General features: G+C 43.5%; 1 protein-coding gene across 2 annotated transcripts; it reads right to left on the reverse strand.

Annotated features, from left to right (window-relative positions):
* Positions 1 to 36,918: 36,918 nt before the first annotated feature.
* Positions 36,919 to 60,183, reverse strand: LOC309379349 (overexpressed in colon carcinoma 1 protein). 2 transcript variants are annotated; one of them, XM_081928495.1, is made up of 5 exons: positions 59,973 to 60,183; positions 46,351 to 46,375; positions 41,152 to 41,187; positions 39,469 to 39,548; positions 36,919 to 37,984 (listed from the first exon to the last, which is right to left on the reverse strand). In XM_081928495.1, the coding sequence occupies exons 1-5, from the start codon at positions 60,013 to 60,015 to the stop codon at positions 37,932 to 37,934; spliced, it is 237 nt and encodes a 78-aa protein (XP_081784621.1). In that variant the 5' UTR covers positions 60,016 to 60,183; the 3' UTR covers positions 36,919 to 37,931. The 2 variants fall into 2 exon arrangements, 1 of the variants encoding a protein (XP_081784621.1); XR_014172426.1 differs by lacking the exon at positions 36,919 to 37,984 and adding an exon at positions 44,874 to 44,982 and having other exon boundaries at positions 39,454 to 39,548.
* Between the last annotated feature and the right edge of the window lie 10,085 nt (positions 60,184 to 70,268).

Here is a 70,268-nt window from a genome sequence, read left to right on the forward strand (position 1 = left end):
ATGTTGGTCTGAAATGGAAACCAATAGCCAACTACACAGATTGATTGCGTAAGACCATTTCTCCAAGACCATTTTCAAGAGATCAATTTCTCCAGAAAACAAAAACAAAGAAGAAATATATAGCAGATGTCTCGTATTTCAACACTTCTCTCATCTGTTGGAGATGCAGCCATTTAAAAGCCTCCAATTGCACATCTGCATGAGCCATTGGGCACAAGGGAGAAACCCTAAGCTGTTCTGCTGCTGATCACACCACAACTGCCAGTCCTAGTTCTTGAAATGGTGTCATTCACCAAACTTTGAACTATACCATAAACTTTGCCACTCTATGGAGAAAGACTGTAGCTCAGTGGAGGAGCATCTGTTTGCATGCAGGAGGACACAGATTTTTCCCTGGCACAGAAGCATAACTATGCTTTATGGAAAAGCGCATGAACCTGACCTTTGGAGAGTTCATAAGTAAACCAATTTTAACCTACCAAATGTGTGGCCTTTTTCTATGCTAGGGGAAGAGGGGAACTTTGAAACACAAAAGTACATATTTTAAAGGTCTAGCAGCCTGTATTTCCACATTGCTGCAAATTTTGTGGGTTCTCTCACCAAAGATTACTTGCCCCAAACCTGGATCTTGGCATCCAGGGAATTATTTTTTTATACCTACTTTTTCCTTGCCATCAACAGAGTCAGTATAAGGCAGTTTCCTATGCACCTATATATTCCTTTAGAATTGCATAAAGAAATATATTTGGAACTATGATGTACCTAGCTATAAGTCTCATTTAAAATTTCTCAAAGCCTCATTTATATACAGGACTTTGACATCATCCACAGGGTTATGATTTCTGCATTCTATGAATCAAGTTTCATCCTGACTTTCCCATCACAGAGATTTTTTTTATTTTTTAAAGTCACAATAGGAATGAAGTCTGCGTGCATCATACATAAACAGTAAATGCCTAGCTTTATATTTGGGAAAGGAAATTCATGTGCGTGCTTAGGAGATCAGTGCTTGGACAAATAAAAACACCAAAACAGGAAAATGAGGCAGTGCTACACTTCTTGATGGTGGCTCAGGGGGAATGTAATAATCTCTAAACTGTAATATATGAGGCTTTTGGCTAGTCACAGTACACACATGTATTAAGAACTAGAATAAATATGACAGATGCAATTCCCATCTCGCACGTATGGAATCAATTACAGAAAAATAAACCCTGCGCAAGCTCATCTATCCAAAGTGCTAGGGATACATCTAATACAGTTGCACACATAGTAGCCAACTCCAGGGGGCAGTGGGTGCTTGGGCACCCTCAATAATATAATTGTGGGGACCGGGCACCCACAAAGTCAATGAGCAAAGTTGGAGAGAGGCATCCAGCCAGCGAGGCACCCTTTTCCAGGGGGGCTCAGATGTGGGGCCAGAATCTCTCTGCCTCTGAGTGCAAGCCCCTCCCCACAGAAAAGGGTGACTTGCTGGCTGCAGAGAGGAAGAAGAAGAAGAAGAGGAGGAGGAGTTAGGATTGGATATCCCGCTTTATCCCTATCCTAAGGAGTCTCAAAGCGGCTAACATTCTCCTTTCCCTTCCTCCCCCACAACAAACACTCTGTGAGGTGAGTGAGGCTGAGAGACTTCAAAGAAGTGTGACTAGCCCAAGGTCACCCAGAAGCTGCATGTGGAGGAGCGGAGACGCGAACCCGGTTCACCAGATTACAAGTCTACCACTCTTAACCACTACACCACACTGGCTCTCAGTGGAGCCCCCCCTCCAAAAGCACAACACAACATTGTACATCATGCGTACGATGTACATGCAGCCATGTGTGTATGACGTTGCAAATCTGTGTTACAGTGACAGGCACCCAGAATCCTGAGGGCGAGAATGGCACCTGTCAGGGACTGGGCAGAGAAGGAATGGTGGAGACCACCCTCCCAGCTTGACCCTTCCAGGGAGGAGGACGAGGAAGACAGTTTAGATTTACAACAGGGGTTTGAGGGAGGTCACAGGCAGATGAGGAGGAAAGTTGGGAAATATTGGGAGCGGAGGAGGAAGCACCAGGGGGCAACAACTGATGGGCAAAGTGTCTTTAGAAAGCATTCCAGAACCCCACCCACCCAGAACCCAGTGAGCCTTGAAAGTAGGAGAGCAAAGTGCTCAAAGACAGAGGGTTACATAGCAGCACCCATAGGGGAGATGGGGTGTGTGGAGATTCACTCAGGACAAGCTGGGTTCTATAGCCTCTCTCTGTAAATACTGACTAAAACTCGGACGATAAGAAGCATTCCCTTGTCTTTGTACATTCCTGGGCAACCACTGACAGCACCCTTGGTTGCACATTATGCTACAAAGAAGAATTATGCCCGCAGAGTGACAGTGACATGGTGAACACGATGAATCTGTAATACTGATATCTCAGAGGCTCTCTAGACAAGCAGGTCATCATCCTAACATTTGTACGGCTTGTACGGCTTCTGATGGCTGGATAGAATGATCCCCGCTACGAATAAAAGCAAATAAGACAATTAGCTTTCAGGGAGAAACGTTCTCACCTAGCTTTCTCCCTAATCTACTGGTTTTCTATGTAGGGATGGGAGAGTGATTTGATTCAGTTCACATCTAAAGGCAAACCTAACAAATCTGCACTTCCGGAAACAATATGCAGTCTGAAACCCAGCCATCCTTCGAAATTCCCGTTTCTCTGAATTTTGCAATGCCATTCTCCAGCCAAGTAATGTGTACAGGGTACAGAATTCTGATAAGATGGAGATGCTATAGGAGGTGGTTCCAGGGTCCAGGAATTAGATGTACAACCTGTTCTCAGGTGGTCTGCACACCCCCTGAAGGAACCTACTTATTTGTAGAGAAAAGGGAGGGGAAGTTCCATCCCACAGTCAAAAGTGATTTAGTTGGAGTACCACCCACTGTATTGTATTTAATTTCTGTTTTAAATATTGGCTTGAGATTCTTTTCATTTCTGTATGTGTTCTGTTTTGTACATAGACAATGCACAAATTGTACAATGCAGGCAATCAGGATTGAGACCCCAAATTCCCCCTCGGACACTTCCTAACAACCTCTGTGTATTAGAAGAAAATATTCTGGTGATGCCTCTGACCACAAAGTTGGGGTGATCAGCAAAAAGTATATTATCATGTAAAAGACTTGAAGCTTAAAATGGACTTTAAAAAAATGAAGATCTGTCTGACATTCTACTGAAATATTTAGCCTTACATGATATATAAAATAGAAAAGATTTTCACTCACCAACAGTTTTATGGGAGCATTTTGACAGCTGAATAAATTCACACATTGCCAGGGACGATATAGCATTATTCTGTTTTAAACAGTTTCAGTCAGAGGCGAAAAATGTAAAGCTGGTTTCTTTGTTAGGGGTGTTAAATCAGAGGGTTTTTTTTAATGGTACCCTAAGTTGCAGCTAGGCTGAGCTTCATGTAAACAGTGTGTGAGCATCCTAAAGTGCTTAACTACCTAATGGATGACAGAGAAGGAAATAAAATATCCAACTGCAGATAAAGCAAAAGCGGAGAGATAAATGGTGTGAGGTTGACAGCTGTGACCTTTTTTATAGTTTTCCTTGATGTATTCTTCAGCAGCATCTGTAGATGGAAGGAAATGTCCACTTTCATATCCTGACAGAAATTTAAATGGCTGTGTGTTAAAAAGCTTTGATACTCATTGCTAGCTAAGGTTTTCAAACATTGCTGTATGGCCGGGGTGTTTAGCATGTGGCATTGCTGAATTACAGCTTCCATCATCCATGTCCATTGACCAGGCAGCCTGGGACTGATGGGGGTTGGAGTGTCTGGAAGGCCTCTGCTACAGTATACAGTGGTACCTCGGGTTAAGTACTTAATTCGTTCCGGAGGTCTGTTCTTAACCTGTAACTGTTGTTAACCTGAAGCACCACTAGCTAATGGGGCCTCCCGCTGCTGCCGCGCCGCCAGAGCACGATTCCTGTACTCATCCTGAAGCAAAGTTCTTAACCTGAAGCACTATTTCTGGGTTAGCGGAGTCTGTAACCTGAAGCATATGTAACCTGAGGTACCACTGTAGTGTAGTGTTTAGCCTGTTAGACTAGGACCTGGGAGACCAGGGTTCAAATCCTTACATGGCCATGAAGCTCACTGGGTGACCTTGGGCCTCTCACCCTAACTTACCTCACAGGGTTCTTGTGGAGATTAAATGAAGAGGTGGGGGGCACCGTGCATGCTACCTTGAGCTCTGTGGAGAAAACTGTGGGATATCAACAAATAAATAAACAAATAAGACTGTATTGAAAAGCTGTGCTGTGGGGCCACAGGAAAAATGGAGGGTTTTCAGTGTGGGAAACGCAGCTTTCAAAGCCCACGTTAGCTATGGTTGATAGTGGTTAGGGCTGAGGTAAGCCAAATGAGGCCAGAGCTGGAAAAAGGCCGCCCAAGCCGCCTGAACCTCCAGCAACAGTGTTGAATCCAGGAGTACCCACAGACTGCAGACCTGCTCCTTTGAAAACAGGCTGTTTCCTCACCTCCCAGATGTGAGAACTTGGGGCACTGATACCTTTGCTGTTTCAAGATTTAGCCTCAGTTTATTGGCCAATATCCAGTCCATTAAAACTTCCAAGCAACTGTTATCCATGAAGGGCAGCCCAGAGAGAAATGCAAAATCTATCACATGAAAAGTCACGATAGCTCCCCTCACTTACACTCTGCATTGCTCTGATTCTTGAGAAGCTGCAAATAACCACGAACTCTGTGATTGTTACTTGCCTTCTTGCCTTAGCATGCATTCATCATGATATGGGGATTACCTGCACATCTTATGTGACCTCCATCCATGAGATGGAGTGCATGGAAAAATGTAGAAAACCAGACATTGCAAAATTCTCCTTGTTGTGTAACACGGCAATGTAAGCAATTGGCTTCCAACATAGTTCCATGCGCACTAACTAAAGCACATTTGAAGCCAGGCATGGGATAAAATGTTCCTCTGTAGCCACCCACTGTGTATCAAAGATGGATTTTTTTTTAGCTTGAATTAGGTAAAATAGCATGCAGACTAAAAGATTTGAAGAGATGAATGGGATCCTTGAACAGAAACAACACATTTTCCGAGTGCTCTTATATAAACTTTCCAAAGCAATGTAATAGTTTTCCCAGCTGCGAAGTTCAACCATTATGAATGATTATCTGCACATTCTCCCTCTGCTCCCCCCCCCAAAAAAAACCCTTTCTTTTCCTCTTGAGAAGCTGGTTTATTCAAAGAGACCAGACTGTATTCTATCATCAGACCTCCAAAGAGTGAAGAGGAATTCAAAACGGGGTCCAATGTCTTCTATCATTTCAGTTGGTAAATTATAAACAATACAGAGGTTTAGAATAAGAGAACGGGGTAGCCTAGTGTGTATTATTCAGCATGATTTAAATGTACAACAGTGGGAGAAATCTGCATTAGACAAAACCAAATTGCAAAACATCTAGACCACACAGAGAGAAATCCCAAACTAGCATGAAAACTGAAGACAAATATGACCTTTCTTTAAAAAAAAATCCTTAAAAACCAGTTTCTCCTAAAAGTCAATGGCTGAGTACACACCATACATTTAAAGCACATTTAAGGCACATTCCCATCTTCAAACCTGATCTGGGAACTGCAGTTTACCATTCACAGAACCATTCCTAGCACCTTTAACAAACCACAGTTCCCAAGATTTTTGGGGAGGGGGGTGTCTTTTAATGTATGGGGTGGAATTCAATATTGGACTAAGGTGATAATTTAATCAGCAAAAGCCATCTCTGCTTGCCTGTTGGAATGGTTCCCCCATGCTGTGCCCTATTCTGAAGTTTCTCCTGACCCCCCCCAAAAAACCCCCAATTTGGGGTGTGTGCCAGAGGGAGCCCTGTTGCACTATCAGGATTTCTTGTGCTTGCTCCAGTTAGTCCAACCATTAAACTGAATTCAGCTCATGGTGTGTACACAGCCAATGAGTTTGATTTTTTAAAAGAAACTACAGTGGTACCTCGGGTTACATACACTTCAGGTTACATACGCTTCAGGTTACAGACTCCGCTAACCCAGAAATAGTGCTTCAGGTTAAGAACTTTGCTTCAGGATAAGAACAGAAATCGTGCTCCGGCGGAGTAGCGGCAGCAGGAGGCCCCATTAGCTAAAGTGGTGCTTCAGCTTAAGAACAGTTTCAGGTTAAGAACAGACCTCTGGAACAAATTAAGTACTTAACCTGAGGTACCACTGTATGCAAAATCTTACAAACAGAGTGTAACTTCAGCTCTGCTAAAATCCCGGGGAATCTTGCCATTGGTGTCACTGGATGTCAGAGTCTCAGCCAGCCTCCTCTCATTCGTCCAGGGAACCCTATGTGTTCTTAAAGACAAAACTCTTTTATTTCCCCAGCTCCCCCGTTCATCTCAGCAGAAGAGTATCTAACCCATGTATGCAAAGTTAAATGCACATGGATTAGCTCCCTCTATTGAAATCAATGGAGCATGTTCCAAGAAGGAGCCCTCGACGTGCCCACTGGGTTGGTGGTGGTGCCTGGGTTCCGACGAGATTGGGGCTGTGCCCGTGTCTCTTTAAACTTTGTTTATGCACATAGCAGATGAGCCATGCTTCAGTGATAGCTTCTCACAGAAATCTGGAAGTTAATTTCAAGGCCCATGAGGCCAGAAAATGGAATCACATTTCCAGAACTACAAAAAAACAAAAAGAGAGGGAGGGAGGGAGGGAGATGGGAGTGGAGCGAGAGGAAGAGAAAGGATACTTTGCATCGCTGAACCGCAACCCAGGTTCACTGAAGTACAGAAACATTGCGCAGCTTAGGCCAAGAACCGAGAGCGCAGTTACAAGCCACAGGAGAGGAGGTTCCAAGGAACTACTTGGCAGATGAAGGAGGAGCTGGATACAGAGAGAGAACAAAGGGATGCACACAGATTAAAAAACAATGGCCTTTAGAAATCCCCGTTTTTCTTGCATAACAAACTATGAAGGGCTAATAGTAAACACTGGCAACCATTTCCTGCCCCATTTCCCGCCCGGCCCCCTCTTAAATGGAGCTGGGTTTCATCGCATCTATCAGGACGAAAGAGCTGCAGCTTTATTTACACAGTGCGGGAAGATTATAAATAGCTGGCTTTGGAATGAGGATCATGACGCAGCATTGCAAGAACGACAACAATAACAAGTCAGGCTGCCAGGCACACTTCTCTATCTGGTAACACCATAGCCATTGGGCTGAGCATTACCTCACACTGTTGCTACTCACTAGCACTGCTGATAAAGGCAAAGAATGTTGATCTTTTTTCCATAAATAACACATGCACTCCAACATGATGCTGCAGTCAGGCACTTATTTTATCTCCTCGCAACCCCAGCTCATCAGAGGGGTCCCTCACATGAGCTGTATAATATGCAAGGCAGAACTGACTGAAATACCACTACGGATGGATGAATTTGTCCATTTTGGTCTCTCTTGGTTTCTCGTTTTTCAATCTGCATCACATTTCTGTGATGTTTTTTTTAAAGTCTGTGTGAGAAACACCAGCCATTAACAGTGCATTTCCTTAATGTACACATTTCTGTACGTGGTTTTGCCTAATATACAGTTTTGCACACAGTTTTCCCCAATACGCTGTATATTTGTGCATTGTCTTCTTAATGTATGCAATTTTATCACACTTACGCCCATTTCTGTACACATTTTCCACACCGCAAAATTCAGAGGTGTGAATTCGAAAGACAGCTGTATTTCAGTCCACATATTGTCTCAGGAAGTAAAGCTGAGATAAATATGTTTGCAATTGTAATGTGGGAACTTGAGGGCGTCGTCGCAGACTTGTTCAAAACTGCAGCCTCATCGGGCTAAACTTATTGTAGGTTCTTGCTGCTCCCAAGCTTGGCACACAATGCTTAAATTAAATAAATTTCTCATCATCTGATTGAGATGACCTCTAGCTGACAGCTAAAACAGAAGATCATAGAGCCCCCTATGAGGTATTGACATGTGTGCATGCAGGAGCCAGGCTCTGTGACCAATAGGACTTTGCAGGACTGGGGGCCTTCCTAAGTTTGTTCTGAAGAGGCCGATTGGTAACTCACAGCACCTGGTGGCAAGAGCTGGGAAGGGATATAAGGTCAGCATTTCCCTTTGGCTCTTTGCCATAGCAAAATGCTTCCTGCTTCCTGATCCTTGAACCTCGGTTTCTTGACTCCCTGCTTCTTGATCTTCAGACCCTTACTTCTTGACTCCTTGCTTCTTGATCCTTGGACCCCTGGCTTCATGACTCCTTGCTTCTTGATCCTCGGACCCTTGACCATGACTCCTTGTTTCCTGACCCTTGGACCCTTGCAAAGTGACTGCCGGCTTCTTCGACCCTTGGCTTCTTGACTCCCAGCTCACTGACCCTCAGACTCTTGGCTTCCTGACTCTTGGCTTCTGAACCCCTGTTCCTGCTCCCACCCCACCATCTTGCCCTCAGTCCTGACATCCCCTGCTGGGACTTCTATTGCCCGTGAACTGGACCATGACAGGTATCTGTTGCTGGGTTGTGCCTGCGAAGGGGAATGAATGTGTGAATGCTGAATCTTTCAACATGGGTGCTTCATGGCAGCATCTTATTGCTCTTTAATTGTTGCTTTTCTGTTTTATGTTGCATCTAGAATTGCAACAGAGTATCTACACCAGGGTTGTTGTTGTTTAGTCGTTTAGTCGTGTCTGACTCTTCATGGCCCATGGACCAGAGCACGCCAGGCACTCCTGTCTTCCACTGCCTCCCACAGTTTGGCCAAACTCATCTTCGTAGCTTCGAGAACACTGTCCAACCATCTCGTCCTCTGTCATCCCTTTCTCCTTGTGCCCTCAATCTTTCCCAGCATCAGGGTCATTTCCAGGGTGTCTTCTCTTCTCATGAGGTGGCCAAAGTATTGGAGCCTGAGCTTCAGGATCTGTCCTTCCAGTGAGCACTCAGGGCTGATTTTCTTGAGAATGGATAGGTTTGATCTTCTTGCAGTCCATGGGACTCTCAAGAGCACCATAATTCAAAAGTATCAATTCTTCAGTGATCAGCCTTCTTTATGGTCCAGCTCTCACTTCCACACATCACTACTCAGTACATACACCAGGGTACATTGGCTGATTTTTTAAAAATGTGATTTCTGCTAATGCTCTGGGCACGAATCACCTCAATTTCCTCCCAACTGTTGCTTAATCGTTTCCGGAAGTTGTTACCTTTTCCAAGCATTAGACAGCAAAGGGGTTTATGAAGAGTGGCTTTCCCTCTAACTGTGCATTCTTTGTGTGGAAAAAGGGTAGCATTCTGCCCGTCCTGAGAAACTGCAGTTCTTTCCCTCTTTGCAGCCAGAGTAATTAAATGAACACACCAGGCAATGAGAACTTTTGAATTAGGGGGCCAATCAGATTAGCAGTGATGGAAAAAGGAAGCAATTAATCAGGTGGAGACCAGCAGCAGGGGCCTTAGAAACAGGAAAGGGAAAATACCAAAAAAGGAACATTCACACCTGTGTAGTTTCTGATCCTGTTCCATTCTGTTTGTTTACAGCAGATTTTCTAAGGCAGGAGAAAACATGGCGCAATCTTTGGGAGAACAAGGCTAATAACATGAGGATGGCAATGCCCTCTGAACCTGAGCTGAGGCTGATGGAATTTGGAGTCCAGCAGTAATCCCACATTGTATTGGAGAAAGGAAAGAATGTTGGGTGGAACAGCAATTTTTCAAAAAAGCACTTTGCAGAAAGGCAAACACTCATAGTCTAAAGTGTTCATACCCAGATTTCTACCACAAGGCCAACATGGTGCCCTTCTAGTTGCTGATGAACTCCAATGCCCATCAACCCCAGCCATCATGGCCAATGTTCAGGCATGATGAAGACTGTAGTCCAACAATATCAGGAAGGCACCACATTGGTTACTGCTGGACTACACCTTTGGTCTGTGTTTATTTCTGCTTAAAAAAAATTATAGTATTCCACACAAACAAAAACAACACAACAGGGAAACATGCAGTAGTGTGCCATAATTCGGCAAAATATATTTACATAAGGGTTGATGTAAGGCAAGATTATCTGGGGAGAAAGTTCCGCAGATGGGAAGCCACCAGTGAAAAGACAGTTTTCGTAGTCTCCGCCCACCTTGCTGTGGTAGAAGAGTATCTTAATATTATGGCAGCTCTATGATGTGATGTGCAGAAGAGGTGCAATTCTGCCACACTGGGTGCTGTGCCTAGGGGGCGCCACAGGTCGTTGCAACTATGATGTAGTGAATGGAGCAGAACAGAAGATGAGAGGTGTGTGTGTGTGTGCGCGTGCCAAATTTTGGCCTCACACAGGACATCACTGAAATTTGAAAGAGCAAGTTCAATCCCTGCAGTAGATCATAAGTGAGAACAAAGCCACACGGAGGCTGGTTGTTTCTTCTGTATGGTGGTAGCTGGTGCTCTTTGGGACTGCTAAGGAGAGCAGCAGTAGGTGGAGCCAAAGCCAATGACAGGCAGTTCTGCCCCCATCCTCTTCCCTGCTTAGTTCTATAAGGAGGAAGCTGGCAAGCATTGCCACCTCCTGGACCACCTGTAAGGAAGATGGCAGCCAGGTGGCGGCTGTTTGAGAGCACACTGAAAGTTGGTGGGGCAGTTGGCGATCCACCCCAATGGACCACCCACTACTGCTCCTACGGACCTCATGAAAGCAACTGGTCGTGCTCAGACTGTTTGACTAGTGGTAAACAGTGACACGAGGGACGCAGGTGGTGCTGTGGGCTAAAGCCTCAGCGCCTAGGACTTGCCGATCGAAAGGTCGGCGGTTCGAATCCCTGCGGCGGGGTGCGCTCCCGCTGCTCGGTCCCAGCGCCTGCCAACCTAGCAGTTCGAAAGCACCTCCGGGTGCAAGTAGATAAATAGGGACCGCTTACCAGCGGGAAGGTAAACGGCGTTTCCGTGTGCGGCTCTGGCTCGCCAGAGCAGCGATGTCACGCTGGCCACGTGACCCGGAAGTGTCTCCGGACGGCGCTGGCCCCTGGCCTCTTGAGTGAGATGGGCGCACAACCCCAGAGTCTGGCAAGACTGGCCCGTACGGGCAGGGGTACCTTTACCTTTACCTTTTAAACAGTGACAGGTAATTGTCCAGCCTCCTTTACTTCTAATGCTGCACATTTTGAAGAGAGACAGTGAGAAGTAGTGGCCAGAGTGTGAGATTCAAATCCCCATGAAGTTCACTGGCTGACCTTGTGGAGATTCACTGGGAAGGAACGGGAAGCCATGTACACCACCTTGAGCTCCTGGGGGCTGGGGGGAGGAGGCAGGATTTAAATGTGATACATAAACAAATAAATCAAAAGATAAGGGGTCCCACACAACTATGGTCCAGTCATCTAAAAACTACTCCTTATGTATCTTTTTCTCTCTCCTTTTTTGCCAGCTGGTGTAACATTCCTCAATCTTTTACCTCCTTGCAGACTGTTTGTCAAGGACAAAGAGAGCCTGGCTTTCCTCAGCAAATAAATAGTTTGCTTTATAAATGCTGTCAAAAATCATACAGAACCCCAGTTAGTATGCTTTCAAGGACACGCACAAGATATTCCGCAGTTAATCACGATGACGCCCCTCGCACCTAGGGCATTTTCCTTTCTGCTGTTTATATAAGGCAAGGCAGGAAGGTTAATAAGAAAGTATTTGGTGATTTCCCCCCCCCACCTGCCCCCACTGCCATTCAGCATTTAGTTGAGGCCAATTAGAACCAAGCAAGTCAACAGAACTGCAACAATCTAGGAAATGCCATTGTCAAATGATTTGATGATAATAATAATAAATAATTTATTTGTACCCCTCCCATCTGACTGGGTTGTCCCACCCACTCTGGATGGCTTCTAACAGAATGTAAAAATACAACAAAATATCAGGTATTAAAAACTTCCCGAGGCATGTTTTACTGCCGTCTGCATTAACTTCAATATCATCCCATACTTTATTTATATTTATATATTGAAACTTATCCTAGCATTTATTCATTGACAGTTTTTAGCCCATTCAGTTTAAACCATGTGCATAACCAGTCAATATGAGTATGTTAAAGACCTAATGATGTTCTAATATGAAACCCAGTGGAAAAGTACCCTTGTTGAAATTGAAGTGACATGGGCAGCAATCCTATATATTACTCCTGGAGTACCATCCGACTGAAGTCAATAGGGCTTGTATGGCGTTTGCCCACTCATTACGGAGACATCATACTGGGGGAGAGAGAGAGAAAGGGTTAATAGGCTGACCAATAAGAAAGCCCAGGTGTGGAGCCTAACTGTGTTTAAGGCTCAACACAGGGGATTTCGTAGTTAGTTAGTGGAAGGCATAGGAGTCAGAGTGAGTTAGAGACAGAGGAGAGACGGATTACAGTGTTTCAAAGTATTTAAAACTTGTTTGTGTTCACAATAAACTGGAATCTTTGTTAATACATTACAACCTGACTGAGTCCGAATACATCACCAGGGAAACCTGGTTGGTGCAGGGTCAATAGTCTGTGGAACAACTGGGGGCTCTGAGCGAACGCCATATGCATATACATAACTGGTCAATATGAGTATGTTAAAGATCTAATGACGTTTTAATATGAAACTCAGTGGAAAGTACAGTGGTACCTCTGGTTGCGAACGGGATCCGTTCCGGAGCCCCGTTCGCAACATGAGCAGAACGCAAGCCGCGTCTGAGCGTCTGCATGTGCGCGTGACATCATGTTGAGCGTCTGCGCATGCCCGAGCGGCGAAACCCGGAAGTAACCTTTTCTGGTACTTCCGGGTCACCATGGGATGCAACCTGAAAAGATTTAACCCGAAGCGTCTTTAACCTGGGGTATGACTGTACCCTTGTTGAAATTGAAGTGACATGGGCAGCAATCCTATATATTACCCCTGGAGTACCGTCTGACTGAAACCAAGAGGGCTTGCTTCCCAGTAGCCAGGCATAGGCTTGCATCCTTAAAAATGGAATCCTAAATATATGCACTAGGATATCAGAGCCATTGAGTTCCCTGGAATTACTTATGAGTCAACATGCTCAGTATTGCTTATTTAACTCAGTCCCTTGATAACATATAAAAACCATGTATTCTACCATGTGAACTCATTAAAAAGATGAGCTGCATAGGCTAAGAAAATAAATAGTTGAGCACATGCTCAGAAAGGGTCTTTGTGACAGCAGCACATAGCAAGCCTTGGAGAAAGGGGCAGCTGGAGTTAAGTTTAGGAAGGCTCTCGTTGATTTAGGAGCTTCCTTTCAGAGTTCAAATATCCACTGCTTGGCCACGAAGTTTAGCCAGCCATAAAGACACGTAATGGAGTATAATAAATGTATGTTCGCCAAAGTGGCTTGGGCAGTTACTATTAATGACAAGCTGATGAATAGTTTGCCTTCTGTTCAAGAAAGCTGCTTGACATCTCTCTCTGGTCCATTTAGTCAGATGGAAAGGGGTGAGAGGGAGGGGAAAATGGCTTATTTGCAACCAACCTTTAAGCATCCAGGAGACAGACCATGATTAAGTCTTGATACCCCCCCAGAGGTTCAGTGAAGGGGCTCTTGAGATATTTGCACAAAGCTTGCTTCGCCAACATGCTTATTAAAGGTTCATGTTGAAAAACTGCTGACAACGTCACTAAATGGTATCTCGACCTGATACAGTTAAGGGAAGACTCTGTCCAGAGTCAGTCTTTTCACTGGCGTGGGTGAACCGCAGTTTAAACCCAGCTTTTTCCGAACTGTTTTCACTTAGCAAACTAAATAGTGGCGCATGTCACCAGGGGCCAAGATCCTAGCTGTGTCAGGATAAGGGTGTTGCCCTCTCAATTGGAGTTAACCTCTTGGAGAGACAGGAAAAAGAGTTTTCCTGTGGGTTTGCAGTCAGTTTTCCCTCAACTCCATAAAGCTGATTGCTAAGCAAACTTGGCAGGCAGATACCGTGATTATATCTGACAGATGAATTCATTGGTTGCACAGAGACTAGAGATCAGGCCGGGACAGAATGCAGGAATAAAATGTAGCCTTTAGTTTAAAGGGATTAAAGTCTCATATATATCCTGGCCTCATTTAACTGTTAATATTTTCAGGATTCAGCACTCGACAGTCACCTATGGGTCCTAGCTATGAAAGCAGGGTGTTCCCCAACTGTGTATCTATCTAGCCAAGGGGATGGGGATGGAAGTCATAATTGTCTTGACTAGGGATAGGGAGTAATTCAACGCAGCTCCCATTTAAAGCCCAAACTTCCAGATCTGCACTTCCCTAAATAATATGCAAACCAAAATACTATTAGCCTTTTAAATTCACACTTCTCTGAATATTGTGATGTTCTCCAAGCATACAATGTTTACAAAAATTCATACGTGCCTAAATATGAATATAGTAGTCCAAGTAGAATACAAGAGTGCATTATATTTGGGGAAATTGCTTGCTGGTTTTATTTTCCCTGTTGCTTCTTTTTCTAAATGATCACGTTGTGCTTTGTTTTTATCATTGTGTTGTGATGATTCCATGTTTCTATTGATTTTGTTGCAAGCTAATATTTTTAGAGGTGAGCTATAGTTTAACTGCAGGAAGATCAGTACACATTTAAAATCAAGAAAAGCTTTCTAGCTATGAAAGAGCTATAGAAGTGGCACAAAGTGTTGCTAAGGGTCCAGACTACAGGCCTTGGTGAAAAGGGGGGGGGGGAGGAATTAGCAAATAAAAGAAAGAACATTTTGAAAGAAAAATTAAACAGGGGGAAATAAAGAGTTCAACATGTTTTATGATTTTACTAGAAGCAGTTAAAAAGACCAAGAGGACTGATATTATTGTTAAAAACAGCTAAGAAAACAGTGGTTTTTATTTTAAAGAAACATGGTGAAAAGCAAAAGTTGTGAGGTGGGAAGACTGAGTGAGGCAAAATGAAAGCCAAAGGAACCAAGTGAAAACACCGTTGAGAGGGGATGGAAGTGTGAGAGAAAAAAGATCTAAGGGGGAACCAGCGATTTAACAAAAACTGTGATGTGACAGGAGAAAAGTGTAGTAACCAGCGTTGTTTAGAATTACTCAGAGATGACAAGACTGAGGGGAAATATGGCGGCCAGATGTAATTGCAGAAACACAGTAACACTCACAAAGCTAGCACTGGCTTAACTGAGGCGTTTAAGTGCTGCCGGGCATGGTCAGTAGCACCACCACAGGTGAGAGAGGGATGGAGCCAAATCCCTCGCCAGACTGGGCTCACACCCAGAGCTGATGTTGCAATGCATGACGAGCAGCAGCTGGGTTTTCACAGGTGACAGCGGGAACATATGAAAATGAACCCGCTTAAGAAGGCAGACTATTTCTTCCCCCTAAAGTTTAATTTCTATGAAAATTACTTTTTCATATTCATCAGGGTTGTTTTTTTTTGGAAGTCTATACAATCCTGTTTACTTCAGAAGTTGGACCAGGGTTCCTTGGGTCTGTGGGCTTTAACCAACTGGCCAGCCTGAAGGCCTTTATTGTTGTTGTTGTTTAGTTGTTTAGTCATGTCCGACTCTTTGTGACCCCATGGACCAGAGCACACCAGGCACTTCTGTCTTCCACTGCCTCCCGCAGTTTGGTCAAACTCATCTGGTAGCTTCGAGAACACTATCCAGCCATCTCGTCCTCTGTCGTCCCCTTCTCCTTGTGCCCTCCACCTTTCCCAACATCAGGGTCTTTTCCAGGGAGTCTTCTCTTCTCATGAGGTGGCCAAAGTATTGGAGCCTCCAGTGAGCACTCAGGGCTGATTTCCTTAAGAATTGATCTTCTTGCAGTCCATGGGACTTTCAAGAGTCTCCTCCAGCACCATAATTCAAAAGCATCAATTCTTCGGCAATCAGCCTTCTTTATGGTCCAGCTCTCACTTCCATACATCACTACTGGGGAAAACCATAGCTGAAGGCCTAGTGAATGCAAAAAACGCATGACAGGGTTCTTGGTTATTTTGCACACATCTCAGGCCAACATTGAATTGCATCTTACAAGAATGTAAGAAGAGCTCTGCTGGATCTGGCCAATGGCCCATCTAGCATCCTGTTCTCACAGTGGCCTAACAGATGCCTGTGGGAAGTCCACAAACAGGACCTAAGACGACAACACTCTCCCTACCTGCAATGGAAGGAGAACATAGCTCCTGTGACTATTGATGGATTTATCCTCCATGAATAGGTTTAATCCTCTTCTTAAGATATCCAAGCTGGTGACTATATCTTGTAGGAGCATAGTCCATCGTTTTAGCTATGTGCTGTGTGAAAAAGTTCTTCCTTTTGTCTGTCCAACTTCATTGGATCCCTCCAGGATCTAGTATTATGAGGTAAGGAGAAAAACTTCTCCATATCTACTTTCTCCATGCATAATTTTATACATCTCTATCATGCCCATCTCGGCACTTTAGTCTAGTCTTAGACTGCTGTATAGAACTGCAAAACCCAATCACAAATATTATCTTTTTCCTCCTTCTCCCCAGACATCTTTATTAAAAGTACAAAAAGTACACAATTATATGTGCACTAAACATGATAAGACGTAAATAAAAGAGAGAGAAAGCCTCAGACATTTTGACACCTGAAGCCAAATGTCTAAAGAACACCTCCGTGCTCTGGGCTAGGATTCATTTTTAATCACAGGCAGAGAAGGAGAATGGAGGCTAGAAAATGATGGCCCCACTGGAACCTGTGGCCAAACCAAATGGTTTCTGGTCAACTCATGGTAAGATTAGGCCCGCCTTTAGCCTGTAGTGAAAAGTCCTTTGTCTCTGGAACAGCACCTACATTATAACCGCAACATCCTGCTTTGAGTTTGACAAGTCCAATTGGAAGTAAACCACAGGAGTACCCTGTGCTAGAGCAATCCAATATGGCGCCAAACTTCTTCAGTCATCTCTGTTACCACATGGGGAGCTGCATGCAGATCCAGCATCTCCTGACACTGAGCCATCTAGCCAACACCCTAGTCTGCTTAGAGAAATTTCCCACCGTGTTTAATGTGACGGTATAAGCAGTGCTGAATGAAGTGAATGACATCCTTTGTCTTCATTAAATGGCAGTATTGTCAACATTACTATTTGCTGCTGCAAAGCCAATTTTCAAGCATGCTGGCTATTACATCTCCGTGGCCTTTGGGTAATTTGACATTTTTTTATTAAGAAAAGTTATATATTTTTCATAAACTTGAACAATAGTTCTGAGATCCATTGGCACACGCTTTTGACAGGGCGCTGGCAGCAGGCAGCGCTCAACAAAGCTTGCCAATGCCTGTGTGCATTCTTCTAAGAATAACTCAGTGTCCAAGAATTTGGCCTGCTCTACCACAACCCATGGCCAGCAGGCAGCTGTTTTAAATTACAGCAGACTGAACTGATACTGGCTTTATTATAGTTGGACTGACACCCCGCTTTCTCTTAATCATCTTAATGTGCCCCCCATGCCATTTGGCTGGCAGCTTGCGTGGCACTTATTTATTACACCCAGTGTTTTAAAGACACAAGTGACAGATTGGCGGGATCATCTTGTACACATGTAGCACGATCAAAGAGAAGCCAGCGCCAGCTTCATTCCAAAGCAGGGGCCACTATGGGATGAGAGATGGGGTTTTCCTTGGAGAGCAAAACAAAGGGATCTGACTTTTTAAAAACAAAACTCTTCTTATTTTTCTTAGAAGGAAAGCACATTGTAAACTGCTTTCTCGTTATTAGCTTCAGTTTCACTTTGAGTTTAGAAGAATTTCACAGAGTGTTTATTACACTGCAATTGATGGCCATTGCGCAAAATACCTCTCCCCCTTTGAGGACCAGCTGCCAAACAGAACGTTCTAACCCTCCAATTGTCCTTATTGTCCAGGGACAGTCTCAGATTCACAAACTGTCCTGTTTCTGATTTGATCCCGAAATGTCCCACTTTTCCTTAGGACATCCCTATTTTCGTCAGAGGAATGTTAAAAGGTATGGAGTTATGCAATACCTGAGCTAAGGAGATAAGCAACTATACAACCTTTAGAAGACATCTGAAGGCATCCCTATATAGGGAAGTTTTAAAATGTTTAATATTTTATTATGTTTTTACATATGTTGGAAGCTGCAGCAACCCAGTCAGATGGGTGGGTTGTAAATATATTATGATTATGATTATTGAATAGGGCATCTGTATTTTCATCAAAGAAATGTTGGCACAAATGGGCTTTCCTGCAGGCAATACTAGAAGCAATAATGGGGACCTGGCCTAACACCTCCCAACTCGTCTTCAAGACCATTCTCCAGTAAAGATGATTCCTGAATAGGGCTTTATAGATCTTAAAAGTATCATGTTCTTATGGCCTGAGCCTGTAGTTCATCAGAGTCTGATGCAAGTGGGGTAGCGTCTCAGACTAGTCTTAGCCTCTACCCACGAACTGATTCAAATAGGATGTCCACTTGTGTATTTTAAACACACAATTTAGGGTCCCAATGAACTGGAAGCTGGAGATCTCTGGTACAAAAAGCACAATGCACTCTTCATATCTATGCCAGGCAGGCCAACCCACAGGCTTCCTGTTGCCTACCAGTCACTGGCAAAAGAAGAGGAGTGAGGGGGGAGCGCACCGCCCCCTGCAGCATGATCCCACGATCCCAGTGGGGTGCCATCGTGGCTGACCCCCTGTGCTGGGCACCACGCCCCCAGGACACATGCCAGCCCCCCGCCTGCTCTCCACCACCCCCCCGGTGCCAGAGCATGAAGCTCCACCACCGCTACCAGTCATAGGGATTGATGTTGTACACCTTTAATGCCTTCTGCCCTGAAAAAGTCTCTGACTCTTGAGCAAGCATGGTTTACAGGAGCTTTCCAGACCAGTTTCTCTGATTTAACAAATGGAGTCCTTAACATATCAAGGTGTTTTGTCAGACCGTTGGTTCTTCTAGTCCAATATTGTCTATAGTGACTGGAAGCGGTTCTCCAAGATTTAAAGTCAGAACATTCCCAAGCATATCTGGAGATAGGAATGGCGGAAACATTAGTCGGCATTTAAAAGTGATTTGACAAATTTGCATTTACGAAAACAATATCCTCCAGAATTTGCTCTAATATGAACAAAAATGCATATATTGGTGTAAAAAGTATGCACTAAAATGTATATGCTAGTGAATATAACATGCAAAACTTCATTATATTAGGGAGAATTGCTTACGAAATGTGCTTATTAGTCAAAACTGCATATAAAACGTGTATTTTAGGAGAAATCATCACTAAAATGCTGACAATTTTTATAAGGATTTTTTAAAAAAGAAGTTTGCAAATTGTTGCAGAAATGTGGAGAACCAACAGAAATTGACAGATTCCTCAATTCCCAGCTCCCCATGCCAGAGACTGAACCTGGGCGAACGCAAAAGGTTTTCTCCTGTACAGCAGTCTGCCCTTCATAGTCCAGTCCTAAAAATCTGAGTTCAGAGATGGAGCTGACATTCTGCTAAGCATTCTTAGGTTTGCCATTTGCAGATACAGTCCTAAGAATACTTACTTCTACCTAAGTGTGTTTAGGATTCAGATGTATGTCTTGCTGAACTGGATGAGAAATTCCCCACTCTGATGTGGAATTGCAAGTAAAGCAGGGAAACTGCGTTGCATTGGCTGAAATTTAAACATAGCAGACTTCTTCCTTTGTTAAAAAGAGCAGTATGCTCCCCCCAAAAGAATTCCTGGAATGTAGTCAGCAAGGAACTATATTTAATTATATTGAAATGGGATCCTAATTTTATTATACATGGCTACTTTTGCTGATAGCAGAAATAAGAGAAAGATGTTTATGAAATAATACTTTCCTAAGAGCTGAAGTCGTAAGTGAGATGCTAAAAAACCGCAGGTAAGGCATTGTAGCATGTACTGATGATTATTTTTTGGAATTAAATGTTCCAGAAAAGATGTTGTTGGGGGCATCTGTGATCTCAAACAAGGAATAATCCCAATGGGAAGCAAGAAGTGTTTTTGATTATTATCTTGAAAGCCTAAAATTCCTTAGGTGAAATTTAGTCTGAAATGCATCCATGCAATGATGAAGGTGTGTGTGTATGTCAACATCTGTGCTTTATTAAATCTGAACTATTTTTACTAGGCAGTGAACTGGAGAGACCAAATTCCCTGATAAAACCAGAAACTCCTGGAATGGGTCTTTGAAGACATTCCTTGCTGCATTGTTCTTGAAGTAAATGTAAGCATTGTAAGTCCACTCTTCTCCTTCAAGTGTGACAAAGCTTACAATACTATCAGTTTCTCTGATTTTTGTACAACGTATTTAGAATGCATTATCTGAACCTGCTAGAGCTGTGGCACACAACTGCAATCCGAAAAGGGGATTTCTGCCCTTCACACCCCCACCAAACGCATAGACAACAGGAAGGCATAAACCAGAATGTATATTGTTCTACAGCAGGACAGTCAACAGAAGTGAATATTTTCTCCTTCATGCCAAAGCAGTAGCAATGCAAAGGTCCACAGACAGAAACAGCTAAGAAGAAATAAGCCAATGCTGGGGGAACCATTATGGCACACACTTTGTAAGGTAAAAAGGTAAGGTAAAGGACCCCTGGATGGTTAAGTCCAGTCAAAGGCAACTATGGGGTTGTGGTGCTCATCTCACTTTCAGGCTGAGGGAGCTGGCGTTTGTCCACAGACAGCTTTCTGGTCATGTAGACAGCATTTCTAAACTGCTTCTGGCACAACAGAACACATGACAGAAACCAAAGCACACAGAAATGCCATTTACCTTCCCGCCGCAGCAGTACCTATTTATCTACTTGCACTGGCGTACTTTCGAACTGCTAGGTTGGCAGGAGCAGGGACCAAGCAATGGGAGCTCACCCCGTCACAGGGATTCAAACCGCCCACCTTCTGATCGGCAAGCCCAAGAGGCTCAGTGGTTTAGACCACAGCGCCACACACCCTGTAGTGAAGGCTGAAAGCAATGCTGCAAGGGGACACCATAAGTCACACTGACAGCATGGTAGGAACAGAAGAAACAGTTCAGATGTGGCCCTTGTCCCTTGCACATGAGTAGGCCAGCAAGCCCATTCTGTCCCAAGTCCATGAGAATAATTTTTTTAAAAAATAATAATCCGAAAATCCACACACTTCCAACCAATTTAGATTGTTTTGGAAGACCAATGACCTCCCTGGTTTGTTCATTCTTTTTAGACAACTGTTTCCAGATGCCTGTAGCAGCTAGAAAGTATGGTCATTTCTGTGTTTTTCAGTAAAAAGCCTCCAGAAACAGCAGTGCATTAATGGTGGCTGGGTAACTTTACAGAGAAGAAGATGGCTGACCTGATGTACCTCTGGAGGAAGCCAACTTTTCCACTGTAATACGTCATTTCAAGGCTGCCAGGGATATGGTAAAATGTAGTGAATATTGTTTAGGGGAGAGCAGACCCCCCCCAACCTTTCTACATTCAGTGTAGGGTTGGAATTTGAGCAAACTCCTAAATTAATGAATTTAGCAAGGGTGGAGGTGCCATATTTCAGACAGTGGCAACTCTAAATCCGTTGAGTTCCAGATGAAAAAAGCCCTGTATGTATGTATATATATTATACAACAAGAGCAACTGTTTAAGAATTGGTCCCCGTCCCTTCTCCTATTCTCCTTTGTGTGTCATTCTTTTTTAAAAAATGTAAGCCTGCAGGTGGGGCTATCCTGTTTTAATTTATTTCAAGTTAAGTCGCTAAGGGAGCTTTTTGGCTGAAGAGCAGGGTACAAACGCTCTAAATAATTAAATAAAATAAAATGTTGATGAATTTTCATGAGGATCACACATCATCATAGAAATGTGGGGAACTGAATTTAAAATGGGGAAATATAAGAAACGGAAAGGAAACAAAATTCAAAGATTCATCCAACCCCCAGAAGGAATGTAACTGAATGTGATTTTTGATGAGAGCCTTAAATGCGACATTTATTTTATATGAAGTTCCTCATTCAGTTATGGATGCATTTGCGCACACACTCACAGAGAAAGAGTACTGCTTCCACATATGAATATCCCTGGCTAAATCAAGGGCTATTGAAACAATTCCCCCTGGGAAATGAACCTTATTGCCACCTGATCCAGCCATAAATGGTTTGTTCTAAATTCTGTCAGAAACTGCTTCCCTGCTAATTAGTTACATCTTGTCCATTTTGAGGGACTGAACATGGGAGCTAGGAGGGGAAAGTTGCTTTCGTCTTATCCTTGTCATGCCCCATTTTCTAAACGTTTGATACTCACTTTTTCATAGCATTAGTTTGTGGTGGAAACAAGAATTGGTAGACTTGGCCTGTGTACCTGTGTCGTGTGTGTGTGTGTGTGTGTGTGTGTGTGTGTGTGAAAAAACCTTATTTAATTGAAAAGCAAGATCACTAAGAGGCTAAGCTGTCAGCTCACACTTGCTTTCCCTTAAAGTCAATTTTGAAGAGGAAGCCAAGCGAGAAATCAAGGCACATACAGACTTCTCGTGTCACTGGGGGTATTGCACTGTCAAGTCAGGAGCTGTGAAATGAGGGAAATCCAGATGAGCATGAAAATCATACTGACCACTAAAGCAAGCTAACAGTTGTTAACCTTGTAAACCTTTAAGACAACAGCCCAGCTGACTTAAATTTGACTTGAATGGTTACAGTCTCAGGAAGAATTAAAGTCAGTGACTGTTGCAAAGCTAGCTGCAGATGAAGGGGAGGGGAAGAATTCCTTCTCGTGGGAACTGTAATGAAATGTGACAAGGCTGTTCCATGTAGAATCATGAGCTTAGCTCTTCTGTAATTCTTGGTATAGACTGGAACTAACTAGTAAGACTCCCTGGACAAAACCAGGTCAAAGATGCCCCAATCAACCTCCCCTTCGTTGACTGTGCTTTGGAAGCATTTCACCATATTTTAAACAACTTCCACAAGCATCCCCACTCATACTCACATTGAAATCAATGTATTTACTTTGAGTATGATTCATGTTAGCTATTGCTCCATATTCTAAAAATGTAAGGGCACTTCCAGATTGCCGTTGTTTCCAAATGGGGTTCAATCACCTGCTGGCAAATTCAGGGTTACCCGATTATAGTTGAATGGGAGGTCTTGTACAAGAAACCGACTTCCCCCAAAGATTGGGCTTTTTGCAGTAAGGAAAGTGATGGGGAATCACACCGGAAAGTGTGAACTAACACTTTCTTTGATGCAACGTCATCTAATATCTCTGCAAACAAATAAAGGATGACTTTCCATCAAACATTCAACGCCATCTAATCTCCTTGCAAACTGAACAGGATGAATGCTCATTAAATAGCCAACATCATCTAATCTCCTTGCTAACAAATCAGAACACTCAGTAAACACGTTGTGGGGAAGTACCCTAAGACGAGAAGTCACCTCCCGTTGATTCACTCATAGCACAAGTGACAATGGAATCCATTATGTCACTTCAGTTATGTAAGTAACTCCTCTTCTGCCATTTCACCTCCATAAATATAGCATAGATTGTTTATTTATATATTTAGCATAGATGTGGAGGACTCCACCCATTTACCCTGTCCACAAATGACTATGTATTCAGTAGACTATATGGAAGTAGTGCCTATGCAGCTGAAATGTGGATATTGGCAAATGGAAGGAACTGACCAGCCACTTGTCAGTGACTACAGTCAATAATTGCCCATCAATGGAAAGACTTTGCAAGGGTAGATTTAGAGTTGTGGAATCATAAAGTGTGGTAAGTCACTTTGTCCCCCCAAAAAATTAACTCAGAGTAGTCAGGGAACAAAAGAAATATGACACTTTTGAATCTGTCTGGTTTGACAGATTTTATTTATCTTGTGAACAGTGTAGATCACAGCCTCTCGCTGCCCTGAGCATTCACTTACCTATGAACCTAATGATTGCGATTCCTTGCTTTACAGAAATGTTTCTGAAGTCACTCTTGCCAGGAGACAAGGCGATATTATAAGATAATGTAACTCTGTCATACTTAACAACTTTTTAAGGTATATGCCCCCAACTCTTTGGATTTATTAGTTTCAAGAGGTTTCGCTGTCTAGGGGGTGGGGGGGCTTCCTGTAGTCTGGTTATAATTTCATCGTATGTGGATAATGGTGTGACAGACACATGGAGGTAGGCCTGGGTCCAGTGAGTGTGTACAGCCCTGCCACCCACTTCATGCGCATGGGGGGGCTAATGAAGGCGTGTAGCCTTGGCCACATTCACACCATGCTTTCAGAGCACTATGGTGCCACTTTAAACAGTATATCGTCTCCAAAAGAATTCTGGGAGCTGCATTTTGTTAAGGCGTTGAGAGATGTTAGGAGGCCACTGTTCCTCACACAGGAGTGCAATTCTCAGAGTGTTTTAACAATCAATCACTCCCAGAATTCTTTGGGGTAAGCCACGGCTGTTTAAAGTGGAATCATAGGGCTTTAAATGTGAGGTGTCAGTGTGACCCTAGTTCTGTCCAGCTTGGTTTGTAGAGAGGGCTCCTTTAATATATTGAAGAGGTGTTAAAAGATTGAAGCAAGTGTCCCATTTTTAAAGTAATGCCATTCTCACTGCATTCAACACAGCTCAAGTTGATTTACTTGAGTTGAAAGAATCTGGCACCGGACACAAAACCACGCTAATAATAAGCCATTTTTATTTTCTTTGACTGCGCCTCCGACGGCCTGACTTTGTTTTTCCCTCCTCCATCATGTTGTCAAATGGAATAATCATCAGAATGTTTTTTGAATTTAAGCCTCTCTCCCAAAGGCAAAATAAAAACACCCACTGCTTTATTTTCTCGGCTTCTTCCCTGCAACAAGGAACTGGCGTTTGCCATTTATCTGGAAGACTAGAGTTGGCAGACGAAAAAGATAACATTCTGGACATATTTCCTCACATTGTTTTACCTGCTTTAAGTGTTCACAGATGGTTTTCTTGAAATCTTGTTTTATATGTTATTAGAAAGAGATACACATACCTTGAAGACCACACCTAGCTTCAGAAGCATTCCAGTTACAACTTAATCCAACTCTGTGCCAAAGATGGCTTAAGAATTTACTTTATAATATCCTCTTTCTTTCGCACTCAGCATCCATGGGGCTCCTGGGTATAGCCTGTCGCTTGAATGCCCCCTCCAGACTCACAAAGCAAATTCCATCCCTTGTGTTTGGTCTGAGCAAAATGGCACCGTTCCAGAGAATGTTAGTCACGCTTAAGTCCTGTTGCAGTCTGTGGGGCTTAAATTAGTCACAACTAACTTGTCCCACTGGCTTCAGTGTGATATAAAGACAGCTAGTTTTCTCTGATTGCATCAGATTCTTCTAGATTTTCTAGAATGCATCAGATTCTTAATCAAAGAACTGGGAACCATTGGCACTCACTGAACAAGTATCACAATATAAAGATGCTTGTAAGAATAACTCGAGTTTTACCTTATTAAGTATTACCAGGTATAGGGGCTGGACCAAGTTTTAAAGTTCATCTGGAATCCAATGAATATTCACAATCTGCCCTGGTAAATGAAAGGAGAGGATTCCTGCTACCTGAAGTTATGGGGGAGGGGGCAGAAAAATTCCCTCTAAAAGCAAATTCAACAGTGTTTATCTGTTTAGATGAGAAATTTCAGCAACCAAAAAAGAAGGCAGTGCTTTCTACATACTTGTGGGGAGGGGGTGGGAATTACTTAGGCAGAAATATATGCATTTGTAAAGTGATAGAAAAATACTTTTCCATATATATCCTCACATGGCCTAACAGCACACCCTGCAAGATTTTTTTTTGGGGGGGGGACACCCCCACACACCATCCTGCTGCTTCTGTGATCTGGGATGCCCTACTTAAAAGGGGACAGTTGTGGCGTATGTAACAAGGCTGTTTCCAATATTGCAGCATCTAAATAATGTTGGCGGCAGCAGGTCCTAGATGGTTTGAATGTTTACGCTCATTCACCTCCCAGCAACGGACATCTCTGTAATATCAAGAGCTCCCAGTTGTGGGGAAAGTTTCTAGGTGTGTTCAGCTGGACCCACAAAGGTTGGAGGCAGAGTTTATACCTGCTGGAACTGGGGTCATAGGCCCTGAGGGCACACTCTGGAGCAGAGGTGCCAGTTTGCCCCCAAAATTGAGGGGCACCGGTGCACAGCACGCAGGGGAGCTGTGATGTGCAACACGTGTGACATCACACACTCGCGCCACATGCTGGGGCCCCTCAACGTTGAGGGGCCCCAGCCCCCTTCCAACAAATATTGAGGGGGCTGAAGACACTTAGACATGCCCCTAGAGTTGGCATGTCTGCTCTGGAGCATAAAAGGAACCTCCTCTATGCTGGAAGTCACATTCAGCTATTCCAGGAACTGAGTGTGGAGACACCCAGGAGAAGAGACAGTTGCAGGGTTTGTTTTATTTTATTTTATGCAGAGGCCTAACAGTCTTACAATGGAACGGTTTTATAAACTTAATTAGATTAGAAAGTGCTACGTGCAAAACGTATTTCAAGTTCCCAGGCTACTGGGAGTTTGAGACACAGAAACAGCAATGGCTGCTCACCCATTTTTTTAAAAAAATACGGTTTTTGATTTAAAAGTACATTGCTTTGCACAGTATTAAGGTGCTCCAGGTTCCATTTTTAACATTCCCTATGTTGCCAGGGGTAACCTATTTAAAAAGGGCATGACAAGCCCAGACCCTCCAAGTGTCCCTATTTTCCAGGGACGTCTCTGATTTAGAGAAGCCATCCCAATTTCTGATTTGATCTCAGAATGTCCCACTTTTCCTTAGGGTGTCCCTATTTTCTTTGGAGAAATGTTGAAGGGTATGGAGTTATCCAACCTCCGAGCCAACTGAAGGCAATCCTGTATAGAGAAGTTTTTTTAAAAAAAAGTTTAATGTTTTATTATGTTTTTATACATGTTGGAAGCTGCCCAGAGTGGCTAGGCCAACCAAGTAAAATGTGTGGGGTAAAAACAGTAAAATCATCATTGTGGAATGGGACATCCCTATTGTCATCGGAGAAATGTTGGAAGGTATGCAAGCTCACTATCCTGAAAAAGGTAAACTAAACAGAAGCTGCTGAGTTTCAGTTCATGGCATCTAGTCCTGAATGTGTTCATGGATCATGAAGTTATGCCAGTTCCTTAGTCTCCAGCATTCGGGCCACGAAAGGCCACGAAAGAGCTCATTGCCAAGCACAGCACTCTGAAAAGTGATGCCATTTAGCAGCGGGTGAATCATCCTACCAACCCCTCCCCGCATGTTTCAGGTCAAATATGATAATCCCTCAGGAGTCTATTGGCTGTTTCTACACACCAAGTCACACACACACACACACACACACACACACACACACACACAATAGGCCTACATAATTGTTATAAATGCCAAAGACAAAAGAGGGGGGAATGTTTTTTGTTTTAATGTTTCAGGGTTGTAGAGCATGGAGACAAGGAGGGGGTGGGTGAGATGTAAATTGCATGCTTTAAAACTTAGCCATCTAAAAAGGGTTCTCCGTAAGGACATTAAGTCCAATGTCTAAAATTGCTGAGCTTCACCCCTGGGTGAGCCAGGATGAATCCCCTCCCTTCTTTTACCAAGAGGCTACATGCAAAACATCTAGCAAAAAACATATGGGCTGATTAAGTTTTCCCTTTTTTTTATTGAAACAGCAGGCAGGGCAAATTTACATGTAATTGTGCCTGGAGCCAGATGCCTTGCATTTGCATATACCAAAAGTACTCTGAGTGGCAAAGTTAATTAGGATTACAATTGCACACACCTTTGGGAGGGACCCGCGTATAACTCATGTTGGAGCACAAAAGGCCGATCTGTTTTCAGTGCGCCATCAAATTAGGCCCCTTAATTAGTCCCGGGGAAAACAAACACCCCAGGTGACATCAGCACATTTGGGCTGGCAATTTATGCACAGCAAAGTTGACTGGCTCTAATTACTCAGACTGTTGTTCAAAACACATAGCAGTTGTTCTCAGATGGAAGTGAACAATACAAGGGGGAAAATGCGAAAAGAAATGAAATGAAAGAGGTGCAGCCAATTGGGCACCAGCTATTTCCACAGGGGTTTGAATCAACTCTTTAAGCTAGCGGTTCTCGAAGTCTGGTCTCTGTATTTTACCCAGGTGGAGTGGGCTAACTGTTAAGGAGAACATAGCACCCGGCATCCTTTAGCTCTTTCCTCAGCCTGGGAGAAGCCTTGCTGCAGGCCTGTGTTTCGAACTTTTGCAGGGGTCCCTCTTAACCTCTGCAGAGCCAGAATTCTACCATCAGGGTTCAATAAGCAACACAGAGGTATGTAGAGAGCCAGTGTGGTGTAGTGGTTAAGAGCAGTAGACTCGTAATCTGGTGAACCGGGTTCGCATCTCTGCTCCTTCACATGCAGCTGCTGGGTGACCTTGGGCTAGTCACACTTCTCTGAAGTCTCTCAGCCCCACTCACCTCACAGAGTGTTTGTTGTGGGGGAGGAAGGGAAAGGAGAATGTTAGCCGCTTTGAGACTCTTTCGGGTAGTGATAAAGCGGGATATCAAATCCAAACTTCTTCTTCTTCTTCTTCTTCTTCTTCTTCTTCTTCTTCTTCTTCTTCTTCTTCTTCTTCTTCTTCTTCTTCTTCTTCTTCTTCCTTTTTGACATGGGAATCACCCAGCATTAGGAATCTCTAGAGTTGCTTCCATTCAAAGGTAGCATTTTCAGCTCCCCACAAGGTGGCCAGCCCTACCATTAGACCATGGGTATACAAACTAAGGCCCGGGGGCTGGATCTGGCCCAATCGCCTTCTAAATCCAGCCCGCAGACGGTACAGGAATCAGCATGTTTTTATATGAGTAGAATGGGTCCTTTTATTTAAAATGCATCTCTGGGTTATTTGTGGGGCATAGGAATTTGTTCATTATTATTTTTTCAAAATATAGTCCGGACCCTCACAAGGTCTGAGGGACAATGGACCAGCTCCCTGCTGAAAAAGTTTGCTGACTCCTGCATTAGACAGAGTGAGATGCAGCCACCTCAGGAAGTTGAATTTTGGGTATCATAAAAGGGCACCAAGTTGTTTTGCTCATTACTGCTGGGGAGGGGGAGAAGAGCTTGTGGGATTTTCTGCTTCAGGTGCCAAAATAACTCTGCCCTACTATCACACACCTTGACTCAGAACTCATCTGCCTCAGGTAGCAAAATGTCTTGAGCTGGGATTGCCTGGGTGTAACCGCTGCAGGCTTTAACAGCTATAAATATGGAATAATAAATGAATAACTTTTACTGTAGTTTTAAGTGTTGTATGATCTAGTTTTAATTGCATGTCACTAGGTATGGGTGAGAATTGTGATCCAGTCTGCATATACAGAATGAAACTACCTACTTAACTCTTTCCAAAACAACATGCAAACTGAAATGCAGCCAGCCATTCCTCAAAATCTGCACTTCTCTGAATTTTGCAATGCAGTTGCCCAGTAATGTGCAAAAAAATGTGTATGCTAAAGTGTGCATGAGAATGCATATATTCATGAAAATAACATACAAAAATGCCTTTTATTAGGGAAAATTGCCTTGCAAAAATATGTGTATTGAGCAACTTTTCAAGCAAATATGGATGTATTTGGAGAATTTGACCAAGAGGCCAGGATCCACTATCCTGGTGCGCTAGTGGAAGCCAATGCAAGGACTCCCATGAGCACAACAGTGAGCGTTCTTTCTCCCTGCGTCTCCTGCCCCCAGACTCCCTGCTCCCCACGCCTCCCCCAAATCCACTCTGGAGGGTCAGGAGAACCCCGAAAACAGGGAGGACGGACTCGTCACTGTGTGATGCTGAATTCCACCCTAAAATGCTGGTCAGTTTTTAGAAGGACTTAATAAAAATCACTTGCTGATGTAGTGCACTGAAGTTAAGGTGGGGGAAAATGTGAAACTGAAATGGACAGATTCACCCGTTCGTAAATACAGCTCAACCTGTCCTCCAGCTGAAAGGTGGGCAACACATTTAAGAAATGTATACATGCATATATGTGGGGGGTAGGGGATGCAGCTTGATTTAAAGACCAAAAAGAGCATGTGATGGGATGCTGAGCCCTCTCAATGCCCATTTGGACCTCGTACAGACTTCCTCATTATGAGACATTTTCCTCCTGGCCAGGTTCACTTCTAGCTGAGGGTAAAGTGACCTGTAGGAGGATAAACTGGGAGTGGGGGTGGAGGGAATCCAGCAGACCACCCCATGCACCCACCCCCTACTTTATTTACATTTGAGTCAAACCCACACATAAGGAGGTTCCTCACATCTAGTTTGGCCCTAAAATGGCTGCGAAGGTGATATTGAACAAAATGGGGGCTGGATAGAAAAAAGAGGGAGATCTTACATTATTGTACTCTCGAGATCCCAATGCTTGCCCTCTGTCCTTGAATTATACTTAGGGGAAACACAGTCATGTACATAGACCAGCAATCCAGGCATAGTTTAAGAGCGCAAATCGCAACTGGAACAATAATATATTAATTTCCTCAGCTTTCTTTCATTCTAAATGCTTTTGTGACCCTGCCTCTCTCCTATTCAGCATATTTCAGATTTTAAAGACTTTTTTGTAGAGAAATAAAATACAGGGCACGCTTTATGATTTAAAGACAGTGGAAGTATTCTTTTTAACTTAAAAAACAACAACCCGTAAAGCTGAAGAGCAGCCAAGGCATTGTTTAAAAGCCAAGATTTTATTGCAAGCTGTTATTGAAATTCAGGGTGGTCTTGCTTCTCCACCAAATTGTGGACTTTGTAAGCTGCAAACTCTACTAAATGCAACTTTGAATTTAAATGCCAGAATGTGCATGGTTTTATCACAAATTTTGGACTATGATGGCCTCTAGTACTGAAACTGCAGATTGCTTTGACTAAGATTACAGGCAGCCTGGTGTAGTAGATGGTTATTGTTCTGGGCTGGGAAGAGCCGATTCAAATTGAGCCATGAAACTCCCTCTGCATCAGTCACCTAGCTCACCTCATAGGGCTGTCATGAAGTTAAAGTGGAAGGGGAAAGAGAATAATGTATGCACACTATTAAGGGAAGAGTAGATGAAGAGTGGGATAAAAATGCATTAGCCAGCATCTTGTTATGTATAATTACTTAATTCACACTCAAATGGAGAATGCCTATGTTGCAAAAAGGGTTTAACTGGAAGATTCCATTGAAGCTCAAGAAGAACTCTCTAAGCACTATTGTTCTCTGCTAGCTAACACGTGAGTGTTTAACCTTAGATCACATGCGAGGCTACTGAATTGCAAATCACAATTTTGAAGGGAGTTGCCCTGGCATTTTGTTCCCAGCCAGAGCAGGAGTAAAATGTGATAATGGCTCTCCAGGAGCTACATAGCCTTAGGCAGGATGAAGGCTAATACATAATATGAGATGCTGAGATTATGCTGGACATACACATGATCTTATAGAGCTGTTTGGATGGATCATTTACTGTTTTTTGTTCTCTTTTGATTTAAGTTCTGCATGTAAAGCTTTGAATCCAACTTGAGTCTGGGCAACATTTTATTCCAAAAGGAGTCAGTTTTTATGCATCCAGTCACTTCAAGCTGAGCAGTATTAATATCTGCAGTACATGTGACATTTATCAGGTAATCTGAAACTGTGCTGTCCCTTCCACCTTAACTATGGTGGGCCCCTTCCACTTTGGCAGTGCCAGAGAGAAGCAGTCCAGCACCCTAGTAACATTATCTTCACACTTGTTTCTTGCCCAGAGGCAGGGCATCCCAGGATGATGTAGCAGATAGCCATTAGACCTAACCCACAGTATGAGGTTGGAGGCCAGCTGTGTCAGTCTTCTCTGACACTCTCCTCTGTCTCTCTCCCCCATCAGCGGTAGGGAGAATCATGAGTCATGACTGGAAAGTAAAGCCTGGGGAAAAAACTCATTATTGTTCATTTATTGTTACTCATACATTATCTCAGTAATGCTATGACAGCCCATTTGAGTTGTGTAGTATCCTCATCCTCATCACTGATGAAGAACTGAGGATGAAGGAATGTGGGTTGCCTGAGAGGAATTTGTGCTTAGTGTGAAATTCGAATGGAAGACTTCACCGCTAATGCTCAATCAATAGCTGCTGCATTGCGCCTGCACTGCTAAACAGACACAACATGGGTATGGTTTTCAACATGATAAGGTCCATGTGGCAACTAAACTGTGAGCCTCCAGATGTCGTTGGACTCTTAACTCCCAGCAGCCCTTACCAGCATGGCCAATGGTCGGGGATAATGGGGGTTGTAGTCCATCAACATCTGGAATGCCAAAGGCCTGAATCACGTCTCCTTAGGTGACGAAATGAGTCAGGCTGCCCCTGAAAAATGCCCAAAATTCTGGAAAAGCAGGGAGGGGGTGAGAGTGCGAGATAAATTATGCAAACAAATCCAGCCATACATATTCAGTTAATACAGGAAAATACGTGTGCTTTGCGACATTTATTGCTCTGTGGAATAAAATTGGAGTTTAGGGTCACTGAAGTGTAGATTTTACAAATAGCTCATAAGCATGACCTGTGAACAGATGACTATAAAAAGATTGCTCATGAGCTGGTTTGTCTTTTCCCCATGCTTTGAGTTATAAAGGTAAAGGGTAAAGGGACCCCTGACCAGTAGGTCCAGCCGCAGATGACTCTGGGGTTGCGGTGCTCATCTCGCTTTATTGGCCGAGGGAGCCGGCATACAGCTTCCGGGTCATGTGGCCAGCATGACTAAGCCGCTTCTGGTGAACCAAAGCAGCGCACGGAAATGCCATTTACCATCCCACTGGAGTGGTACCTATTAATCTACTTGTACTTTGACGTGCTTTCCAACTGCTAGGTTGGCAGGAGCGAGCAACGGGAGCTCACCCCGTCGCGGGGATTCGAACTGCCAACCTTCTGATTGGCAAGTCCTAGGCTCTGTGGTTTAACCCACAGCGCCACCTGCGTCCCCACTTTGAGTTATAGACCAAGGCAAAAGAGGGTGTGGAACCTGGTGCCCTCCAGATGTTGCTGGACCACAGCTCCCCTCAACTCCAACCATTCATCGCGCTCGCTGAGGCTGATGCAAGTTAAAGGTCAACAGCATAGAATCTTAGAGTTAGATGGGACCCCAGCATTCATCGAGTCCAGTGTCCTGCAAAGCAGGACTCTCATGACAGATGACCCTCCAACCTCTGCTTAAAATCTTCCATTCAATGAGAGTCCACAGCCTCCCAATGGAGTCCGTTGCACCATCAAGCAGCTCTTACTGTCAGAAAGTTCTTCCTTGTGTTTAGTCAGAATTTGAATCCATTGGATCGAGTCCTATCCTCTGGAGCAGGAGAAAACATCTGGAGGGCTACAGGCTTCCCACACTTGATGACACTGTAGAGCCCCTGGTTAAAATAATTTTGAGAAGGGTGGGGTGGAATAACACACCTAGAATAAATCAAAAGTCATATTCCGTCAAGTTTTCCAAAGCAGACACACATACTGTACTCAGTGTGTGTTCCTGGTGACCAACTGAAACCAGTTTTACTGCTGTTGCTGGAGCTCTTCCGCCCTCTGCTGGGAAAGTGCAAATAATGCATTTCAGAAGTTACAGTACTAGATTTTCACAAATCCTGCTAGATGTGAACAAGTTATCTATAGCAGTGGTTCCCAAACTCACTCACACACACCCCCGCTCCCATGGACCACTTGAAAATTGGTGATGGTTTGTTTTTTTCTGTTTGTTGCTGCAGCAATCATAATCCGCCGTTGCTGGACGTTGTATGAGCTGTAATTGTAATTTTCCTGCTTCTTTTATATCTTAAATTATATTTTATTCCACTGTATTCCATATTCAAATTGCAATACAATAAAATGCAGCATAAGAAAGAAAAGAAGCAATAAAAATACAATCAATAGGAATATGCAATGTGGAAATGCTATGGACCACCTGAATCAGGTGTGCAGACAATAGCTGGTCAACCCCTTCTCCAAAGCAAGGTGGGTTGTTCACCCCAAATTTGAATTAATACATTCAGGCTTCTAATATCTGTCACCCAATGGTCTGATTGTTTCTTCTTTAGTAGCTTCATATTTAGGCTTGCTAACTTAATAGTTTTTAACAGGTATGACTGGCTTTTTGTGTGTGAATCTCCAGTTGCCCTGTTGAGCGTGGTTCCAAAAATATTTTTTTTAATGTCCATTGGTTTTGTGCATGAGTGCATGATGTGTGCATCCTTCCTGGAGAACTGGGTGTGACAGGAAGAGACTGCACATGTAGCACTACCCTCCATTTCCAGAATTGTTGATGTTTACCATTATCATTACTAGGGTCTGTTTGTCACAAGGACTAGGAAGCAGAGGCTGGAGCAGAAAGAGGCTGCAAGTAGAGACATGAAGGGTTTGAGACTGATCCAGAGAATGTAGACAGTACCCATTTCTACATGCAATAAGATTTCCCCTCATCTCTGCCCATCTTCCCCAGAATTGAACTTCAAAATATCCATATCTTCAAGATTAGGAAAACCAGTAATGGAGACTTCAAGAGCAGGGGAAAAAAGATTCCTTATTTGATAGAAATCCAAAGACAACATTGAAAGTGAACAGTGGTTAACAAGAGACAGAGAGTTGCATTAGGGGTGGCATTTTAGACCATAAACCTTCAAAGAACATTGCATATTCTGGCATTTCTAATATAATCCTTGTTCCAGAACCTATAACTAGGATTAAACTTCCTCTTTGCACCACAGAAAGTATGACTGGGAGACAAAGGTCTGTCTGCCTTAGGGAGTTTGGTCTCCCTTGTAAAGCACTTTGAGGGATACTACTTGAAATATGACATTGCTTCTGTATTTCTGTAAATCACATATTCTTTGTACATTGAGATCTTCTTTGGTGTTTCCCTAAAAGCAAGTGTTATCTAGATAGCAAAAATGTATGGGAAAGTGCAGAAGACAAATTCTCCACAACACTGGAAATCCAGGATTTATGACTGGCATGTTCTTCTCCCTGGTGTGAGAGAATCTCCCCTTTAAAAGAAAAGCCCCTGGTTAAAGGCTTCCTTTCGCCTGACATTCCACAGCAGCCTTTTTCACAAAACAGCAAAAGTTATTTCATCCTGGCAATTTATGACCAGACTGCACTTACAATTAATAAGGCCCCATCTGTATAATACATTTAAAACAGTGTCATGCCACTTTAAACAGTCATGGCTTCCTCAAAATAACCCTGGGAATTGTGGTTTGCTAAGGGTGTTGATATGACTGGCACTCCTGTCAAAGCCCTGGTCGACCTCTGGAACATCCAAATAGCTCAGGCTGTTGACACAATCACTCCTGAGTAGGAGGGATATGGGGTGGCATTTTCATTAGGATGACGTGTGGGTGCTATGGGGGGAAATTGTATGCATGAGCAGAACTGAGTCCACAATAAACTGCCACATGGAAGACTTAATTCCCTGAGAGCCTGGAAAGCTTTTGCCAGTCAGAGTAGACAACACTGGAATAGGTCCTGAATGGGGTAACTGTGCCCCTGACGGACCAGGTGCGCAGCCTGGGAGTCATTTTGGACTCACAGGTGTCCATGGAGGCGCAGGTCAAATGTGTGTCCAGGGCATCTGTTCACCAGCTCCATTTGGTACGCAGGCTGAGACACTGCCTCGCCAGAGTGGTGCATGCTCTGGTTATCTCCCGCTTGGACTACTGCAATGCGCTCTACGTGGGGCTACCTTTGAAGGTGACCCAGAAACTACAACTAATCCAGAATGTGGCAGCTAGACTGGTGACTGGGAGTGGCCGCCGAGACCACATAACGCCGGTCTTGAAAGACCTACATTGGCTCCCAGTACGTTTCCGAGCACAATTCAAAGTTTTGGTGCTGACCTTTAAAGCCTTAAACGGCCTCGGTCCAGTATATCTGAAGGAGCGTCTCCACCCCCATCGTTCTACCCAGACACTGAGGTCCAGCGCTGAGGGCCTTCTGGCGGTTCCCTCACTGCGAGAAGCTAAGTTACAGGGAACCAGGCAGAAGGCCTTCTTGGTAGTGGCACCTGCCCTGAGGAACACCCTCCCACCAGATGTTAAAGAGAACAATAACTACCAGAGTTTTAGACTACATCTGAAGGCAGCCCTGTTTAGGGAAGCTTTTAATGTTTGATGTATTACAGTATTTCAATATTTTTTTGGAAGCTGCCCAGAGTGGCTGGGGAAGCCCAGCCAGATGGGTGGGGTATAAATTATTATTATTATTATTATTATTATTATTATTGGCTTGGTTTAAGGCAGTTGCCTATAATGTGCAACACCTATTAGCTTCATACAGTGGCCCTACAGCTAAATCTCTTTAGGCTCCTGCCCTGTGTACGTGTTCATGATTCATTAACGGCAGCATTGCAGTTCATCAGATCATTTCAGAATCCTCATGAGCACGATGGGAGTGAGCTGGTGGGGCAGGTGCCATCTTCAAAACAGAAAGGACAGCACAAGAGTTATGCAAAAATGCTTCAATAATTTAATACATCATATTCAGCCATGCAGAAACACTGAGTGGTGCTACACTGAAAGATCACCAGTATGAAGTTAACTGCGTTTGGAAACATATAACGGGATGGTATATAAAAGGCAGAGGTTGGAATGAGGTTGGAAAGGCAGAGGTTGGAACCTTCTGGCGGTTCCCTCATTGCGAGAAGCAAAGCTACAGGGAACCAGGCAGAGGGCCTTCTCGGTAGTGGCGCCCGCCCTGTGGAACGCCCTTCCAGCAGATGTCAAAGCGATAAACAACTACCTGACATTCAGAAGACATCTTAAGGCAGCCCTGTTCAGGGAAGTTTTTAACGTGTGATATTTTACTGTATTTTTGATTTTTATGGAAGCCGCCCAGAGTGGCTGGGGAGGCCCAGCCAGATGGGTGGGGTATAAATAATAAATTATTATTATTATTATTATTATTATTATGAAATGTTGGGATGAAGTTTCACATAATGGAATGTTGCCATTAACAAGATTAAGATACCAACTCTGATGCTGATCAGAACACCTCCAGATTTAAGAGGTGGGCAGAACTCGAGGTTTGATCATCTCTATAAAGCTTTGCACTGAATACGGTCCATCAAGGACTGTGGCTGAACAGGTGCCATTTAGTTCAATGGGGCTTACATGGAAATTCATTGCAAGAAATGAGTAGCATTTGCCTTGCTGCAGCACTTGCAAGCTCCTTCTTGCCATTGCCTTCTGTTCATTTTTTTTAAAAAAAATACATATATCATTATTATCTGTATGCAAAATGATAGACACAACACATGATTGTTTGGTAAAAGTAGAGGTTATTTTCAGCCACTAAAACAAAATAAAGAAAGGCAGGCAGGCAAGTTAGCATCTCACTGAAATAAATGACAGTTCGTTAGTAGGTAGACTGGCAACTCGTTGAATATATTTCTGGCAAAATAAATTTTCCTGAACAATTCCTACACTTCTAAAAAGTGACATGTCAACATCAGTGGCAGGTTAACAGTATAAAAGTTGGTTGTAATTAGAAATAGCTGACAATGCCTATTGGTACCTAACTCCTATTTCCCACAGCAGTAGCCTGCATATATTACTCAAATATATTACTCTGGAGTAAATCAATAGTTCATTTGCACTAACCTTAGCCTAGGAACACTTGTGTGAACAGCAGTAATGGTCTTGTTATATAAAAGCTATCAAAAGTAGCCAAATGAAAAAACAGACCTATTGTCATCTGTAGACTCTGTAGTACGGCCAAAGTGCTGGCGATCAACAGCGTCAGCTTTTTGTGCAGAAATACCCATCATATATCTGTTAGTTAACGCTGAACGTAGGACATCAAAAAGATCCATAAATCACAGTCCTATGCTTCAGTTCCATTTTGAGCATCCAGCTTCTTGATCTGCCGTTGTAACTTTCACTGCCAAGAAGCTCTTGGTGGCTTCATGCTTCTGGCTATGCAAATCTTCAGCCGAAAGGCAGCTTTGGATTCCATTGCGAAGAATGGTCTACGCAGATAACTGATTGGGAGGGAAATGTCGCATGAGTAATAAGGACCATAATCCAGTGGGTGAAAGAACTTTCTATTGCAAGTGGGCCAGTTGTGATTGAAGTAGCAGGGCCCTGAAGATTCACATTTGATACAGTTAGAATGGTACCCTGGTTTTCGAACGTAATCCAATCCAGAAGACCGCTCGACTTCCGAAATTTTTGAAAACTGAGGCGCAAAGGCGGTCTACAGAAAATGGGGGGAAATAACATGTCCATGCAGCGGAAGCCATTCGACTTCTGAGGCGCATTCGAAAACGGAAGAATTTACTTCTGGGTGTTCGGCGTTCAAAAACCGAAACGTTCAGCTTCCAGGACATTCAAAAACCGAGGTACCACTGTACAGCCCTAACCCATTTAGTCGTTTATTTGTTTTATTTACATCATGCTTTTCCAGCCGGCAAACTCTGCTAGGGGGAAATTTGGCAACCCCCATTTGTCACAGTCACCCATATGTAAAACTTAAACCAGATATAAATTAAAGGAAGTAGATTGAATACTCAGTTGTGATGCAGGAAGCATGCATATACTGTACATGGAGCAATTACAGTGAGGTCATAGGCATTCAAGAGCAGAGATGGGAAACCTCAGGCCCAGGCCCTTCAAGCATCTCTGTCCAGCCCTCAGGACTTTCCTCTGGCTACACACCTCACCAGCCCTACTCTATGCTAGTCCACAAGTGTTTTTGCCTGGCTGGAATATGTCCTTGAACTGTGATTAATGGCTCCTGCTGACTTTGATGGAGAATGGATGTGTGTGTGTGTGTGTGTGTGTGTGTTTAGAAATCTCTGAATTTTGCATAGACAAATGTGGACTACTGCACAAAGATAAAAGACACATCTGTTGCTCTGCTCACTCTTGCCTCTGGCCCCACCCACTGTGCCCCCCCCAAGGTTGCCCATGTTGGAATGCAGCCCTCAGGCTGAAAGAGGTTCCTCACCCCAGCATCTCAAATGGTATTAAACTATATTAGCACGGCCCAACTTTTCAGAGAGTACTTTGACGTGGAACCCTTGTCATGTGGGGTGGGGGGAGTGAGGCCAAAATTTGATGCCCTCCCCCAGCCCTCACACTGCTTTCTCAAAGCTGGCTAAGTAGGCACTGGCTTTGGGAAGGAGGTGTGAGGCTCTGGCAGGGTCCTAGAGCCCTCCTTCCTAAAGCTGGGAGAGCGCTAACTAGGCTTTGGGAAGGACCCTCTCAGATGCTACAGTGCTTGGTAGTCATTGAACAGAAGTGATCATCTAATACAGCCTTCACCAAACTGATCTAATACAATCTAAGCAGTGAACATAGCTGCCTTATTTGTTTGTTTGTTTGTTTGTTTGTTGCTTATATACCAAATGGCTTCTAAGTGTTTAACAGTTTCAAACACCAAAACAACGATCTTAGCGCTATGATAAATTAGAGATGCTAGCACACTGGAAACACTAAAAGCACACACCTTTTTAAGAAGTACCTTGAGACGCCGTCTTTGACTGGGTGGAAATCTTGGTAGCCGCATCAGCTGGGAGGCCGACATAAACACCTCCATAGTTCCTTAATGGAAGGGAAAAACACCGACATGAAAACCATAACTTAAACTGAGAGTATATCTAATACCAATAGTAGCAAAATTAAATACTTGAACATTTGTATAGGACTTTTCAAGTGTTGAAAGCATTTCACACATGTTAGCTGGTTGCAATCGGTACAACATCCCCAATAACCTAAGTTAGCATTATTACCATCCATCATGTAAGGGGGGGAGACAGAGAGTGGAAGGGAGTAGCTTGCTTTAGGTGACCTTGCGTGTCCATTGCAGAGGTAAAATTCAATATGCTAGATCATGCAGCTTTTCGGACGAGATATGATAGGAGTCTTCAAGTATCTGAAGGGCTGCCACATGGAAGATGGAGCAAGCTTGTTTTCTGCTGCTCTGGAGGATAGGACCCAAACCAGTGACTTCAAGTTACAAGAAGATTCCAACTAAACATTAGGAGGAACTTTCTGGTGGTAAGAGCTGTTTGAAAGTGGAAGAGACTCCCTCAGAAAGTGGTGGATTCTCCTTCACTGAAGGTTTTTAAGCAGAGGTTGGGTGGCCATCAGTCAAGGATTCTTTAGCTGAGGGTTGGACTAGCTCATATCTGGGGTCCCTTCCAGTTTCTACGATTCTATGATTCTAAGCAATCTGCTTGCTCCAGTCTCCGTTTTGCCTGTTTGGGATCAACCCCTTGCTCAAGGTGATCCAGTATTGCATTAAAAATTAAATTAAATTAAAAATTAAACAACTATTTTACTTTTAAAAGACAACTGAAGGTAGCCTTGTTTAGGGAAGTTTTTAATGTGTGACACTGTATTGTTTTTAATATTCGGTTGGAAACTGCCCAGAGTGGCTGGGGAAACCCAGCCAGATGGGCGGGGTATAAATAAAAATATTATTATTATTATTATTATTATTAATAATAATAATAATAATAATAAATCAAAATGGATCCCAACAATACAGATAAGACACAGTTCTTGAATGTTATACAGAATGGCAGAAGCAGCTCACTATTTAAGGCTCAGCCTCTTTCTTCTCAGCCTCAACTCTCCCTCTCTCAAGAAAGTAGCTCAGTTTCTCCATCCACAACAGACTTCAGCTCTCAAGGCATAGCAAGCCAGATTGTGCAGCTGGTCATAGAAAACGGACTATTACCAATTGACGGTTCACTAGCACAGCCATCTTGTTTGCCTGATCAACATGCGGAGGGAGGCTCAGCTAATTGGGGGAAGGGCTCTAACCCTGTAGCCTCCCCTCTTAAGAGTCTCTTTGAATAACCTACAGCCGTTTTCCATCAAACATTTTGTTTAAAGAATGCGGCCTCTCACAGGCCTTCTATGCATCATTGTTTACTCTAAGAAAGGTCCTTAATTTGCTTTTGTGCAATGACTGTTTCCCAGCATCAGGGGGTAAAGCAGAGGTTGAGATGACGACAATATATTTTGGGGGAGTGTATAGCTAAACTCCCTAGGAATCTCTGCTCATGCAACTAAACCAAAATACAGTGGTTGGTTTGGGATAATAACCTAATAACCATTCCTTTCCCTGTGTTCTTTCCTCATGAAATGGAAATCCATTTTGGATCGTACAACTTCACCCCAACCCACGGCAACATACCTCCTCTTGTCATCTTCTGACACTGACTCTTCTGTTCTGCAATGACATAAATGACAAAATAGATTGTCGAAACTCGGTTTTAGATTCCCTACACAACCCTTTCTGTCGATAGCTAAACTTCTACAGTCAAACCTCGGTTCCTGAACACCTCCATTATTGTACGTTTCAGCTCCCAAATGCCGAAAACCCGGAAGTAAATGCTCCGGTTTTTGAACATTTCTCGAAACCTGAATGTCTGACGCAGGTATTTTTGCTTGTGTGCAAGAAGTTCTTCCAACCAATCAGAAGTTGCGCCTCTGTTGTCGAACGTTTCGGAAGTCAAACGGTCTTCCGGAACGGATTACGTTCGACAACCAAGGTTTGACTGTATTTGCCAATGACTCATTCCCCTACTTCATTGAGCCATCTGCTGACAGAAATAGAAGAATGTCATAGCTGCCCCAAGCAGCTCCAGGCTCCAGGCATTTCCATCAAGGCCCCTGATGCAGTAGGACTCTGGACTGTTGTGGACGTTGAAACATAGTGAGGGTCTCAAACATCTGGTTGTCCTTGGGAGTGTTGCTCAGAGTGCAGCTGCAGCCGAGCAAGCCAAGGGGGCTTACCAACAGAGGAAGGAGCTCACCTGAGGGCACTTTATGAGGGGGATGTCGCATATGCCTCGCCAAAAAAGAGGAACTGTAATCTCCTTCCAGAAAGTCCTGCAGCTAAGAGGACGTCAAACGTACTGCTCTGTTTTCCTTTGGACCACATCAGTGAGACTGAGAAGGGGGTCTTGTCGTCTGGGCATCCCAGAACCTCCACACACTGCCCAGGCTCTTACCCCAGAAATGATGACTATACAATGGTACCTCAGGTTACATACGCTTCAGGTTACATACGGTTCAGGTTACACACTCTGCTAACCCAGAAATAGTACTTTTCACTACAGTGGAGGTTATACTTTTGATGGGTAACTTCAGTGCCCCTGCCTTCCTTTCTCAGGCAGCCCTTCAAATAGAGGACTGTCCATGATGAAACAGGACACATGAACCCCACCATAACTTTGCCAGGGGCCTCAAGGCCTGCAGAGAAGCACTGAATGAAGGACAAAAAGGGGAGGATTGTGAACATGAGTCCTTGGGGAACATTTCTGCATAGGTTCTCCTCTCCAAAGATAACTAATGTAGGAATTATTACTGTGGCGGTTTATATATTACAGCCAATCTCCAAACTTTGGGGAAGGTCGGTATTCACGTGCGTCCGTCAACAATCCCAGTCAGATTTTGTGAATGTCTAAACACTCAAGAAATACCTTAGCGAATACTGATAGCTTGTGTGGGCTAGGGGTAATGGGAGCTGCCGTCCAAAACATCTGGCAGGGCTGATCTATTTGTTCCCAGCAGGAGGCAAAGCATTCTCATGAATTCCTAAACGCAAAGTTGAAAGCTCTCGACTGTAAAGACTACTTTAACAAAATCACAACTCTGGTTGCTATGATGTGCAGCTATTGGAGCACCCTCACATCAGATGTCAAAGAGATAAATAACTATACAACTTTTAGAAGACATCTGAAGGCAGCATTGTATGGGGAAGTTTTTAATGTTTGACATTTTATTATGCTTTTATATTTGTTGGAAGCTGCCCAGAGTGGCTGGGGCAACCCAGTCAGACAGGTGGGGTACAAATAATAAAGCTATTGTTATTGTCATCACCATACACATTAATAATTACTACTACTACTACAATTTATTACCTGCCCTTCTCCCTAAGGTATGAGGGTGTGTTACAACAATTAAAACACAGTAATATTAAACACAATATTTTAAGAAGCTTAAAGCAAATTAAAATTACAAAAAACAAGTTTGCCGCTATTAACTTTCAAAGTTCCATTCGCTTACATGCAATATCCGTTTGCAACATTTCTGAAAGCAGAACTGCCACTCACATTGCTATCTCTATCTGGGGAAAGACACCCCTCCTCAAAAGTTTATTACTGCCATTTCTGGTCACAGGCTATTTCTGGAATTTGAAATTTTTAGGGCAGGAGGAGGGGACTTCTGGCTCTCAAAATGTTGCTAAACTAAAATACCCATCACCCCTAACCACTGGACATGCTGGCTCTAGTTTAACCAGCCATCTGCTCTGGCTCCACTACCTGTTGGCATCTCTGCCTTCCACCCTGCTAGTCTCCACAGAGAAGGAAGAAGTTAACAATCAGGGCTTTTCGGCTTTTCTGTTTTCCCTCTAATATTTCAGGCTCTATTGTCTCTGGCAAGCTTTGAGGTCCCATCTACTTTATGAGGTCATTAAATATCCCTTGGTGCATTCCACAAATGTGCCTTTCTTTGATTCAGTCCAAAAATTCTTAGTCCAGAGCCTTTCAGAAATAGAAACAATTTAATGGCAGTGTTAAAGCTTCTTGTTTTTAGTTTCAAATACAGTTGTACCTTGGATCCTGAACACCTTGCAACTCAAACGTTATGGCTTCCAAACGCCGCAAACCCAGAAGTGAGTGTTCCAGTTTGCAAATGTTCTTTGGAAGCCGAACGTCTGATGCGGATTCCGATTGAGTACAGAAAGCTTCTGCAGCCAATCGGAAGCTGCGCCTTGGTTGTCAAACATTTTTGGAAGTTTAATAATAATAATAATAATTTATTTATACCCCATCCATCTGACAGGTTTGCTCCGCTCTGGGTGTCTTCCAACATAATATAAACAAACAGCTAAACATCAAGCATTAATAATCTAGTATGCACAGCACAGCACAGAAAGAGAGCTATGCATACTGTATGCTGTACAAGGAATGTTTTTGTACCACACAATAGTAAAGTTTGCCACCTGCATAGGTCATTTTTATATATTTGCTTATGCTCTAGTATTTATGTTGCTTCTGAAAATCATGCAGTGGCAAAGAACTATGTGGGAGACAGCAGTACCACCCACAAGATCTCTAGCTTCTGTTGAGACCATATAACACCAGTCCTGAAAGACCTACATTGGCTCCCAGTACATTTCCAAGCACAATTCAAAGTGTTGATGCTGACCTTTGAAACCCTAAACAGCCATGGCCCTGTAAACATGAAGGAGTATCTCTACCCATATGGTTCAGCCCAGACACTGCAAGTTCAACTCCAAGGACCTCCTGGCGGTTCCCTCACTGCAAGAGGTGAGGTTAGAGAGAACCAGGCAAAGGGCCTTCTCAGTAGTGGCACCAGCTCTGTGGAACGCCCTCCCATCAGATGTCAAGGAGATAAATAACTATGCAACCTTCAGAAGACATCTAAATGCACTCCTGTGTAGGGAGGTTTATAATGTTTAACGTTTTATTGTGTTTTCATGCTGGAAGCCATCCCAAGTGGTTGAGGCAACAGAATGAGATGAGTGGGGTACTAAATCAATCAATCAATCATCTATTAAAACACTTTAAAATTAAGTCTTATATTAAAGTACTTACATATGCAATAGATGAAAGTTAATCATGTCCATTGATTTCAATAGGTCTATTCTAAGTAAGGCCAACATAGGATACAACTCAATACATTCAAACCCCCAAAGTTGCAAATCTGAATGACCTCATCCAAATCTATAAGGTTGTCAGCTACCATGATGCTTAAAGGTAAGCATATTTGTAAGTAAGTTGGTGGGCTTGGAAAGCTATTATTGACACAATTTCTTTAATGCATTTTAAAAAATGGTGTTGATGCTTTGTTTCTTCAAAAGAAAAAAGAAAAGAGGCTCTGTACCTTTAACACAACAGGTAGAATTCAACAGGTGCAGGCCATCTTCCCTTCACTGCATTTCCACATCAGCAAAGGCTTCACCTACTGTTGTGCAGCTATGGAAAGCTCCCGTCTACAAAAAGGTGGCAAACTAATAATTTATACAACTACATACTTCATCGTTCCTTCCTGCCTGGTGACTGACTCTTAGAAAAAGCTCCTAGAATGATGGATCTAGGACACTCATTACTGCTATAATTAGCTACCCGGGACTTGTGGTTTTATTGCAGTCCAGCTGCTCCTCCTTAACCACCCCACTGCTTTCATCATCCACTTAACATCTGCTCTATTAATTAAGGAGCCCCAAGAGAAAGCACAGCAGGCAGAGAGGGAATTTCAGCAAGAGTTGTTTATGCACTTGGCACCTGAACATTTCACGGTGGTGTAGAAAATGAGATTTCAACAGGTGTTTCTGGACATGCAAGCCACTGAAATTCCCTTATGTGGACAACTATGAAAGGCGCAAGGATCCCTTCTGCTTTCTCACTTGGCCACCCACACGGAGAATAATTTCCAGGTTCCGAAGTGGTTGCGTCTGCGGTGATATGAGGTGATGAAAATGATGCAGCCAGTGCGGTGTAGGGTGTCAAACTGGGAGGGTTCAAATTCCCTCCCCCCTCAGCTATGAAACTCGCTGAGTGACCTTGGACCTGCCACTCACTCTCAGCCTAACCTACCTCGCAAAGTCGTTGTGGGGATGAAACAAGGGAGGCGTGAAAAATACATGCCACCTTAAGCTCTTTGCAGAAAAAAATGGGACATAAATGCAGCAAACAAACAAATAATCCTGAATCAACAGCTAGGAATACTGAGGTCCAGGCAGCAGGCAGGCGAAAGCAAAACCACAGCCCAATGCAATGTGATTTCTTTTGCAAGCACGCTACTCATGCCCAGCAAGACAGAAAAGCCTTTCAAACAGATACTAACAAATTTGCTTCGGTGATTTAATGCTAGCGTTAATAAAATAAGGCAAGCTGGGTTTTTCTTCAGGTGCAGAAAAAACAGAAGGCAGGTTCATTCAACACACCTTCCACATGCTGAAATAATTGTGGTGGGGACACACACTGAGGCTAACCCCAACTCCACAACTGATGCATGCCACAGTTGCAACCTACTACCCTCTCTTTGTTTGGTCAGTGCAGGAAGGGGGCCAGTCATGTCCGCCTTACGGAGTGCATCATGGTGAGCCTGTGTGGGGAGGGGTCCTGTGGACCTTCAAGCATGGACAACTTTTTCACCAGCTATCATATCCCCATCTGCCCAGAGACTTCAAGATTTCTTGAATTCAATGGAGCCTGCTCCCAAGTAAGAAGGTTACAACGGAAGCTTTACTTAAAACCTGCCAACCCTGGTTAGAAGCTATCATGAGATGGTTACTGGCTCTGGCAATCATTTGATAATTCAAAATATTTTATAGACAATGCAAAAGATATATACTTACACATCTATTGCTGTTCCTGCAGTATCTAGAATGGAAAGAGCAAAATGAAGGTTGGGTGTAGAAATTTGGTATCACTTGTTCAATCCGTCATTTATTTGTATGCCACTTTTCCAAAGGTTAAACCATGTGCAAAGCGGCTTACAACACATAAGAAATTACATAACTACAAACGTAACAAGACTAGTCATAAATCATAAACAAAACATCAAAAAGTACACAACCAAATGGGGGGGGGGGAAATCCACATAAATCATGAAGAGACCACTAATGAACAGAGATGCACCCCTTAAATTTCCACTTCCATTATTTCTAAGATATTGGTGTCAGGCGTGCTAAAGAGCTGGGTGACAGCAGGGCTGTTAAACTGGTGCCAGCAATAGCAGGCCCTAACCCAAATGTGAATCTCCAAGCTTATTCCACTAAGACGTATCTTTCTTAGCCACTGCATTTAAAGATCAGGTTGATTATCATAGTGACATTGATCCCCTCCCAGGATTGAACTTGGAACCATTTTAAATATTGTAACTTTTTTTATTTCCAATTAGTTAGAAAACATCTGTTATTAATACACCCTCCGAAAGGCAGGCATATAAAAAAATATACGAAGAATCCCAAAAAGCAGAATGGAAGGCAACAACAAACACCACACTTTATTCCCCATCATATCAGCAGCTCCCTGTTCATGACTCACTCAGCCACTAAATGAACAGAAGGCAGGAATCAATTAAGGATGACCTCCTTCTTCCTCCCCTGTTATGAAAGGCTGTTTTATTGCTGCTGAAATGTCATTCAATGAAGCCTGGAGGGAAGCAGCCCACAGACAGCTTCTGCTGCAGTCCTAACCCTGTTCACTTGACAGTAAGCTCCACTGACTTCAGTAGGGCTTACTTCTGAGTAGACGTGGGTAGAACGGTGCTGCTAGACATTGGACACTTTAAAAAAAATGTTAAACCTTAAATTTAAGTCAAAACAAAAAAAAAATTCCTTCCAGTAGCACCTTAAAGACCAACTAAGTTAGTTCTTGGTATGAGCTTTCGTGTGCATGCACACTTCTTCAGATACACAGTTGTATCTGAAGTGTGCATGCACACGAAGGTGCTACTGGAAGGAATTTTTTTTGTTTGTTTGTTTTGACTATGGCAGACCAACACGGCTACCTATCTGTAACTTAAATTTAAGGCTTAACATGAACTTGAATCTTTTAGAAGCAATCTATCTATCATCTATCTATCATTTAATTTGTTTATCACCCTTCATCTGTAGATCTCTGGGTGGTTCACAACATAAAATTACAGTATAAAAAATGCAAAATACATAATAAAAATAAGAAAAAAACCAAAACCAATAACTTTCCCCATCTCACAACACATTTAAAAGGGCATCAGATATCAATCATCCAAAGGCCTGTTTGAAGAGAAATGTCTTTGTTTGGCACCTAAAGGTATATAATGAAGGTTCCAGGCAAGCCTCCCTGTGGAGCGCATTCCACACAAATGGGGAGCCACTGCAGAAAAGGCCCATTCTCGTGTTCCCACCGTCCAGACCTCTCGTGGGGGAGGCACATGAAGAAGGGCCTCAGATGATGAATGCAGAGTCTGGGTCAGTTTATATGGGAAGAGGCAGTCCTTGAGGTATTGTGGTCCTGAGCCATTTAAGGCTTTACAGTGCTACCTGAAGGTACATATGCTTCAGGTTACATACGCTTCAGGTTACAGACTCCACTAACCCAGAAATAACCCAGGTTAAGAACTTTGCTTCAGGATAAGAACAGAAATCGTGCTCCGGCGACGCGGCGGCAGCAGGAGGCCCCATTAGCTAAAGTGGTGCTTCAGGTTAAGAACAGTTTCAGGTTAAGAACGGACCTCTAGAACGAATTAAGTACTTAACCCGAGGTACCACTGTATAGGTCAAAACCAGCACTTTGAACTGGGCCCAGAAACTAACTGGCAGCCAGTGCAGTCAGACCAGGATCGGTGTAATATGCTCAAACCTTCTTGCCCCAGTGAGTAACCCGGTCACCAAATTCTGCACCAGCTGAAATTTATGAACCTTCTTCAGAGGCAGCCCTATGTATGTGTTCCAGCCTGGTGCCCTCCAGATAATTTTAGACTACAACTCCCATCAGCCCCAGTCAAAATGGCCAATGGTGAGGGATGATGGGAGTTGCAGTTCAAAATATCTGGAGCGCACAAAGTTGAGGGAAGTGGATATATTCTATGCATGGGGATTCCCTGAAGACTGGAAAGTAGTCACCAATTTATAAAAAGAAATCCAGGGTGGATAATGAAAATTACAGGCCAGCTAGCTTCACATCTCTTCTGGGAAAACTGGTGGAAAATATTCTTAAAAAGAAGCATCCTAAGAAGTGCAAGCCTTGCTGAAGCAGAGACAGCATGTCTGAGTTCTTTGAGAGTATAAACAACAATAGAGAGAGGTGATCCGATTACCACAGTATACTTGGAAGTTTCAAAAAACTATTGACAAGGCACCTCGGCAAAGACTCCTGCGTAAGCTTAGGAGACATGGAATAAGAGCAGAGGTCATCTTATGGATTAGGACATTGGTTAAGTAGCTGGAAGCAGGCAGTAAGGGCAAATGGACAGTTCTCCAGATGGGGAGATGTAGAAAGTGGAGTAGAAGAAGAGGAAGAAGAGTTTGGATTTGATATCCCGCCTTTCACTCCCCTTCAGGAGTCTCAAAGCGGCTAACATTCTCCTTTCCCTTCCTCCCCCACAACAAACACTCTGTGAGGTGAGTGAGGCTGAGAGACTTCAGAGAAGTGTGACTGGCCCAAGGTCACCCAGCAGCTGCATGTGGAGGAGCAGGGAATCGAACCCGGTTCCCCAGATTACGAGTCCACCGCTCTTAACCACTACACCACGCTGGCTCTGAGAAATGAGTACAGGGTCATTTGGGGATCTATATCGGGAACTGTGCTTTTTAACTTGTTTGTAAACTATGTAGAGCTAGGAGTGAACAACCAAGTTTGCTGATGATACTAAATTGTTTGAGTTGCGTTTTGTTGTTTTTTTAAAAAAACAGATTAGATAGACAAAGAGTCTGACCTGGACTATGACAAGTCCTGCATTAGCTCCATTGAAATGAATCAGCCTTGTGCAGTGTAAGCTGCCCGTGGATTGTTGGTAGCTATTCTAAAGAGACCAAAAAAATTCCACTCTAAAGTGGAATTAACCTGAGATTTGTCCCACACTGCTCATTAAAGTGTTCCTACTTTGAGTTGAAATGAATTCAACAGCCAAGCGGCATCAGATTTAAAATATATCAGAGGTAAACAGAAAAAAAATATTAAATAAATAAGGAGAAGATAGCAAGAGCAGGTCAAATCCAAACAGTAGAAAACCCCAGATAACCAGCACTGAGTTCATCTTGCAAGAACTTAGGTTTGAATTTGTGACCTGGGCTTGGGTTACTTAGATGACAAAAAGATACAATAGGACCCCCTTGCATTCCATGCACAGAAGCTGACTGAACTAGCAGGTCAAATTTACTCCAGCATTGTCAATGGGGCAGCATTTCCTGCTACACCAGAGGGCAATAGGTTAGCTGAGGGATAGGAGGGGCGTGCTGCAGGGCACGCACAGCTTTGTGTGCCAACATCTAGCTGCCACTTTCCACCCACACTGAACCCCCCACCTGAAGCAGCTCTATCACCCTTCCAAATGTTAGGGCTGGTCCTGGAAAGCAAAGGAAGACAAATTTGCCCCCCTCGGTGAGTTTCCTCATCCTGACTGGCATCAGATGCTAGAAACAACGACTTCATTGTACAGAAGAAGTGGACAGGGGGGAAATAAGAAGAGGAGGAGGCAATATAAGGGGTCGGTCACCATTTTCTTGTAGTCTAGGGCCTTTGGACTGCCCATCTTACATCACCATCACCACCCCCTCCATGAAAGGCACACACCACACAGGTAGCACATTACCAAAACAGGACAAAAACTTCACAGATTTGCCTAAGATTTCCACATGCTAATTTATATGTATTGATGCAGAGTTAGAAATAATTACTATAACTTACAGAGAACTGCAATACATGTCAAAACAGCAAGGAAAGCCAAGTGACCTGTGTCCCTGCCTGTTCAGTCTACTCTCCAGGTGAGTTGCATTGATGGGCAAACCCAAGGTCTCTGCACTCCCTCAATATAGCCGTTTATCTCTGAATCAGTTCTGAACCAGACAGCCCTTTAAAGAGAGGCCTGTCCTATGGAGAAATAGGACACACAGCCATTCTAACAAACATGCAGACAGAGACTCTGGGTGGTTCAGATAAAGCTTGGTCAGCTTAAATCGAAGTGACTAATTGCACAGGAAAACAGTGAATGATTTTCCATGCTTCCGACACCAGATTATATCTTAGTTTGGAGTATATGAGTCAGCTGTAGGTTTCATCAGCTCGCAGGAAACTATCAGCTCTAAGAACAATTTCTAGCAATTTCTTGATTGATTGGCACACTCCTGAGCAAGAAACAGGCACATCCCATGTTGTCCGAATCATTTCCAAATTAAAACTGAGTTCAAAAGTTGAGAAGCGCCTTCCCTCCTCACTCCTAATGAATCCTTTTCAGTAGGGATTTCTGTGTCCGGTGGTTTGCCAGGAGATAGGCCAAGTTTTTCAACGAATAACTGCCTCACCTCCAGCCAGGAGAAAGCAAACGGCATCTGCAATTTAAATCGAACTTTGTTTGCTGAGCTATGGGACCTTGTGTGCCAACACCAACATTCTAGTACATTTTTAGCCTGAGGGCCACATCCCCCTTTGGGCAACTTTCTAGGGGCCGCATGTCAGTAATGGGTGAAAACAGAGGCCAATGTGGACAGAGCAACAAATGTAAATTCTACCATAGTGCAGTAGGCAACTTACTGCACACAAAGCCCTGTCTATCCTCCAGCCAACAAATGATATTCTAGCCAGGTGAAAAAACACTCATAGAGATAAAAGAGGAGTGAGAATAGAGACCTGCTGATCAGCTGGGATAGGGAGTCCTACAAGACCAGGGTAGACAACATGGCACTCTCTAGTTATTACTGGAGTGCAGTTCCCATTATCCCTGATCATTGCCCATGCTTCCTGGGGCTGATGGCAGCTGAAGTCCTGAAACATCTAAAAGACATAGCATTGGCTACCCCGCCCAAGCCCAACACCACCTCAAAAATGGTTCCCATGAAAAATGTGAGCTCTGCAACTTCCACTGCCTTGCTTGACTGCAACCTAAATAGCTGCTTCACTGTTACCCGTGCCATGCTGGCTGAGGCTGATGGGAGTTGTAGTCCAGAACATCTGGAGGCCACCAGGCTGGGGAAGTTTGTACCAACTGGAGTAGCTGCTAGCTGCTTCTCTGCATCATGATTCACCGTTCTGCCCCTGTCTTCTTCGACTCTGCCTCCTGTGGTCCACTCCATCCCATCGCTCCTGGTACAGCAGAATCTCCTGCCTTCTTAGGAGGCATCTCTCAATGACTCATGCAGAAAGGCAGGAGACAGGCTGTTCTGGGGAAAGGTTGCAATTCTTGCTCTTACATGCTCTGCTTGAAGCATCAAGCTGGAGACTTACTCCCAAGCTATCTACATCCAAGGCTCGCCAGCCAGCCGTTTGCCCCTTGTTGTGTGTGACTCTTGCGACCCAGCACTTCCGAATTTGCCACTACACTACTGTATGTGGGATCTGGGAAGAGTTATTCAGTAGCGATGAGCTCTGCATATGCCCCTATGTTCCAGAACTAAAGCCTGTCATTAAAAACAGGTTCTGCAGCACAACTCAGCTCAAAATAAGCCCGATGCGCCTCATATTTTGTAATGACAACAACTGCCAACCTCCTCCTGGTCCTTGCACCACCCATGAGTTTTACTCTTCTCATTTCTTGCCTTCAATCCCTTCTCTTTAAATGCTGCAAGCCGAATGAAGTCTCCAGTAAGTATATGCAGATGTAGTCAACTTGCATAATTTAGAATTTTAAATTTCTATTTAATATGGTTTTTTTGGGGTGTGTGTTATGATTTTCCATGTGAATTGTTATTTCTTTGCTCCACATACCTGCAGACCATCTCTTAGCCTGACCCAGTGTCACAAGGTTGTTGTGTTGATGAAATGGGGATGGCGGAAACCATGTACACCCCTCTTGAGATCCTTGGAAGGTCAATGTGATATACAAATGTAAACAATGTAATAAATAAAATAAATAAATAATGGGACATTCTTATGACCTGTGCTTTTTTTTCTGGGGGAACGCAGGGGTACGCATACCCCTAAACATTTTGTGAATCTTTGTACTTTTGTCCATTTACTGTAATTATTTTCCCCGATTTGAACTATAAAATGGTGATTTTCTTGAGTAAAAATGAGAACACCCCTAAACATTTTTTAAATGAAAAAAGCACTTATTATGACACTTGAAACCAAAGGGCCTGTTGGTGGAATTTGGTTTTGTTTCAATTAGTTTATTCGTTATAGTAGTTCTTGTTTATTTACAAGGCGAGGTAAGCATAACAGGGTAATGCAATTGTATTGGCATACTTTATTCGATAGATAACTTCCTCTGCTTAGGTTTTCAGGAATAAATAAATAGATAACTTCCTCTGCTTAGGTTTTCAGGAATAAATAAATACATAATGCAATTTTTCTTGGAACTAAAAGAGTCTCTTATTGTGCCAGCATGTAACCTTCAGCTCAGAGTGTAAACACCCAATTCCCTCCCCGGTCTGTGTGTCCTTCTAATCTTCAAGGTTCAGTTTGCTTTTTCTAGCAGAAGACCAAGGCTAAAAGTTGGGATATTGCTCAGAGCTTTAGTGGGGATGGAAGCATAATAGTTTATCCCTTGATCCATGAAAATCGATAACACTTTGCAGCACAATTTTACCTAGAGTACCTGCAGGAGCTATTATTACACTTACTAAGCAGATGCTTTAAATTGCAGAGGGTTCTTTCCTAAGCAAAATTCATGATGACATCAGGCAGCCGAGCACTCACAGAAAGAGCTAATCATCTGCCTTTAACAGCACTTTATCTGCAAAAATCAGCAGGTGGAGCTTTATACCTCTATGAAGATAACCATTATCACTTGCTAATGTTTAGAGCTCAAGCTGCATTCTAGGAAGATACATGAGCCAGCAAAGAAAAAGGGGGAAAAAAGTGGCAATCATTAAGAAGCTTGTTTTAAAAAGGATTGATGTGGTCATGAGTAGGAAAGCCCTTTATTTTAATCCCTCTTCTAAGGTCACATTCACACCATACATTTAAAGCACTATGATGCCACTTTAAGAGCAGCCATGGCTTCCCCCAAATAATTCTGGAAGCTGTTTTTTGTTAAGGGTGCTGAGAGTTGTTAAGAGGCCCCTATCATAGAATTGGAAGGGCTCCTGAGGATCATCTAGTCCAACCTTCTACAGTGCAGGAATATGCAGCTGTCTAGGATTGAACCTGCAACCTTACTAACAATTCCCAAACAATACATTTAAATTACCATATGCAATTTTATGCAAACCTGTGTGGGGTGGGCAATGCAGAGATGGCCACCCTGAAGAAGGAATCGGTGGGTGGGTTTAACGAAGTTTTGCCCAGAGTAGAGACATTGAAATTAACGAGCATGATTCTGTTACAACCATTACTGTCAAGAGGTCCACTCTGTGTAAAACTCAGTTTAATACCACACACTGTGTCGCCTCCAACATGTTCCATCCATTGCCAGAGAATTACACTGAGTTGCACCACTGTTTGTTTACAGTACCAAAAGCAGAAAGTTCCAAAGCAGAGTCAGATGCAAACATCTCTGCTTTCCTACCAAATCCTGCAGAAGAAAGCAGGAGCTGGAAGAGGAACAGCTTCATCTCGTCAGGTCCCTAGGAACGGGGATTTCAGCCCTCCTCTTTGTCTTTCTCCTTCTATCTAGAAAGGAGGGGAATGACAAGGAATTTGAAACTCTCCAGCATGATCTCAACCATTCACCTTGTATATGGGCACATGGTGCTCTGTATGTGGGCAGCATATCTAAAGCAGCTGAAAAATTACAAGTGACAGCCACAGATGAGTCTGGTCAAACTTATCATACACAGCCATCTCTTAAGCCTTTGTCCTATGCAGCTTCCTATAATATTCCAGTTTAAGCAATCAGAATGATCACCTTCTGGAGAATTTGCACCATTCATCACATTTAAAATAAAATGCATAAGCTGATTTTTAAGCAGGGGTAGCCAACTTCTTTTTCCCAGGGAGTCAACTTATTCTATAAGTTAAATGAACTGACTTTCATCAAAGAACTGGGCAGTCATCAAAGAATGACTCCATCTCTAGAAATACGACTTTCGGTGATATGGACCACAAGCATTCAGGCAGAGGGTGGGACATTACACATGAAGGATCTAAGCAGAAGTGAAATAGGAAAGTGTGGGAAATCTCTATTTTTTTACAGCTTGAAAAGAAATGTTTCTTTAGGAAACTTGGGCAAACTTTTAACATACCTTAATTAATTTTTTGTAAGCCTGCCAGGGGATAAGGCTAATTTGCTTCAGGGGTCAGATCTGGCTTTCAGGCCACTAGTAAAGGTACCCCTGACTGTTAGGTCCAGTCGTGGCCGACTCTGGGGTTGCGGTGCTCATCTCACTTTACTGGCCGAAGGAGCCGGCGTACAGCTTCTGGGTCATGTGGCCAGCATGACTAAACCACTTCTGGCGAACCAGAGCAGCGCACGGAAACGCTGTTTACCTTCCCGCCGGAGCGGTACATATTTATCTACTTGCACTTTGACATACTTTCGAACTGCTAGGTTGGCAGGAGCAGGGACCGAGCAACGGGAGCTCACCCTGTCGTGGGGATTTGAATCGCTGACCTTCTGATCAGCAAGCCCTAGGCTCAGGGGTTTAGACCACAGTGCCACCCGCGTCCTTGTTCTTCAGGCCACTAGCTGGTTAAATATGATTGTGGGAGAGAAAGGCGGGGGGGGCTAGCAAATTACATGAGAATTTCAATATGTTCTCCATTGCACCACTAATTTAACAGTGGTTTACTTTGTCTGATATATACATAAACCAGCTGAGATTTAATAAACAAATCACTGTAGCAAAAATCACCACCCTCTTGTGTTTGGGCCAGATGAGAATTTTCAATCTTGCTGCTAACTGTTAGCTAATTAGTGCAAATTGTATAACATGTTTGCAAATGCAAACCTACAAGCTTCGTGAGCATTTTCCTAAGGTTAATAATGCTTTATGTTCCCTGGAACTGTGGCTCATTTAACAGCCAATGTTTAATTTACCTAAGTAATTATATATATATATATATATATATATATATATATATATATATATATATTTAACATCAATGAACTGCAAGTTTATATTTGCAAAAAGTACTTCCGTCTGCTTCAGTCACTCTTCTAATGGGGTCAGAGTCCATGTTATAATGGTCCTTCTTGCCCTCTCTCCAAATGAGGATCATAATGCCAACTCAGCCAAGTAGATGATGATCTGAGTCACATTGTTCCATCAACAATGTACCATCCAGGTCATTGTAGGGGAGACACTTATCAAAACTCAGGTGCTTACACTCCGGCCTGTCCTTCATAGGATCAATTGACCCAGAACCAGAGTTTGAGTCATCTAAGATCTCGATTGGGACATGGAGGTGTTTGGCTCAGCTAGCCTCAGAAGTATTTGGGCTTGCATTAGGACAGGATTTTGTCTGAAAGTGAAATTGAGCTTCCTTCTTTCCCTCCCCCTTTACTTCCCTCCAGCTCTGGACAACCCTCTTTACAAAGCTGAAGTATATCACTTGAAGATGAAAATATGCAAAAGATCATGCCAATGGGGCTCACCACCACTTTACTCCTTCCCATAGTTGTCCTGTTGGAAGGGGAAGGTCATATGACTTTTGCAAAATGCCTCTCAAATGGCACACTTCCCCAGTCCCACCATGCCCATTGCACTTCATACATCTCAGGATGTAGACTTTGAGTCACTATGCCATAGCAAGTCCTAGGGTTGTGCACTAGCTCTGGCCAAATCCCAAACCAACTTGGGATGATTCAGGTCTGCAGCCACAGCAGGTTGAAGCTGCCCTGGATTGCTCTCGGTCTACCTGGATCCAGGTTGGATCAGCTCTGGATTACCTGGGGTCAGATTGGGGCTGCTACAAAGTATCAGATCAGGCCCTGAATCATACAGCCATAGCAAATTTGTTAAGTCATAAAGATGCCACAAGACTCTTGGCTGGAGATAAGACTTGCACCATTTGATCCTTCAAGAGGCACAACTCCATGCCTCTTCTCAAGAAAGGATTTGAAATGAAAAGCGCTGCCATGAAATTGTTGTGGATTTACTCTGAACAAGCAATCTTGAAGGGATGACAAGTAGAGAAATATAGAATTACAACGCGCCCACCCCCAGCACCAGTTAGTTTTAATTTCAGTTTTAGTTTTTATTTACCACAAAGCCCGAGCTACCTGATATCACAAAATGAGCCCAGAATAGTTCAGTGTTCAGGTGAAAGTGGTAGCTTACTGTAGCGTGAATCTTAGGCATCTGGTGCAAATACCTTTTGAAAAACAAACCGATTTTTAATACTTTTTCCACTGAGGATATGGAAAAATATTTGCTTAGACAGCAACAAGCGATATGCAGTCTAAGTAAGAGGGAACTCTCAGAATTTCTTCTCACATATCTTCAATAGACAAAATCATTTTATTTTGGATAAAGGAAGTTGAGTATATATGGCAGGCATGAACACTAAAGAAGCGTAATTCTAAAAATGCTTTCCTGCAGGAGTACCCAGGAATCTCCACCTTTGCTCATGAGAATATAGTCATTCAGTGCAAGCCTATGCATAATTGAAAGTAAACCCTACTGTATAAATAGGAATAAAGGTAAAGGTAAAGGTACCCTTGCCCATCAAGGCCAGTTGTGACCGACTTTAGGGTTGCGCGCTCATCCCGCTCAAGAGGCCGGGAGCTGGCGCTGTCCGAAGATACTTCCGGGTCACGTGGCCAGCGTGACGAAGCTGCACCTGGCAAGCCAGCACCAGCGCCGCACACGGAAACGCCGTTTACCTTCCCGCTAGAAAGCGGTCCCTATTTATCTACTTGCACCCAGGGGTGCTTTTGAACTGCTAGGTAGGCAGGAGCTGGGACCGAATGACCGGAGCTCACCCCGCCGCGGGGATTCGAACCGCTGACCTTTCGATCGGCAGGTCCTAGGCTCTGTGGTTTAACCCACAGCGCCACCCGCGTCCCATGAATAGGAATAGAGCCTTCCTATTTCCAAGGCTACGATTCTATGCATGGGAGTCAGCACCACTGGGGCCTACGTCTGAGTGTATGCACATGTCAGCTCCATGGCCAATGCTGGCTGGGGCAATGGAAGGTGGAGCCCAAAACATCTGGAGGACATCAAGTTGGGAAAAGCTGACCTAGACCAGTGGCCTTCTACCAGTCTGTGTGCTGGGAGCAGTAACTTCAAATAAGTTCACTCATAACCCTGCAACATTACATTTCCTGGATGCACCTCAAACTGTTGAGGAATGCAAAGCAAAACCCTTCTTATAAGAACAGCTTTCTTTTAATGTTTATGTTCCAGGACTATCTTACAGTGACAGAAGTTACTGGGAACTCGTGCTTAGGATGTGCATTGCTATCCACCGGAAAACATCGTATATCCAAGAAGCTAAGGGCTAGAGACTATCAAAGGCACAACACAACTTCCCCAGGAGCACAGTCCTAAATGTGTCTACACAAAAGTTGAGCTCCATTGAGTTCAATGTGGCAGACTCCTAGGAAATGTGTGCAGGATTGCAGCCTTAGTGTTACAACACTGAAAGTGCATTTAGGATAGGAGCTAGTTCCACAGACCTCAGTGGAACTTCGATGCTAGCAAACATCCATAACATTGGACAGCTGCAAGCATTTGCAAAGCAATGGAAATAAACATAATAATGTAATGAAAGTAGTAATGATGTAATTGCACCTGGATGCATTGTTTTTCGGGACCACTAAGAAGCGGTATGAGCTAAGAAAACAAGAAGAACATACATTTAAAGATGATTGGAAAACATTGAATATATGGGAAATAATTGTGTACAGCTGAAAACATTGGCAGGGTTAAGATAAATTCAACAGTGTAAACAAGTTTTGATGGATGCAGTAATGGAATACTGAATGGTATAGTTTTTGTAAAATATGCAGGGATTTATGATATGTAAAATGAACCACAGAAAGAGAAGAAGGGAAGTCATTGATATATTAGGGATGTAAAATGAGTATCTTAAATTGTAAAACAGAAAACTTAATGAAAATTATATGCAGAGAAGAAGCGGTATGAGCATCTGTCTCCAAAGGCTAAGAAACAATACGCTAATCTTAGGGTCCGTAGAACAGCATAACTTTCTGCATTCATGTGGTGCTTCCTGGACTGATTATAGGGCTGCATAGATGCAAAATGCTCTACAGCCATGAAACATAAAAGAAGCTTGTCACTGGTAATCCAGCAAGCTGCAACGGGATGACAACTCTTGGAAACCACTCCAAGTGACACTGGGCTGCAAAAACGTCTAAGGGGCGAATGCTGGTCACATTTTTGTCAAATGTTGACGCAGAAAAAAACTTTCCCATGATTTAACATCGACGGATTTAAAGCAGAACCATTCACAGATAGAAAACCCGAAGCATCGTCATCAGAGAGGCAAGGATGTGGTGCCAAAACAAATGCATGTATGCAAAGTCAATTGTTCCCGCCCTGAGTTATGTGCATTTTAAGTGGATGAAAAGAAAAGGCCTTTTGTATTATTGGGGGGAGGGGGGGAGAGGACAAATCCTTTCAGGAAGGGAATATCAGCCGCCAAGTACAAAAAAGAGCTTGAAATAAAGGATAAGTCATGCTGAAAGGTCAGCTGCAGAGAGCGACCATAACTCTTTCCAGCCAGCCTCTTTGCACTCCTAACATTATTCACACGCCTAGTAAATAGACACGCAGCAGTCCAGCCCTGCACTTGTCGGCCAAGAGATGTATGATCCCACACACCAAAAAATCAGGCTACGTCGCTTTGCAGGACATCTTTTCTTTGCCTGCTTTTGCAAAGCAGCTTCAGGAATGGCATTCCAGCTGCGTACTTGGTGTATGTCCCCCTTTTCCTTCCCAGCTTCAGCTGTTTCCAGTGAGGGAGTGGGTGGGAGGAACCTCACACATTTTTTGTTCATTTCCGTCAATTAATAATAATAATAAGTAGTAATAGTTGTAATAGTAGGGGCGGTAGAGGCAGGCAGGAGTGAATAGTGCCTGCACGCCCCTATCAAGCATTGCATCCCTTGCCTGAGAGCAGCGCTGCTTGAGCGTGGCATGAAGTTTCTCGCCACTTCTAGAAGTGTGCGGCTGCCTCTCCTCGACGCCTGCCGGACACACAGTCACACAAAGGGAATCTTCCTTTTCTTCTAGAACAGACCGTGCCTTCTCCTCTGCCTCCTCGCTGCTCTGTCCTTTCCCAGACACCTTCCTCTTGTAACAACTCAGCCCTCTTTCCCTTGCTGCCCTCCAGCCCCCTTCCCTGCAAGACCCTTCGGGGCATCCTCCCTGGCGCTGCTGCCAAGCCCCCACCTCCAGCCCCACCAGCCTCTCGCTTTGCCCCTCACCTCTGCTGCCGGCGCTGGTGGCGGTGGAGTTGCCGCAGCCCATCTCCCTGCAGCGCTGGGGGCTCTCTGGAGTGAGCGGGGGTCGCGCAGCCGAGAGCCAAGCCCCTGCCTCCCTCCGTCTCGCCGCTCCGCCTCCGGAAAGGATGCCGCCTCCCAGGGCGCCCTGGTTGCTGCCAGCGGACGAGAAGCAGGAGGAGGACCGAAAGCAACGCCGAGGGGACCCGCCCCCTCCTCCTCCTCCTTCGTCGCCCGGGCAACAGCGGCAGCCAATCACGGCCGCCTGCATCTCCAGCGGCCGCCTCCTATTGGCCTGAGTGGAGGCGAGCGGTGTTTCGAACGGAGAAGGGATGAGGATGGTGAGCATCACCTCAAGGCTGTGCGTGAGCATCCGAAGAATTGCACAGAATCATAGAATTGTAGAGTTGGAAGGAACCCCAAGGGTCATCCAATCCAACCCCCTGCAGTGTAGGAATCCTGCCCACAGCCAGGAGAGGAGAGGAGGGAGAAGTGTCATTGGAGAAGCCGAAGTCTCTTGCAAGAGTGGAATGACAACATTGGGTATAACCCATTGTCTTTGTCATTTGCTTTTCTTGGCTACTTCAGATAGTCTGAAGGAGTGACAGAAGATGCATGAGTAACAAACACTTCTTCTCCTACCATCTAAAAGGCTGTCATCTTTCATGCTGACCTGCCTGCTCCCTAGAATCTAGCCTTTCTCTGTGTCCCATCTTAAGAGAATCTCTACCCAGGCCTGGGAACTCTATATAACATTGTAAATAAATAACTTAAATTATGAATGCCTGTGTGAAGCTTAAACCCCACAGTCCAGGTTCAATCAAGCATGGAAATGGAAGCACAAATCCATGATGTTTCCCTTATTTCTGCTTCTTTAGGACATGGGAACTGACCTTCTCTTTATTAATGTTTACCTTGCTTTGGATGATGGAATCTCCTGATTACTGCTTTAGTCTAATATGAAATACAATATTGTAATGGAAAGAACAGTTTATAAAACAGTAATTCTATTGTATCTTTGCATGCAGCAAATGAAAATGCAGTAAAGCTTTTGACCTATAGGTTCTCCAGCAAATTCTCAAGGAACTGCTCTAAAGTGAGAGGTTTTGTTTTTTAAGTTGGTAGACAATATATATGTAGCCCAAAGCCATCCCTGAGTGGCCTTGGACCACCAACCTTCTGGTTAACAGCAAGGCACACTGGCCTATTCCGCCACAGGAGGGTCCTGCTGTTGGCTCAGACCCACCAGAGTCCACCCAGGATCTTGTTTGCAACCAGATGCCTGGGGGAAACAGGCCATGAATTTCCCACTTCCCCTGTTATTCTTACCCAAGCCCCACCCCATCTAGTATTCCTTGGCAAAACACACTTTTAAAGTACATGACCAACTTCCCCCAAAAAATCCTGGGAATGGTCATTTGCTAATGATTCAGCAAACTGTGCGTTTGTGGGGGTGGGGTGGGGATAAAACTACAGTGCCCATGGGTTCTTTGGAGGCAAGAAATGTGCTTTGGATGTATGGTGACTGCAATGGCAAATAGCCATGAATGGTCCTTTCCTCCATGAATTTACCTAATACCCCTTTCAGCCAGGTGTAGCTGCATCATCACTCACCACTATAGCTGCAGATTCCATAGCTATTGCGTGTCGAGGGGCGAAGAAGGACTTTCATGGCCACTAGCAATGTGATGGCTACATACTACCTCCAGTATGCCTTGAACACCAGTTGCTGGTGATCCTGAGTGGGAAAGAGGCTATTGTGCTGATTTCTTTATGTCTATTGAAACTGCCCCTATTAAACCTAAGCATCCTAAAAGATAGTGAGTAGCTTTGCATGCAGCAATAACAGGAAACACAGACTACTTGCTTTCTCTGTCCCTCTATTTTAGGGAGGCTCTCCAGATGTTGTTGTACTTCCAACTCCTATCAGCACTAGCCAGTATGGCAAATGGTGAGGAATGATGGGAACTGTAGTCCAATAACACCTGGGGGGAAAACATAGGTTCCCTGTCCCTGCTCTGGTCACAAGCATGCAAAGATGCTCAAAGTGGCATCAGCCAGCTGTTATGGTTTCTTGGGAATCTCTTGGAATTTAACAACCTCTGGTTAGGATAACATTCTCTTTGACTTTGGTTCTTTTCTCCTATGTGGTCAGGATACAGATCTTCACATCAGAACCTGAGCCAAGTCAGACACAGGAGGCAGCTTCTCGACAGCAAATAAATAAATAAAAATCAATTATACTGCAAATGAAAAGACAAAAAAACACAACCCCTACCCTCTGCCACTTTCTCTTAACAAACAGCAGCAAGGTTAATAGACTGGCATGTTATCAAGACCCTTAATCAGCAGTCTTTTTCTATTGGGGAAGGTACTTATTGTGGGACGCTGGTGGCACTGTGGTCTAAACCACTGAGCCGGGGCTTGCCGATTGGAAGGTTGGTGGTTTGAATCCCCGTGACGGGGTAATCTCCTATTGCTTGGTCCCTGCTCCTGCCAACCTAGCAGTTCAAAAGCACGTCCAAATGCAAGTAGATAAACAGGTACCACTCTGGCAGGAAGGTAAACGGCATTTCCGTGTGCTGCTCTGGCTTCTCCAGAAGTGGCTTAGTCATGCTGGCCACATGACCTGGAAGGTGTCAGCAGACAAACACCAGCTCCCTCGGCCAGTAAAGCGAGATGAGCGCCGCAACCCCACAGTCGGCCACGACTGGACTTAACGGTCAGGGATCCCTTTACCTTTACCTTTTACTTAATCACTTTCTTAATCACGGGCAGGTATTTCAGCCCTATTGATTTTGATTTACACAGCTTTAACTGCTTTATTGAACTGGTGCCCAAAGATCAAATTATTTACCATCATATTAGCATGTCTAAGCCATTACAGGAAAATCTCTCTTTGCCTAGGAAAGAGACATAGAATGAAATGATAAAGGGGATTAGCTTTTCAGCATGCAACTAAATTATACTCAAAGTGAATGGATTAGGCTGCAGTTCTATACCCACTTACCTTGGAATATGCTCCATTAAACTAAGGTTGCTTCCAACCTGTTGCTATTTTTCAGAGGGATTCAATCACATACCAACAAATTCAGATTGCACAATGAAAGATTTGGAGCTCCAACCTTACAAAAAACACACATACACCACCCCAGCCATTTTGCAATAAGGAAAGATGGTAAAATGCACTGGGAAACATGGGAAAACATTTGCTTGGTGCAATGGCATCTGACTTCCTGCACTGCAGTGGGATTGGACTAGATGATCCTTGAGATCACTTCAAACTCTGTAATTCTATGAATCTATGTGTATTTCCTACTTAAAAAAAAAAAGTGTGGGGGGAGAAAGCTAATCACTTTGATTTATTGAAACTATGCATAGGCATGCTAAGCCAAAGTTCTTCCCATATCTCATATCTATTGACTCAGAATCATTTCCTGGAATTTTTAAAATTTTAGATGACATCTCATATATATATATATATATACAGAGAGAGAGAGAGAGAGAGAGAGAGAGAGAGAGAGAGAGCTGTACCATGGAATGGCAGAACAGCAAAAAGCCTGTCATTTTGCTCTTTTACAGAATGTTGTGCTGTTCACGTTGTTGCATAATAGTAGTTTCTTAGAAAAACCACTTGAAGAAAATTGCTATTTATCTAATGTTATGTTTCCCTCCCCCCCCCCTTGCAAATTAAGTGCGTTTCTAAGTGCCATATGATGATGTTTACATTTGAAGACATCAAAAATGCTTGGTACTCCAGAAGATCCATAAATTTATTCCTACCTCTGTTTAATCCACTTATTCCTATTTCTAAGGCTTTTTTATTTTTTAAGGAGCCCCTTTTCTGGTGGGTGTCAGCTGTTTGAGTCTGAACTGAACAGTCTCTCAGCTTCAACTGCCAGCCCCCAAGGTGATGCAATTTGACAATTAGCAAGTTTATTTACTTATATTGATATCATTTATATCCCACCTTCCCTCCAAGGAGATCACAGTGGTTCTCCCCCTTCCCCGTGTTATCCTCACCACAAGCCTGTAAGGTAGGTGAAAGCTGAGTGACTAGCCCAAGGCCGCCCAAGAAAATTTAACAGCTGAGTGAGGCTTTGAAACCTGGTCTCCCTGGTCCTGGTCTGACCTTCTAATCACTTTGCCACACTGCTTCCAGAGGCAAGTTTGTTGTTATTATTTGTTTTTAAAACAGCACTGGGAGAATTTGTTCATTTTCTTATATATTTGTATCCCACATTTCTTTCATCATAATGGAACCCAAAACAGCAGATGTGTCATTCCCAGGTGGTCATCCCTCTAGGTATGGACCACTCCCATCAGGCCTTCCCAATGGCCCAGAGAGACCTGGGCCGCTTCCAGCTTTTGAGGCCCCTGGCCATAATTAAAAATTAAAAATATGATATTCAAAAACATAATGAAGCACCCCCAAAAGATTGAGTGGTTTGTTTACATATTCAGCTAATCTGAGGAGACATGTTACAGATAGGTAGCCGTGTTGGTCTGCCATAGTCAAAGCAAAAAAAATTCCTTCCAGTAGCACCTTAAAGACCAACTAAGTTAGTTCTTGGTATGAGCTTCTGTATCTGAAGAAGTGTGCATGCACACGAAAGCTCATACCAAGAACTAACTTAGTTGGTCTTTAAGGTGCTACTGGAAGGAATTTGTTTTGTTCTGAGGAGACATGTTCATCACAGTCTAATCTTGTGGCATAAGGATGGATATGGTTTTTATTAATATTTATGAATATGTGTTTTTTAAATGTATTTTACCAAATCACACCACTCGTTTGCTTAAATTTGAACTCCTAAGCTGGGAGACGGTGTCACGTTTTGGTCCAATGCAGATAAAAGACAAGTTGGGAAACTTCTCAAATGCCCCCAAATCAACACATGTCTAAGTAACCAAGAGACTCCTTCAAATATTCTCAAAAGTGGCTGCCCAGTGATCTGTGCTTCTGGTGAGCCACTCAGATTGCTCAGCTGAGTTGACTGATGGAAACAATAACCACCTGAGACTGTACCTCAGCAGCAGCTTAAGATACCCAGGTGACTTAAGAGCAGAGCTGACATTTGAATGAGGATGCACTGCCACCTGAGAGAGGGAGCAGGGAGTGTCTGTGATTATTTCAGGGCATCACTAAGTGCAGGAAGGGTGTTGGTGGAGGTGAGGAAACTCCTTCAGCCTGAGGGCCACAGTCCCTTCTTAGGGGGTCACATGCCAGAGATGGCCAAGGTCAGAGGCAAAATGAATGGTGGAGAAATGGATGTAATGTTTACCTTTTTAGAGTATGCAGCCTCTGCTATCATATCACTGACCTAAACCCACACTGGGCAGCCCTGCCTTTTGCCTGGATGTCCTACTTTGCAGAGGACAGTCCTCTGTTTGAAGGGCTAACAGGTCCAAATCTGGTTTAAAGGATAAAAGAAAATCAGTAAGGAGGGACATCAGCACCTGAACAGCAGACCAAACAAGCACATAAGTCACAAGAGCATTGTTTTTCCAATATGGTGAGGTGCATTGTATTTCGATTTAAATTATTGTGATTGCTTCAAAAATTGCATCTATACATATAAATTAGCATATGCGAATCTGTGCCTCTCAAAGTATATCTCAGTATCTGCAAAGGAGTAAATGTTTGACTGATCATTGTTAAGTTTGAGCATTTTCTAGCCAGAGCAAAGTAAACAATAAGGAAAAGAAGTAGATTAATAAGCTGTGCATTATGTTCATGCACATTTATTTATTGGCATATGTGCTAAGGTGTTAAGGTGCTTCCATCTCCTCCTCAGAAATATTACATTCTAAGCACTGTGGTCAAGGAACTGAACCCTAAACACTGTTACAGGTGCCACATTTGTAAGAAATCAATTTTGGAACTCCATGCCTATTAATATCAAGCAGGTGCCTGCACTAAGCGGTTTCCAGTGCTGGTTAAAAACAGTTTTGTTTAGACCAACCTACCCAGTTATGTATGGGACACGGGTGGCGCTGTGGGTTAAACCACAGAGCCTAAGACTTGCCAATCAGAAGGTTGGAGGTTCGAATCCCTGCAACGGGGTGAGCTCCCGTTGCTCGGTCCCTGCTCCTGCCAACCTAGCAGTTCGAAAGCACGTCAAAGTGCAAGTAGATAAATAAGTACCGCTCCGGTGGGAAGGTAAACAGCATTTCCGTGCGCTGCTCTGGTTCACCAGAAGCAGCTTAGTCATGCTGGCCACATGATCCGGAAGCTGTACGCCGGCTCCCTCGGCCAATAAAGCGAGATGAGCGCTGCAACCCCAGAGTCGGTCACGACTGGACCTAATGGTCAGGGGTCCCTTTACCTTTACCTTTACTCAGTTATGTAGAATGTTGGTGCGTGGTTTAATCTGCTTTTAGTTCATTGCTGATTTAAATTTTTATTTTAATGTTTCAAGCAGCTTTTAAAACTGCTTTTACCAGTACTTTTATTGTTTTATTATTTTGTGGACCACTTTGAGGTGTATTCAGTTTAGATCATCATCTGAGCCAGTCCGTAGCCACTATACTATACCAGCTATGAAACATTTGCCTCTTTTAATTTTTAAACAGCTCATTCCCTCCTTCATTGGTCTTCATGCTAAAAATATAGATTTTGTGCCTGTCTAGGAAACAACCCTGATTTGCCTTTAAGTTCCCATTGGAATGGTAAAGTGTGTTGAATGCAGTTCCTCCAAAACTAGTAGAACGAGTCAGATCAAATAAAATCACGGGATAGATTATAGTTGGCATAATAGGCTCCCAGGCTTGAATCATAGACTAAACAATGCCTCTCTCTTTTTCCCTCCCTTCATCTCTCTCCAAGGACCTTTCAGGCAGCTCAAGTGTGGAGTTCTTAAGCTGAGAAAGGAAATTCATGGGTGTTGGCTTAGTTTGCAAAGTGCTGTGGAATCGAAATCCTCTTTGTTGTGAGGAACAGCAGTGGGAAACTGATATGCTGAGCTAGTCAACTACTTATGAGATTATTGGCTTCAGGGACAGCTGTGTGTGTGAGGGTGGGGCCTGTGGCAACTGCTCATTGTACCTGTCGCTTTCAGCACATGCAAATTCTGAAACTGCCACTGAAAAGGATGAGTGCAGGCATTACGCCCTGCAATACTGCCTCTCATGTACTCCACCAACTACTGCCCCTTCCTACTTGGCAGTGGGCATCTTTCAGTTTAAGAGACTCATGCTGGGGCCAGAAAAGGGAGCTAACTTAGAAGTCTCCCTATCATAGGAGTTAAAAAGCTTGTTCACACGTTGGCACTGAACACAGGCTGTTGCTACATGTGTGCAAGGCTGCGTACACACCACAGATTTAAAGCACATGATTTCCCCCAAAGGATCCTGGAGACTGTAGCTGACTGCTCACCGACTGAACTACAGTTCCTAGCACCCTTAACTAACTACAGTTCCCAGAGTTCTTTGAAGGAAGTCATGTGCTTTAAATGTATGGTACGCATGAAGCCAAAGTGTTTGTGTGAAGGAGTGTACACTTGCTGGTTTGTACAGTACAACTATTGTGTATGCAGGGACACAGACTCTACCCACCACACTACAATAATAATAGCAAGCTTTCCCCTGAACTGAATTTCTGATTTCATTATTTCACGTGTTTTAATTCTTATGCTTTTCAACTGGTCGCTTTGCTGTCTATTTTAATAAAGGTGGTTTCAATGCCTTAACTGTTATTGTGTATTTTAATTGTGCATTGATTTTATAGTTGTAAAATGTCTAGAAGCCATTTCTGCATATAAGTGCACAAATTAATAAGGCAGAATTATTGTGACATGTGCACATGTACAATTGTGCATGTTGTACATACAGGGTCACTGAGTGCACATGCCTCTAATCTGTCAGTTCAGGTGGGCTCCTCCTGCGGTCGTGGCTTTGATCCAAAAAGCTCACTTTGTAGCACTGACACCACCAGCAAGTGGTACCATCAGGGCAGGACTTTGAGGCAGAACCCAGGGCCCTACTCAGCAGAAGTGGCCAAAGGCAGCTGAGCCACTTCCCCACACTTTGATGTAAGTGAGGTAATCTATGGTTAGTGTGTGAATGCAAGCAAGCTATAAGACCATTCAACATATGATGTGGATGTGAGGTTACATACTAAGTCTAATTCATTAACAATCATGGCTTCCCTCCAAAGAATCCTGGGAACTGTAGTTCTTTAACTACAGGGTGGTGGGACTTGTACCTCTGCGAGGGATAAACTACAGTTCCCAGAATTCTTTGGGGGAAGCCATGATTGTTAATGAATTAGGGTGCGATTACCACATTGCACCACTTCCACCAACCACAACGGTGGCAATATTCAGAAAGAAATGTAGTGTTGATTCAGTCGTTCCTTTCTCAGAAACCTTGCTTTTTCCTAACCCTGCTCAGAAAATGCAGTTGCTAACATTAAAAATCCATTTCAGTGTTGTCGTTTTCAACCGACTGAAACTGAGTGTCAGAGCTGATGTCTGGTGGAAGACTAGCCGACCTTCTTTTGTTCAGACAGGCAAAGCAAAGAGAGGGCAATAATTTTGTTTATGGGTCTTAATCAAGGGACAGGAACCACACTGGCAGAGAGGACTCATGCCAAGCCAGGCTTAGGACACTGGGTTAAAGGGTCACATCCCAAACTGTATATGCAATATTAATCAATGTCAAAGCTATGTAAACCCCAAGGGCTGGCTATAATTAGTGACCTTCACTTCAAACAAGCAATCCCTGACTAGCTTTCCCAGCTCTATGGCTCAAGTGTTGAAGATCTGTCTCATCATTTATGGTCCCCAAGCTCCTTAAATGCATATGTACATGCATTCTTTCTCTCCACGGCCTCTCCCCTACCATGCATTCCCCACTTTCATTCCTCCCCTGTTGGCCTCAGCCACAGTTAAACATTGTTGTTGCTGTTTAGTCGTGTCCGACTCTTTGTGACCCCATGGACCAGAGCACACCAGGCACTCCTGTCTTCCACTGTCTCCCACAGTTTGGTCAAAGTCATGCTGGTAGCTTTGAGAACACTGTCCAACCATCTCGTCCTCTGTCGTCCCCTTCTCCTTGTGCCCTCCATCTTTCCCAACATCAGGGTCTTTTCCAGGGAGTCTTCTCTTCTCATGAGGTGGCCAAAGTATTGGAGCCTCAGCTTCACGATCTGTCCTTCCAGTGAGCACTCAGGGCTGATTTCCTTAAGAATGCATAGGTTTGATCTTCTTGCAGTCCTTGGGACTCTCAAGAGTCTCCTCCAACACATTACAGTGTATCAACACAGATGTTAACCATGGTTGATATGAACCAAGAGTTCCTTTCAACTGAGGTTTGCTGGCCAGCTTCAAATCCCAGTTGAGAGACAACCTTGGGTCCATGGAATAGAGTTTGTGATCCCTCAGCCTTTTTAAGCATGATACATTTGCATGGGTTGTACCTTAGGGGCAGATAAAAGCTTCTGTGTGGGCAGCTTTGGACAAATATTTTCTACTTCTGGGAAGGCAAAATCCAGCAGAATTACATTAGGAGTTGCTACTTAGGCTGTAGCAGTTGCAAAATTGTTCCAAATATATCCACTCTAATGTCTGATAATGCTAATAGTACAGTAATACATGTCTAGTGGTGATACAACATATGTTTTAATTTTTAACTGAATTTTAATTTTTAGATGTATTGTATATCACTATATTTTATACAGTACTTTATTTCCTTTGAATTTTACTGAATATTCTTTGTAATAGCTTTGTTTCTATTTATCTTAATTTTATATGCTGCAGTTTATGCCAGTCTGCTGGGAAACAGATGTGAATTTGAGAAATCTTCAAGTACAGTGGTACCTCAGGTTAAGAACTTAATTCGTTCTGGAGGTCTGTTCTTAACCTGAAGCACCACTTTAGCTAATGGGCCTCCTGCTGGCGCCGCGCCACCGGAGCCCGATTTCTGTTCTCACCCTGAAGCAAAGTTCTTAACCTGAGGTAATATTTCTGGGTTAGCGGCGTCTGTAACCTGAAACATATTCAACCCAAGGTACCACTGTAATTATCTTACCTCCTGCCAGCCTCAACTGCTAAACCATAATAGTAATAGCAACACACCTCACTCATCCACCATTATTTTGCATATTTCCTCAGAAATGGCTCATGGAGTTCAATAATATCATACTTTAATGTGACGATCCTTTGCATACATACTTTAGTCACAGGATTGTTCTGGCGAATGACAGGTCTTTTTTGACATAACACTAAACTATGATTTTATATAACGTGTGTAAGTCTTGAGCTCACACACTTCGCCCTCCTC

The sequence above is a fragment of the Podarcis melisellensis genome, assembly GCF_964234715.1.
Source record: "Podarcis melisellensis genome assembly, chromosome: 10".
Taxonomy (NCBI): Eukaryota; Metazoa; Chordata; class Lepidosauria; order Squamata; family Lacertidae; genus Podarcis; species Podarcis melisellensis.

Coding starts and splice junctions, on each gene's coding strand:
- LOC309379349 (XM_081928495.1), bottom strand. CDS start 60,015: ATGGGCTGCGGCAACTCCACCGCCACCAGCGCCGGCAGCAGAG. Junction 46,376..59,972: donor CACCAGCGCCGGCAGCAGAG/GTGAGGGGCAAA, acceptor TTTCCATTCTAG/ATACTGCAGGAACAGCAATA. Junction 37,985..39,468: donor GTCAAAGACGGCGTCTCAAG/GTACTTCTTAAA, acceptor CCTCCCAATCAG/TTATCTGCGTAGACCATTCT.